General features: G+C 32.7%; 1 protein-coding gene across 1 annotated transcript; it reads right to left on the bottom strand.

Annotated features, from left to right (window-relative positions):
* Nucleotides 1-20,760: 20,760 nt before the first annotated feature.
* On the bottom strand, nucleotides 20,761-37,344 carry LOC149571467 (large ribosomal subunit protein uL22y-like). The gene is made up of 7 exons (XM_089812984.1): nucleotides 37,231-37,344; nucleotides 37,104-37,140; nucleotides 22,451-22,491; nucleotides 21,905-22,135; nucleotides 21,710-21,812; nucleotides 21,501-21,568; nucleotides 20,761-21,162 (listed from the first exon to the last, which is right to left on the bottom strand). The coding sequence occupies exons 1-7, from the start codon at nucleotides 37,231-37,233 to the stop codon at nucleotides 21,094-21,096; spliced, it is 552 nt and encodes a 183-aa protein (XP_089669110.1). The 5' UTR covers nucleotides 37,234-37,344; the 3' UTR covers nucleotides 20,761-21,093.
* Between the last annotated feature and the right edge of the window lie 34,745 nt (nucleotides 37,345-72,089).

The following is a 72,089-nucleotide window of genomic DNA, read 5'->3' as shown; positions in this document are numbered from 1 at the left end:
CAACAAAGAGATAAAAAATCCTTACAAGAGAAAAAGGGAGCATAAAATAATTCTCCTACAATAGATCCCTTATAACATGTATGATACAAAGATAAAGTTGCAGATAGAAATGTAACACAATCAAATCAATGTAAATATATTTGTAAAGAATACACATTGAGAAGGAAGAGAGAGGGGTATTAAGTGCCCTAAAACATCTCTCGTAGATACCAAATATAAGCTTTTGAGAAAAGGATATTAAAGTATAGAGAAACATGCATTAAGAAGCTGAAATAGATACCAATAAAATACGAATTGTGCCCCACAATTAAGAGGAACAAGGAGAAGGGCCTATTATGCCACTCTTAAACATATTATGGAGAGTATCATAAGGTGGCCGCAATAGAGAGTGGAAATGCTAAGTAATTTTATGAAGAAGGAATAATATATCTTGTGTATAAGAAATTTTTCCATTTTTGATTTTATCATTAACATATAAAATGAATTCAAAATACTCACAAATTAAATTTTCGTTTTTGTAGAAAAAAGGACAAAAAAATAGCAATAACATTCTTTTGATTCGGTTGATATCGTAGCTTAGGCATTGTCAAAAGGTAGTGGTAGACTCTTAATTCTAAGGCTTGTTGAATGTCAATAGGAGAGATGAGGATGGAGTTGGAAGAAGAAGATGAATAGGTTGTGGCAAAGGAAACGGATGGGGAATATTGGAAGGGGAAACATAACTGAGGCCTTGTGGATTTTGTCATTGAGGAATGTGAATGGGAAGCTTAATACCATGTTCATTGATACCAAGACCTAAAATCTTATATCCTTATCTAGTGATAGTATTATAGACCATGGTATAAGCAGTGTGAAGGGGATATGGAGAGAAACATTTTTCATGAGGGTGAAGGGTATATTTAGTGTAAGGAGGAATAGAATGATTAATTATATGTATAGGAGTTTTAGGGGTAGGTGTTGGAGATGGTGAAGGAGATGGGTCATCTAAGAAAATTTAAATGTCAAATTTATGGATCATACTTTTAATGTAATGCAAAGTAGGAGGGGTATTAGTAGATTGATCATGGATAGGAGTGGGGTTTGAATTAAGAGCATGAGTAACAAAATCTCTAATACCATTTGAAAGATGAATGAAATTTCATGTAAAAGTAAAATGAGGGTCTTGAAATATGCCTTATTGGGATACCTTGTATTAGTTAACCTTGTAATACCATATGCAAGAAAATTATGTAAAGATATGAACACTATGAAATGAAAGAAACTTGCATAAACATCATAGGTATGATAAAGATTTTCAAGAACAAAATTAACCATAAAATTATTACACACCATAGTACCTTAGAGAATTTCATTTTATTTTTTAATGTTTAACTTCGCAAGATAGTCAAATCTAATTCTACAAATAACACAAAGGGGAGAATGCTCAAAGAAGCAATCTAACGCCACAAATAAAGGGACACAAAAAGGTAAAAACCTAATGTAGAAAAAGGGATATCAAGGGATCTAACCCCAAGTCAAAAAGAAGAGACTCATTGGGTTCACCAAAATATTTAGGGGGGAAATGGAAGAAATCAATAAGGTGTATATCAAATAAGACTTCCACTCCTAAGCATTCAAATGTAAGATAAAGAGGGGCTTCCAAATATAACTCTTAATAAAACCCAAGTTAGATTAGCGTTACTCAAATGGATGATGAGATGTCAAGACTAAACCCAAATTATATTAAGAAAGCATGTAATAAAGTCTTCTTTCATGTAATGTAAATTGATTTAATATATGCAAATGTCAATGTAAATTGAACCAATTGATTTAGTTACAAGTGTAACATAGATCTAAGTGCTAAATATATGTAATCAACCCAACTAAAATATGAAAATAGGTCTATGATAAAAGATGAAATAAACGATAAAGTACTTACCTCAAAATGTGCAAGGTAATGTGCCTTTTTGCTCCAAAAATTGTGGATCTAAAATTGTGACAAATTTTTTTACTGTGAATATGCAATCATGACATAAAACCCAAAAAATCCTATATTCTCAAACCTCCAGGCACATATCAACTTGGTGGTAAAGTTTCCATACACTTTATGAGAAGATGGACATGTTCCCAGGATACTATAGATAAATCAACCCAACTTCTTCAAAAATGTCTCTGTGAGTAGTTTTCATATTTGTGGTTGCAACTTCAATATACTACTCCTATAAACAAAAAAACCTGGTTTTTTTTAAGTTTGATGAGGGATTTCCTTTATCAAGCCCTAGATTGAGGAATCAAGCTTGAAATTTAGATGTAAAAATACTGACAAAGGAAATGTTGGGATATAGTAGCATTGAATAGATCAATGAGAAATACAATTACCTTTGTAAATGCAATTGAATTTGATATGTGATCAAGCATGCAAATGTAATATCCTTGATTCAAAGAAACCAAAAGGAAACCATATAATTCAAAACCTCATATATGGGAATGTATTTGATTTGCCTTGATAAAGAATGGAAGAATGTGAATGATTTGATGTGATAGATCTCCTCATTAGAAGGCAAGCTTCACTACCAACTTGAAGGAAGAAGATTGATGAAAGAACGAAATGCTTGATCATGATGAATGCCTTTATGCATATTCTCTTAGTTTCTTGTAGAATGATGATGGATGAAAATGAAATGCATAACTCTCCTTATATACTAGCTTTCAGAGTTGAAAACAAAGCAAGTCCCAGGAGCAAGATTAAACAATTTAGAGACTCGAGATCCTTCGGTCCCTAGAATTTAAAACCCTCAAGAAGAGGTCAACCTAGGTCACCCTCTTCCATAATAGATCAACCTGAGTTGACCTATTCTTGATGAGGTCCAAAAATAGAGGTGCTTGAGGTCTCAAAGAAAGTGCATAAATATATGCGAAATAATAAACCCATAAGAAGATATGGCTTAAAAAGTGTTAAAGCAACACCTAAAGGTCCATGTCAAGAAATGAGATATGGCCTAGAAATATTAGGAATATTGGAAGAAGAAAGAGAGACAAAACCACACGAAGAAAGAGAGATCAAAACCACACTAAGGAGGGATAGAAGGTTGTTGAATGAAGTGCTTCCATTTTAAAATCGTACAACTAGAAATAGTGTATGATTTTAGTATTGATCTCTATGATAGGTGACTTTATGAGTTGTTATATACATTCATCTCTTGGTTGCAAGATGGATTAGAAAGCAATAGGATAATGAGAGGTTATATGCAAAGTAATGCAGACTATATGGAGACACTTCATATAGTCTTGGATTGAATTGATAGTGCATATATTCATTAAAAGTAAAAATATCACATACATAAAATGATATTTAGAGGGAGACTATTTGGATTCATAGGGAGGTTGTGTCTAATTCATTTATTGCTAATGTGGAAGTGTAACTGCTAAATCTCCCTATTTGGTTAAATTGAATCAAGTATCTTATTGTTGCACTAGGATAAAAGTTGTTCATATTGAGAGGGGGTCTTTGTAGAGAGAATTTCAATCATTTTAATCCCTTGTTAATGAGTTCTTCTCAACAAGAGAAGTTTGAGGTAAAATTCCTTGTTCCACCCTCTGCAAGTAGGTATGGTGGATACACCCATTGCAAGTAGGTATGGTGGAAATGCATTCTTCTCTAGGAGAAGTCTAAGGTGAAAGCCACCATTCCACCCTTTATGAGTAGGTATGGTGGACCATCCTCTACGAGTAGGCATGGTGGAAATGCATTCTTCTTTGTGAGAAGTTTGAGGTGAAGTCCCTCATTCCACCCTTTACAAGCAAGTATGATGAACCACTCTCTGCAAGTAGGCATGGTGGAAGTCATGTTTGTGACTCCATGAACTTCATGTGCTTGTGAAGTAACTATAGTGAATTATGGTATGTTGAGATGTGTATTGTTTTTTTAATTTTATGATAATGTGTCATTGACATCTTTTTTTATAGCTCTATGTGTCTGTCATACTAAAGATCTCTGTCTGACTAAGAGGGAGTGGTGAGGATTGTAGTTGGGATAGAGATGTTTATCTCTACTAGAAATGATACCTTTGTATTGTGTCAATAGTTGGAGAAGATATTTATGAAAATATTTTAGATAATATTATATGAAAAGACATGTGTCATGTGAAGAATCATGCATTTGGAAATATGAAGAGTCCGGTATTTGGAAATTGAAGAGACCTTTGGTTGTGATGTGAAGGGTCATTCAATTTTATATATATATTTATATATATTTATATATATTTATATATATATATATTACATGATTTCCTTATGTAAAAGGGTAATCACTATACTTGAACATTTATTATCAATAAAAGAGATTTTTTTTTGGTGTGGTTGGATTTTTCCCTTCAAGTGAAAGGGCTTTCCAATTTGTGTTTTTTTTCCTTCTTTTGCCTTATTATTTTTAATCATTGCCTCTAGACTAGATATTTACATCATTATTGCAAAAGATGAAGCAAATCAAAAATATATTTTGAATGACAAACCTAACTATCGAATAAAAGTGACTACCAAAAATCTAAAGAAATGTTTTATCGATAGGAAGGTTCCTCTGATGGGAAAGATGGAAGGATGAATGAGACCTATTTTTATGAAATGCTATCTAGAAAATCCTCTTTTAGAATAAGTTAAATAGATTACCATCGATGGGATCAAACCTGGAATTTGATGTTCACCCTTGCCGGTCATATGAATTTTTTATGACCGTTTGACCATTTAGTTACTCATCTTACATTCCGAAGGAAAATATTGATTGTCAATTTTTTTAATTTATGAAAAAATTAATATTTTTTTTTTAAAAAATTATCAATATGCTTTGTACTATATATTAAAAATATAAAAAATCAAGTCTTAATAAAGAGTTGCAAATGATCTAATTACTATTTTTTGAATCAAACATGTGATTTTTTTAAAAGCCACTCAAAATAAAACAAGATTTCTAAGAATCTAATTTATAAGTTTATTATATTCATTTAAAATTGTGATATAAAACATAAAATGATATAAACAAGTGGTATCAAAGATCAAGATCTCTTCTTGATTATTTCTTCTTCCCTATCTATATGCTTCATTGAATTTTTATCATTTATTTCAAATCGATTTAAATTACATTCATTAATGCATCTAGTGTATCCAAACCTATCTTTGACTTGTTGACATCTTTGATAATAATTTGTTTTAAAATCATACTTCACAATCAACATTATTTGTTAGAATAGTAAGAAAAACCTTCCATAACCTCATCATATGAGGATGACTTCTATGTCATTATTTTGTATTATAAAATACTGTGCATGCATCTTCAATTTTTGACTCCTTCAATCTCTACAATAGTTGTTTGTGTTATTCCATTTGAAGATTTTTTTTGAAATACCTACAAAAATCAATATAATAATCATATGTAAAACACTGTTTTATACAATCATTGGAGAAATACATAAAATAATTTATAATGTAATTATATTATGAAGAAGTTACCATAAGTCTATTTCTACGATTCACTATGTTCTGGAAAAAAAAAAGATTGAAGCTACTGTAGAAGTGAGATGCAATTGTCTCTTCATAAGAAATGATAGTTCTTGTTGATATAATTTTTTGATATAGATGTAAAGAATATAAAATTAGAAAATTAGTAAAATTAGTAACATGAACAAAAAAAATTAAATTATAGAAGAAAGTTTATAAACTTATAGATTTGATTTTTTAACAAATCTCATTAGGATTTTTTTAATATAAATTAGGAATATATTAAAAAAATCAAATTAATTATGCATATTTCTAAATCAAAACATACACTAAAATTGAAATCATAGAATATTTTAAGAAGATTCTAAATTAATATTAGTATATTAATAAAATAAATATATTGTTATAAATATATTTTATTTAGCACACATATGTCATATATATTATAAAATAATATATTTATATTACTAAATAAAATATTAGATTGCCTATAATATATTTTGATGGTTTATTATAAATTTTAAATGTAAACTTATGGTTTTATAGAAAAATAGTCTGTCAACATGTATGGTCTACTAATTTTCTAGCCTATCATATACGGTTCAAAAGTGGAAAACGGCCAATACAGTCATCAAATTCTAGGTTTGGATGGGGTTAAATTGTTCAAAAAAGGCAAGAAATGTGGTGGGTCCTCCTAAGAGAGATATCAAACAAGATTGAGCTTCTAACGGAGTATAAACATGTGTAATAATAAATTATTTTATCTGAAAAAGTTCTTTTTGAATAATACAGGTATCTAACAAGTTAAAAGTTCCAATGATGGAAAACAGTTATTAGAAAGACAAGGTGAATGATGGTGCCTATTAGCAAAGTATGCACATGATGGAAGTTGTTGGAAATATGAATAAAAGGAAAAATTAAAAGTTGTTGGAAATATGAATAAAATGAAAAATTAATGTAAGCACAGAGATGAATTTAATTCATCGAGAATCAAATTCTCACATGACATGATGTAGAGTATATCAAAAGATAATGTGAAAGCAAAATATTGCTTTGTGAAATGGAGTAATGTAAGGTGAATATATTTTTGTGAGTATATAGAGATTTTAGTGAATGAAAGGGGGAAGTGTTGGAAATATTCATAAAAGTAACATTATCATTTTGAATAATCAAGATGGAACATTAAGTTCTATGAGATATACTATATTTTTTGATTTGGAGGGTAATTAGTTTAACTTCGATGATAAAATTCTATTCAAAAGGGAAAATGCGAATAAAAATTTCTCTAGAGGAATAGTATTTTATCAAAAAAGGAGTTAAACTTTGGAGAAAGTTGAAAAGTATGTTATTTTCTAAACCCTAATAGGAGGGTATTTTCACTCAAGATGAAAGTGAAGATTTATCGGGTTGTCATATATATATAATTTATTTCATGTATTTAAATATAAGATGACTAATGCACTTATTCATAAAGGAAACTCAACATAATATGTTTTGTAATTGCATGAAGAGTTTATCCAGAGGAAGGAAAACTTGTTCCAGAAAGTTGAAATATAAGGATTTATTTTCTGAGCAAGGTTGTACATTAAATTACTCTTCCAAGAAAACCCTAAAAAAGGTAAGGGTTGATTTCTTTTAAATTAATAAAAATATCCAATTAATCTATTTTGTGTAGAATCCTTCTATCAAAGGATTCATAGCAAGGAGCATAGAATGATTTGTGAGATAAAGAAATATTTACAAACGTTAAAGACCAAAGGAACATTGTCAAACAGTTAATTTTGTAATTTTTAGGAATATTAGGTTGTAATTTACTCAAACCAAAGATTGTGTCCTTTGCATTGTAACTTTGAAAAAACTCCTTGAACTTTATAAAAGTGGATAATTAGAATCAAGAAAGGGATGTTAACACATAACACATTCACTACATCATTATAGTATCACAAGATGAACATATCTTCGGGCTTTTATCGATTAATTCACTTCTCTTCTAAAGGACACAAATAAGTGTTTCAATCAATGGGTTCCTTTGTGATTTATATTTCTAAAAGTTACGTTGAGTCTTTTTACACAACATATTATTTGGTTATATTTCAATTTGATCATCAAAATTATATGTGACTTATTCCATATCAATCCTATTATATTAGTCTCTTCACTAATTGGAATATTATTCACTAATTGAGGGCCCATTAAAGATCAATTCAGCTGATAGGGTTATCCTAGTAGTAATCTTCAAAACTGTCTTACAAAGGTTATATGTTACGGATGAGGAAAGCACATCCTTTGTATCGCAACAGAAGGAAAGCATTGGTCACATCATTTAATTTATAAATCATTTCATAATTCTTTCAAGCATTTATAATATCTACAACACAAGTAAGTATTCATTTGTTTAGTCATTACTAATTTGATATTAGAAGCACTCCATATAGTTCATAATTTGATTTTTTTAAGATGTATTGCCAATTAAGAAAATATTTGAAGAGTTCATATTGTTTACTATAAAAAGCGTCCAACCAACTGATAAGGTTGAGGTATAGGCACACTCGCACTGGCTTTGTAGAGCCTGGAGTGCAAGGGAAGAGGATCATAATTGATCATTCATGTCAGTTGTCCAAATCATGTAGAAGGATTGATCATACAGTTTGGCAAGCTCTTAGAATTTTCCACTCTATTGATTTGGGAACCAATTGATTGGTGATGATGTTGGGTATTGCTTTTTTTTGAAAAAAAAATTACCTAAAAGCTCTAGTATTATTTTCTATATAGTAGATAGTTATTTTTTCTCCATATAGGTCACACAATAGATTGTTGACTCTACTAGGGAATGTTTGTAAGAAAATTATTTAGACTCTGTAGTAATAAGAAACACTTTCATTTTGCTTGAACATAGAATCAAGAAGACCACAAAAAAATATTTTCCTTGAAGAGAGGTGGCGACTCTATTCAATAAAACATTTTAGTCAATGACTCTTCTAAGGGTGAAGACTTAGAAGGAGATGAAAATTCTCCTCTCTGAAAGAAATAGCTTTTCTATTTTTGATTATATCAAAAAAAATAGTCATTCCAAAGAAAACCATTTATTCTATATGTCATTAGGTCATCAGATCTAATAAGATTTCAATGCATCCCTAATAAGTTATTCCCTAAATATTCACAACTTAAGCTTCATAAAGAATATGAAAAATCAACACTTGATCATTTGGATGCATTCAAATTCATAGAGGATTGTGAGATTTGTACAGGAGATTACATGATGAAAGTATTTTTCATGACATTAAAGGATTATGCAAGAGAAGCATATGAATTAATACCTACACAGAGCATCTCATTATGGAGGGAATTTGAGAAAAGGTTTCTTGATGTATTTGATGATAAAAGTAAAGAAGAAGAAAACATGTGCTTTGATCAAGAAGAAAATTAGGATTACACCACAAATCTTAAATCTTATATGTCCCCTTTGGATGCATTTTTCAACATAGAAAGACATGAAGGTGAAGCCATGGAATACCTATTATGGAGGGTGTTTGAAACTTACTAAGAAATACTTTTACATATCAAGCATCCACTAGAAAATAAAAATTTTGAGTTAGGAATCTATAATGATCCTCGGCTAAGAGTTTTGCTCAATTATTTGCATGGAGCATTAATGGCACAAAAATAATGAATAAAGGAAAACATTTACAAAAAACTAATAGTTCTTCAAATTTGAATACAAATAAAGTTTGTGTTCAGGCAGAAAAGGCTTATGTGTAGGAAAATTGTGTTGAAATTGATAAAAATAAAAAGAATGGTGATGTAGAAGAAGAAATGTGTGATCAGGTTGAAGAAATTTCTATACTTGATGGCAATTGTATTACAACAAAATCATGATAATAGGTAAAATATTCTCTCCTAATATAAGAAACTTGAGATTTATTAGACATAGAATATGAAAAGCATGTTTAGAAAAATAGTCCACTTTTTTGCTCAATCTACCAGACTAAACAAATTATTGGACAAGTGCACTTTTAGGAAGTATTCGATGAAATGGAAAATAAACCTCAAAAGGATAAAATATTTGACTATGATATTGAAAAAAAAAATGAATATTTTATGTAGTGAAATTCTAGAGCAATGTAAAGACCTATTTCCCAAATGTGAATCATTCTTTAATCCATTTTGGGAAATAGAATTACAAAGGAGATGAAATTGAACTGCATACAATACATGTACAGGAGGAAATTTAGCAAATAAAATTAATGAAGATATTAGTCTTGTTGATGAAGAAGATGATGACTCCCAGGAGGATACATCTAGTAAAGGTGTGCATTGTCATACACCTAATGATCTTTTATATGATGAACCAAATGAAAACTACCAAGGAGGTATCCCTAAGTTCTCTATATTCTTGAATCCATTATTTGAAGAAGTCGAAGAAAGTATGCTTGAAAATAGTTTAAATCTTCCAGATGTAGTATATACAGAAACCACACAGGAAATATTTATTTATTTTCCAAGGCAAAAGTAGATAAATATCATTAGATTTTGGGCTTGAAAGTAAAATATAAATCCAAAAGTGAAATAATGTACAACATAAGAGATTTCAAATATTATTGTAGGGTAAAACTTATGTACAATGCTCAAATTAGTCTCGTGAATTTTTCAAAAGAAAGAAGATGCAATAAAAAGTTGGGATTTCTAAATAAACATAACATGCATAGGAGAAATAAGTGTGAATTTTCTAGTCTATCACAGAGGTTGATCAATTTTTGAACCCAGAGCATGCAATGGGTACTATGAATGTTCTAATGAGGAGATGAAATATAGTAAGGAAAGATATTATTATATTTTTCAAAAGTTTCATGTTGTTACATGATCAAAATCTAGTATTTGATAGAGAAAATGATTGATATTCATTTTCAGGGGCCTTGGGCCACCTAATTACACTTCCACATCAGATTGGATAAGACAATACATTTTACTTCTCCAAAGGTGATTGGAATCTTGCTATACTCGCATGGAGCATACATCCTCAAAGAGAGCCACTATTGGAACCCTAAGTTTTTGAGAAATTTTGAGGTCTAAATTTTATGCCAAGAGGCAAATAAAGATAAATTAAATCATCTATGATTGAACACATGTTTCCATTTCCAACTCCCAGAAATAGGTTTGGATGTACAAGGTATCTAATAGATTTCTAGGTATACATATATTTTACAATATAAAATCATCCAAGTCAGTATTTTTGGAATTAAAGATAAAAATGAAAATGAAGATTTAAAGGGTTATAAAAGATAAGAAATTTATTTCACATTTGCAAATATAAAATGACTAATGCAATTATTCGTAAAGGGAACTCAACATAACATTTTTGGGCATTGCTTGGAGAATTTATTTAAAGGAAGGAGAACTTGTTCTAAAAAATTGAGGTATAAGGATTTATATTCTAAGCAATGCTACACATGATATTACTCTTCCAAGTGAACCCTAACAATAGGTAAGGATTTATTTATTTTAAATTAATAAAGATATTAGATTAATCTATTTTGTGTGTAGGATCTTTTTATCAAAGGATTAGTGGCAAGGAGCAAGAAAAGATTTGTGAGTAAAGAAAGTTTTACAAAAGTTGAAGATAAATGAAAAATTATCTAATATTTTATTATTTGATTTTTAGGGTTTATTAAGTTGTAATTTTTTCAAACCAAAGGTTGTGTCCTTTGGATTGTAGTTGTTTGAAAAAACTCCTTGACCTTTATAAAAAGAAGATAATCAAAAATAACAAAGAGAAATTGGCTATATTCACAACATCATTACAATATCACAAGATGAAAACACCTATGGGATTTTATTGATTAGTTCACTTCTCTTATGTAGGACATAGATAAGTGTTTAAATTAACTAGTTCTTTTGTGATTTATATTTCCAAAAAATACGAGTTACCTAGACTCTTTTTGTACAAAATATTATTTTGTAATTTGTTCCATATCAATCAACTTTTATTGGTCTCTTTAAGTGGGATTTAAATTCAGTAAAACTAATTAGAATATTAATCATTAATTAAGGGCACTAAGAATTGGTCAGTTGAAAGGCTTATCTTAGTGATAATCTCAAAAGTTGTCTCACAAAGGTTATACATTAGGATTAAGGAAAGCACAGACTTTGTAGCCTAATAGAAATAAGGAATCGGTCACATAATTCATTTTATAAATTAATTCATAATTCTTCCAATCATTTGTGATATCTACAACACATTTAAGAATTCATTTGTTTAGTCTAAAGCAATTTGATATTAGAAGCACTTTATACAAATTATAATTTGATTTTCTTAAGACATTATCAAATTTGGAAAATATTTGAAGAATTTATATTATCTATTATAAAAAGCTTCCAACCAACTGATAAGTTTGAGGTATAGGTCCACTCACCTTGGTTCTGTAGAGCCTAAAGTATAGGGGAAAAGCATTGTAATCGATCATTCTTGTCAGTTGGCCCAATCATGTAGAAGGTTTAATCATATAGTTTGGAAGGCTCCTAAAAATTTCCACTATTTATTGGGACCCAACTATTTTGGTGAAGAATTTTAATGGTATGGTTAATATTATAGATATAAAGTATGGTAAATTCATTAACCCAATACTTTTCCTGCATAAACATTAAATATAAGAGAAAAATTGGCTTCCAAACATAACTCTCAATATATCCCAATTTAGGTTATCAAAACCCAAATAGATGAAGGGATATCAATATTAAACCCAAATTATATGAAGGAATTATGCAAGAAAGTCCTCTTTCATGTAATGTAAATTTATTAAAGATACACAATGTAAATATGAAATTGAAGTAATTGATTTAATGAGAAGTGTAAGATAGATCTAGGTGCTAAATATATGCAACCAACCCAATTAAAGTATGGATAATGTCTAAACCAAAAGATGAAATGAATGATAAAATGCTTACCTTGAGATATGCAAGAGAATTTATTAAAAAGTGAAGTCCACACACAATTGGGGGATGAATCGCTTGTGATCAAACACAAAGCACAGAAAAAACATAAAATACTTCCAAAAAATTTTGAAAATCAAATTTCTCAAAAAAAAATCCAAAGCAAAAGAGGCTTGATTTTTTCTTTGAAAAATTGCCAAATTATATATAATCTCATTGACCCACTCCAATAGCATGTTATGGTAAAATTGTAATTGTTGCTTTGAATAGAGGAAACAAAATATCCTTCCTTAGATTTACACAAATGATGGTCCTATTATGAAACAATTATGAACTATAGATAAAAATAAAATTTGTCGTATAAACTAAAGACTAACTGAGATGACCATTAAAGAAATATTATATTATAATATTCTAATCAGAGTAGAAATATTAACATGGATGTTCATATTTATAATAGGAGCTTAATCCTCATTATCAATCCAGGACTCTTCACCAAAGAAAGATTCAAAAGCCCAGATAGCGAAATATTCATTGCTAGCATCTTTTTGCTAAATCAAAAGTTAGTTTATTGCTTTGAGCTCTATTAAACTACTATGGACATGTGAAACATAATTTTCCATAATACAAATTGTTAAGGGTTTCTATATATGTTTCCCTAGGCATATTAATAAATCATTGCATGCACATGAATCTACTTTTTACTCCAAAACTACTAGTGGAAAATCATTAATTATAAGGGTCATAATGTCATCATGTGTATCTTATTTTACTAACAAACACATTTGGTTGTCAAGAACACCAAATAATGACAACAAATATGTGATACTCAACCACCAAATCTTAGTTATTCTCCAAAATAAATTATATTCAATATGTAACAAGAATTTGATTATATCAAATATAATTTGTATTGATTAAATCTTGCAAGATTTATTATATTCGTATTGCAATTACACACTTTATGCATGGGAACTTAAAATAGATGAACCGCTTGTACCTCTTTTTTCAAATGTCCACAACTAGCTAAGTAGACAACATTACATAATTACCTTGAATACATTTGAGATGTGTTGCATAGATAGTGAATGAACTTCAGGGGTGGAATCCTAAAACACACTACATTTTTGTTATATAAAAATTGTTAAAGAGTCCTAATAAGATATCGCATCTTGATTTCAGATTTGGTTTACGGGCATGCACAAATCTGAGGAGCTACCTCCATTATTTCATTATGGTACGTATTGTCACATGAAATTCATCTATAGAGTTTCTAAATTATTTCTACGTAGTTCCAGTTTTTTATCTATAGATTATTAGAGTGTGGCATCATTATCTTTCTTGCACAAGAAGGTGCATATGTATTTTTTTGTAGGCATCATCATCATTTTTTGAATGGGAAGCATTCTTACATTTTTTTTGGTTGTATTTCTTCCTATAGAGACAAATTGTTTGTAAAAATTGGATCATGTTTTAAAACGCTAACCATTGTTGCAACAAATTATTCATTATTGGGTCACTTAATCTCTCTATATTTCCCTCTTATCGAAGTCAGTTGATTGTATCCTTGTTATGGATGCAATGCTTGGGGGGTGTTGATATTGAGACCTCCATACATAACTTATTCTATCACTTATACATGATTTGTGTATCTTTCTTTTGGAGAGGAGATTTATCTTATAGGATTTTCTCCATTTCTCTATTTGTGATAGAGTAGTTGTGCACGGGTACTTAACATAGCTTAGTTGTCATGACCTATTTCATCTTTCTTATTGTGTCTTCATTTTGTTATCTTTCAACATTTGTGTAATGATATTGCTTTTTAATTTACACTTAAGGGGGGTGTTAGATTGGATACAATGTTCAAATGAGGCTTTGTATCTTGATTCAAGGACATCCTTCACATGTTAAGTTTACTTGGAAATACATACTAGTTCATTAGTTGTCAGAAAGTAGATGTCCTAGTGATTTTGTGTAACTTGTTATTTGATATTGTTCCTAGATGTCATTATATAAAAGTTAGCTTATAATGGGGTCATGTCTCACTAATTACTTTTAGTCTCTCAAGTCATTTAATATTTATTTCGACTTTTATTATTTTGCATTGAGCATTTAATGTCTGTATCAAGGGTAGTTGTTGTACAATTATCTTTATAAGCATTTCGTTGTATATTATCTCATATCTTATTTTCATACCAAATAATCATTTCTCAATATTCATGCAAATTCATGTTACAACATTATTTTGTGGAAGTTATCTTTCTTGGTTGATATTTGAATGTAGTAGCTTCATTATGGGTCATTTCATTCAAAAAAATGACCAAACAAAAAAAGAAAAACTCTTGCTTCTTTGTGTAAGTTAGTAGTAATAAATGAGGGCATGAACTCTACATTAAAATTAACAAATACCCTAAATATTATGCAACAAGGGATGGCCACCATCCCTTACCCAACATATATAATTTCTTCATTGATCACAACCTGAAGTGGAGCCTAAGATGTCTATTTGTACATAAAAGACATGGAGGGATGTTCCTTTAAGCTTTGCAAGAGTTATCTATATTGATGGGGACTTGGATATGAAAGACCATGACATGAAAGAATGTTTGAGAAATTTGTTAAAAAACTTAACAATTAGATGAACGGAAATTGCAAGAAGAATGTTTTTGCAAATCTGAGGTTGGCTGGCTTCAAGTGGGAGACAACGACATTATTTGCTTCTTTGATTAAGGTCGATACAATCTCTTTCCTTAGGACTTCCCTTGGGGATTATTTTTCTTCTCTATTTGTTGCTTCTCATCTTTATTCAAGGACTTCCCCATTGTAGAACATGAAAATCAAATTTTGGAGTGAGTGAAATAGACAAGATGCTTATCAACCGTATCTCTTTAAATGAATTGAAAAGAAATGTGTTTCAGATGGAGGGAGGGAAAGCTCCTATGCTCGATGATTTTTTGATTAAGTTCTTTCAAAAAATTGGGCGATTATAAAATTTGATTTGCTGCAATTTGTGCTTCAATCTTTAAAAGATAAAACTAGCAAAATTTAAAGGCAACAAAGTCTATGTTTCTTGCTCTCATTCCAAAACAAGAGGGAGCTAACTCATTAGACTGATTTATGTTGATATCTTTTTGCAATGTTGTTTATTAGATTAGTTTGAAGATGACTGCAAAGACAAATTATGTGGTCGCTAAGCACATTTGGATGGGGTAGTTATAAGCTTTTGAGGCAATTCATTTAATGGGCATTTCTAAGGAAAGTCTGTTAAAAAAGCTATACATAGCCAAAGTGTATGATCGAGATAAGTACTTTTTAATCCAAAAAGTGCTCTTGGCTTTTGGGTTTGCACTGCAATAAGTGAAGTAGGTGAGTTGTGTCATGATTGTCTCCTACTTTATTGTAATTTATAGCGAGCCTTACCATTTTTTAATCCTTTGAGAAGCTTGCAACAAGAGGCCCTTCTACCCCCTGCATTTTCGTAATTATGTAGAAGATTTTAGAAGGATTAGAATTTAATGTGAGAGGACTCATTAATGAATGGAGATAGGATAGCCTTACCTCCATATTCTCATTTGTTGTTCGTTGGTGATGCCTTGATGAGAGTTGCCAGAATTAGAGAAGCTACAAACCGTGGATGAGCTTTGGGTATCTATCTTGTAAGCTCACATCAAAAGATAAGGAAAATGTGTACATTTATTTCTTGAACACACACCTTATTCAAGCTAGGATTGGTTGCATACTCCATTTTCAGATTAGATCTCTTCCTTTCATGTATTTGGGTATTCCTCTTTATATGGGCTCCTTATTCTCGAGACTTGGCAGAATGTCTTGGTTAAATTTTGTGGGAAAATCATTTACTAGACTCTCCAATGGCCCTCCTTTGCAGGTAGGGTGTTGCTTTTAAAATCCTTGGTTTCATTAGACTTGTATATGCTTTGCCTATGCAATATGTGGATTAGTTCTTTGGAGTCACCAAAGTGGAGTTTAGCTAAACAAGATACTGTTTTAGTTAGACTAAAACAGTAGGATGGTCTTCGACTTGGGCGCGCTTCCCTCATGAGTGAAGCCTTGGCTACTAAGTCCTATTTGTGATTGATGTACTTTTCAATGATTAGCTTGGTCCAAGATTCCATCTTCTAAATGCTTGAAAGGTATTGATACTATTAAAATTAGTAGAATATCCTTGGAGAGTTAAGAATCTTTGAATTTGGACACCCTTGAAAAGCGAGACAACCTAGTTGAGCAAGACCTATTTTGGGTTTGCGACTACGAGCTCTAGTGCTCTTTTCTTGTCAAACTTAAGGAAATGGCCTCCCCACTATCATGAGTACTGATGCTCGCAAGCTCTCAATCATATAATCACAAAGTTGGAGGTGGTCTAGAGTGGAGAATTATAAAGTGATGTAGAGAGTGGCATAATTAGAGTCAATGAGTTGGAAGAAGCATTCAAAGAGCAAACGCAAATCTTGGCTAGGAGGATCTACAACTCTCTAAGAGGTAGTACGAACACCTTAGCTTGGAGCCCCAAAGCTATCCTGGCTGGCCTCCCCACTATCATGAGTACTAATGCTCGCAAGCTCTCAATCATATAATCACAAAGTTGGAGGTGGTCTAGAGTGGAGAATTATAAAGTGATGTAGAGAGTGGCATAATTGGAGTCAATGAGTTGGAAGAAGCATTCAAAGAGCCGACGCAAATCTTGGCTAGGAGAATCTACAACTCTCTAAGAGCTAGTAAGAACACCTTAGCTTGGAGCCCCAAAGCTATCTTGGCTAGGAGGATCTACAACTCTCTAAGAGGTAAGAACACCTTCGCCTAAAGCCACAAAGCTAAGGGAAAACATTTCATGTTCTCAAGATATCAAGTTTCGGATTGGAGAAACATGACAAGGAAGAGTGCTCATCATGAAAAATTGTGGAACAAATTTGCTTGCCCTAAAAATAATCTTTCTTTGTCTAGCTACACTCAAGAAATGTCTCACTTGGGTCAACTTGTGAAAGCAAATGTTTCAAGGACATCATGGTGTGTCCTTTCCGATAATAGCAAAGAATGTTATTTCCATTTAATTTTATGCATCCTCGTATTCAAGAGACATTTGGCACTTCGAGTGGAATGTCTAGAAGGAAGCTATTTTCCATGTTGCTTGTTTTATTGGATTTTGAAGGAAAGAAAGCAATTATCCAACTCAGCCAAAGCTGCTTCCTTTGCGTGGCTTGTCAACTATCCCTTCATATGTCACTTAGCAAGTTTGGTTGGAGCAAACTATAGGATCTTCGGAGGTAGAAATTTGGTTGCATAACTTTAGAGCAAAATTTATGGTATGATACAAAAGCTACTCTTGCTAAATCTGAGATGTTTCCCTAGAAAAGTTTAGATTATGCAAGGTCTAGGCTTATGGGGAAATGTTTCAAGGCCTCCCTAGATCTAGAGAGGGACAGTGCAGGGCAACTCCATAAGAAAAAAAGCTCAGCAAGATAGAGCAGTGTCCACCTCTAAAACAGATGCTCACAATTAATGGCTCCAAAGGAAACCCTAGATATGCTACGTTTGGAGAAGGTAGCAAAGACTGTTCTAGGGCAATGTTTTGTTTTCTTTTTCATAAATGGAAACAATCCAATAATGTTATGGAGGCCATTGCTCTCCTTATGCCTTAGGAAGGGGACATTTGCTTGGTTAGCACAAAGCAATAAGAAGCAAATTCTTAAAATTCAATTAATCCATTGATCATGCACAGATCTGATAATTTTAATTAGCAATTGTCTTCTTGCTGTCCAATTGATTCTTAGAACAGGTAGATATTTGGATTATGATTCATTCCCCCACATCCTAAGCAGAATAGTGTGGCAAACTAAGTTGTTGAACGAGCCTGCAAGAGTTGATTGAGAAGCAATTTCGTAGATTAAAAGGCAGTTTGGTCGAGCAAACCTTGTGTCTCAATTTTACTCTCATTGGGGGTTATGTACTAGCTATTTCCCATTGTTTATATTGGTAATTTCTTCGGATTGGATACATCTTTTTCCTTTTGATTCAAAAAAAGGCTTTATCCCCTTTTGATTTTTATCCTTTTGATTCAGAAAAATGTGTGAGGCTTTATCCCCTTCTGATGGAAACACTAGCCCCACTTGGTAATTACCATTGCTACATAAAGATATTGATGAAACCCTTGGCACAAGCATTTCTAGCCAGCACAAAACTAAACCATTATGATTTATGTGCATGTAATTCCTCTCATATGAAAGGATCAATTCCAGTAATAAAAAACTTATTAAGACCTCTTTTATGGTCGAACTGCTCTTCACAACAGAAACCGAAAGATAACAGATTGGCTACACTTCATATTATTTATGCGCTCCAAACAGTTTAGTTCTAAACACTTGAATGGTTTTCTAAATTTGTACACCCAGGGAAACAGGCATTTTCCCCCTAAACATATGACCGAAACCAAAGAACCCATTTCAGGAAATCACTATTTCAGAAAAATATGCTCAGTAGACTATATTCAGGCATGCGCCCTAATGTTGAAACTGCTCAAAGTCATTTTGTTGGAACCTCTCAAAGTTCTAAATAGTCTAGTAAATGGCATTTCGCCAATATATGCTCAGTAGACTATATTCAGGCATGCACTTTAATGTTTAAACTGCTCTAAGACATTTGTTGGAACCTCTCAAAGTTCTAAATAGTCTAGTTTTTCTCCTTAATTTTAAAGCTATTCAAAATTTCAGAACACCGATTCAAAAGTACCACTTAAAAGGGTCGAACATCTTGCTTTACATTAACAGGCAGGTATTTAAAACTCAAAACACCTCAGCTCATTGATGCTGATGAAAATTGACATGATATTTGCAGTTAAAAGTTTCAGTTTATAAGGGTATGTTTTTCCTGCTACCAAAAGGAGTTATGCCGACAATACAAATAAGATTTCTCAATGATTTTCATAAGTAACTTCAGAAATAAAGAAATTGCAGTATGAGATGAGAATTACTAGTGTGGCATTCTCAATCTGTGCGGCAAGGGTAGCAAAGTTTTCGCCTGGCTCTGATGACCAAACTAGAAACAGTCTACGTATGATCCTTGACGGTCTTCACAGTTTGTGACTGGGAGAAACAAAATAGACTTTCCACCTGTGCAGCTACGGTAAGAGAATCAGCAGATTTCAGGTTATGAGGGTATAATTCTTCTACCCCAAAAGGAACTCTACCAGATTGTAAATGCCATTATGGGCTCACAATGTTTAGAACACACTAACTGCCAAAAATCAATTAACCATGTATAAATAATGCTAAGGAGCTCAACAAGCTTGATGCATCATTAGTATATTCTTAGTCTTGTAGACAGGATAGCAATTTTCACTCCTGTTATTGACTCACCAAAACTAAAGTTCCAGTTGCAAGACAAATGCCAAGCAAGAGAAAATGAAAAAAAATAAACGTTGCTACTCAGCAGAAACTCCTGAATCTAACAAATCACATAAAAGCACTGCTCTCCAAACAACATTTAATCACATTATAATTGAACCTCACAATCTAGTATTCTGCATACAAATTGTGGCCATAGGTATTAATTTAATTCAAAAAAACACATTCAAACGTTTAGGATAGATTTTTCAGATTCTCTATATTTATTTATCCTGATAAGATGATATAGTCGAAACTGAGAAGATAAGAGCCTGTTGTCACTAATTTGTACGTCAGTGCAATCGATGGTTCCTTCCACAGAAGGCAAAAAACATCACAAATTTAGGACTCTAGCTCAGCAATGCCATCTCAGTGCACTTGCAGAACATGTAAAAATGATGCAAGTTCTTAACTTAAAATGCAAGGGTCAAGACAAATGTGACCTACATTCTAGGAACATATTCATAAGCAAGCATGAAATGGCACAACTGAAAATAATGTCTGCAACAAATCCCGTCACTGAGCAACCCAGTCCACCCATTTCTCAATAAATACTTGAAACATATGTTTAATCTACTCACCAAATTAGAACACATCCAATTCACAACATTTGCTTGTAAATGTTGGGGTATTTTGAACCATTAACACACAGTATGCCATTCACGATATGTTAGGATTCAGGAATATTAAAAAAACAGATTGACCTTTATGCTGATTACAATTTAATATCAAAACACACTGTATGCCATTCAGGATATGTTAATAATATTTAAGAACAGATTGACCTTTATGTTTATGCCTAATTTGCAAAAGATCTGATGCACCCAGTAAGATTTTTTGTGTAAAAGTAAGGCCTGTCTTTTTCGAAATGAATGACACAACAACCTTAGATGTCTGTCAGAATTTAAACAACACACACTTTGAACCGAAGCTTCATTCCCCAAGCAGCCTTGCAGACACTTTCACATGGTTTGCATGGAAAATAATTTTTTCACTGTTTTTTCTCTTTTTGACAACCATCCTGCAAACAATACTATAATCTAACCCAGTATCTTTAATATTGCAGAGTAAAACAATTGCATCTTACTACAAATTGCTGTTTGAAACTCACAGGCAGCCATTTAAGCAAAAAAAATTACTGCATTCAATGAAGATTAACAAAATTTAGTATGCTGTCTGCCTCAAATAAACTCCACATAGAGGTAATAGTTGCAAAAGAACCTGCAAACAAATTCGAGTCACAAAAAACATGTGCTTCCAAAAACTGTGATAGGGAGTGCTGCATCAAAACTGCTCTCGCACCTTATGATGAGGTGCCACTACGAAGAGGGCCTCTCTTTTGTCTACTTGGGGCAGCAATCTGAGATTCAGCCTGCTTATAAACCAGAAAGACTTAATCAAAATCTGTATCACAACAATAAAGCATGCAAAAAATTGTGTTGACAACTATTTAAAACAATGCTTTTACCAAATATATGTTTTATGTAGAATTAACATAGACTTTTACAAGTCTAAAATGCAATAATAATAATCCAATAACATGCAGAGATGGGAGTTTTTTATACATGACAAACCTTCACATAATAATTAGTTCACAACTTCACAACAAACATCACGTCCAGAATTGTAGTAAAACAAATTGATATAAAAAGAGAATCTAACACTTAAAAGAGTTCTTACAAGTGCAGCAATAGGAAAAAATGAGTATACCTCTTTTTTAACAGGTGCCTCCTTTTCAGAGAGTATTAATTCAATGTGGCAAGGATGTGACATGTAAGCTGCAAAGCCAAATAATCCAGAGGTAATTTAAATCAAATAAATGGCTACAAAAAACAACAAAGAAATAAGCAAATGAAAGCACACCAGAATAGTTAACCACAAAATAAAGTACAATATATTAGAAGGAATTGAAAGCATACGATTGATTCTTCCATGTGCACGATAAGTTCTTCTGCGTTGCTTTTGTGCTTGGTTCACTTGGATGTGAGATATATATAACGCATCAACATCAAGCCCTTTAACCTGTAGAGGAATTTTTTTGAAGTTATAAAGCATCTGTACGACAGCTGGCTACAAAGAACATCCTGATAGTAATTTTGGGAGTAATGAAAAACCTCTGCATTGCTTTCTGCGTTCTTCAGCAATCCCAACAAAAACTCGGCAGACTTTACAGGCCAACGTCCTTGGCCATTTGAGTGTCGAGACTTTGCTTGTGCAGTGCGGCCTACACCTCCACAAAATCGTCGGAAGGGTATTGCTTGCTTGTGGGCAATAACATCCTCCAGATATCTTTTGGCCTTTGCCAAGTGTAATTTCTTGATGGCCTGGGCTGCTTCTCGGGTATTCTGAATAAAAACAAACAAAGATGACGTAAAGTTATTAACTTATTTGTAAAGCCAATTTATATGCCAAGAGCCATGACAAAGGAAGCCAAAACGAACAAAATGTGTATCTTAAATACCATTGAATATTTACCAGTATGCTATCTTAAGTTGCACAACGAGAAAATATGTTTATATAACTAAATAATTTGCAATAAAGAATGACAAAAAGAATGGAAGGTTGATATCAGATACAATTAAATCTTTACCAGCATACCTTGAATTCTAAAACAAAGAAATATGACTAATTATAGTACAGTTTATATGCTATCAGCATACCTTAAAATGGACCCGCAGATCTGAGCCCCGAGCTTTGCATGCTGCATAAATGAACAAAAACTCTTTAGTACAAAATAAAGAGCACATAAACTGAAATAATAAGTCTGTTTGCAATTGATTTCAATGAGAACTAAAACCTGATGCTGCCAAATGTGCAAATAACAAAGTGGCGTGGACACATACATGGATACAAATACGGATATGGTATCTGATATGGATATGACCATTTTCAAAGACTCCTAAATATGGATACAGCTGGATAAATCATTCATTAAAAACACATACACGTGTTTAACACAATTTTCTAAATTATTAGAGGGGATTTTTGTTACTTTAAAGGCAACATGATAACATAATGGCCACAAAAAAAATTATAAGTTGATTAAACAATTTACAATCTACAAACATAACAAATCAAGATCTATAATTAAATTAACAATAATAACATTTAAATCTAAAATAAAATAACATAAATTTTTATATTAATTAAATGAGGAAAAATATGTAACCATATTAAAAATTTACAATTTGAACATAAAGAACTAAATAAACAATAATAGTCTAAAAGTTTAGAATAAAATTTCACAAAAATAATCAGAAAAATAAAATAAAAATTGCTCAAATGAAGTTTTTTATATTTTGGAAGGTTCATGACAAACTTTCTAACAATAAAATCACAAGATTTCAGACATGACTCAAAGATTACAATTTTTTGGGCAAATGTGCATAGAGTATCCAATGAATAGCAAAATTGTTTCTGTATATCCAAAGAAGTTATAAGTTTTTAGACTTGGTGCTGAAGGACAAACATATATTAAAGAAGGATTGTTCTAACATTTATGATCATCCAAATTTGATTTCCACTTTGGCTCAAGGCAGTTGGTAGGTAGGGAGCAGACCTCAATGGTCCTTGCTGCAATTTCCATTCAGAGAATTAAGTTGAGCTTATTTAAATTTGTTAGTTCCAGATCTGTGATGGTACAGGAAATGAGAAAACTTGCCTGCTATCATTGCATCACAGACATACACAAGTTTGTTCAATTGTATCAAATAATTCCAAGAGAAATAAGCAAAGCATGCATTTGGTCCATTGCTGAAGGGTCCTCAGCTAGCATGGATCATTTTTGAGTCTTTACCTTCTTGAAAATAAATACACCGGGTTATGCAGCTGGATTATTGTGTTCTAATCAATCTTTTTGCAGGGCTTGTGCTTTGGATTGATAATATCAATCACAAGCAGTTCCAGATCTGCAGATATGAGAAGTATATTTGTTGCAAGGTCGAAGATCAAAAAGCAGTGCTCTGAGCATTACCATTGCTTGTGAACAAACACTATTTGGGATGAGATGTTGGAGATTGTAGCTGTGATAGAGATCTTTATCTCTAGAAATATAGACATTATTGTCGTTATGGTCACTTTCAGCTGAAGAGGGCACTTATGATGATATTGTAATATTAAATATAATGACGTGTCATTTGACATTCATTAAGGCATAGAAATATAAAGAGTTATATTTCGGAAAATAAAGAGACCTTTGGTTGGAATGTGAAGAGTCTCTCTTTATGTTATATATATCGCTTCAAGAAAAACGCATTGTACACATGAATTTCATTATCAATAAAATAATCGTTTGTTGTGTGCAGCTGGGTTTTTCCCTTCATTCTTGAAGGGTTTTCCCAGGATATTTCTGTGTGTGTCTTGCATCTTTTCTGATTATTCGTTATTCCTGTTTATCTGATTTCTGAGTTGAAATCCAACATGGTATCAGAGCTAGTGTCGTTCTGCTCTTTTCTTTCTGCAAATATGGTATTTCTCATGTTCTATGTTGTTCTTATCTTGCCTGATTATTTCAATTTGATCATGGACATCTCTCCCTCTATATGAGTAATCGTGGAGGCTTTTAATTTTGGTGGAGACAGTTTTTTCCCCTTTCTCTGACCGTTTGTATCCTTATTTAACTTAGTATCTTCATAATGGCTTTTCGGTTATTTGAAAGATGGTTATGTCTTCTCATGTCTCCCTTCTTGAAGCTGCTATTGTGTTTTCTTTTGGTTTTCAAAAGGCATTTTGATAATATGATCTTTTCTCTGAACTGAGAAGGAGCATATATGAAAAACATTTTTCTGAGCACTAACTTCATCAGGTCAGATTTGTATTTAGTAAATTTTGTTCTTTTGTGAAAACAATAGCATAAGGCCATTATATCTCTTCGAAGATTCTGATTTAGTTTGAACGGACTAGCTGTGATCTGCAGAATTTCTTTCAAGCAGGAGTTTCAGCAGCAGAGAGAAGGAGAAGCTTTCAGATGATAATAAAGAAAAGTGGAAGTGGTGGCACAAAGAAAAAGTATGAATGCCATAATTCTAGGCAGAGAAGTGTGTTTTCAGCTAGATGTCTAATTTCGCTAGGGAGTCTGCGGAGGGTTGGAATTTTATAGCCACAACCAGAAGACAAGGAGTTTTAGAACTGGAGAAGGGTGGCAGTATTACCTGAGCATCTGAAGGAAGATGAATGTTTAATCTCATTTGTGCCTAACAGTTTGTGTTTCACCTCGATAGTGATATCTGGTGATAAACCTTACTCTCTAGTGGTCAGCAGAATAGAGGAATTTGTTGTCCACTGTGCCTTTCTTGGAGCAATAGTACTAATTGTTAAGACAGATCAACTGGTGATCACAAGAGCCTGGAATAAGTAGACATCCCCTGATTTTAGCAAATATTTCAGCACTTGGGAGGATTCAATTCATAACAAGATGAATTTGTCCAGTTTTCTAGTTTGAAATTTTATAGTGGACTATATTGTGATCGCACTGAGTCTCTCCTCAGACTTTACATAACATTGGGCATCAATCAGAGAAAGAACAAGAAGAAAACATTCGATCGAATGGCCCTCCTCCAAATATAAGTGTGGATCTGTATAAAATTAGAAGCCTTGAGATTCATGCCATATATGTGTCCCCATTGCTACTATCTTGTTCTGGAAATCGTGTGTGATGATTATAAATGTTATGACTTGGCATCATCGGACATGTTGACAGTTTATGTTCTGGAAGTGTCATCAGTTCATTGAGAAGCTGTGAATTGTTCATTTTTGTAACACTTCTTCCATGCCAGCATATCTCTTGATTCTCAACGGAGGATGTTGTCTAAATAGAGGTGCATAAAAAGGCCTGTTGATGTGTGGTAGCCTCAGTTGGACAAACTAATATATAATTATCTATGAGATATAGTTATATATGTGTATTTATTATTATATGAGATATATTTAAAATACTAATCATATATATAACTATGGTTATAATATTAATTATTAATCAACAAATAGACATGTCCCTTAAAACATCTCTATTGATGGATTAGAGTTATTTATATGAGGAGTGCTGTCTTTGGAAAACACATACCAAATACATGGCAGTGCCATTACAATTGCAGCGATCCATGAAAATCAACATGGTAACAGAGCCTAGGTAGCCTGCAAATGTAAGAAAAGATATCAAAGACATGATAGAAAGATTTCATACATGCTATGGAATTTATAGAATAAATAGAAGAAAGCTACATGTATTGGCTCGATGTACTGTGAAGGTAGAGTCAAGTTAGACTTTGAGTTTAATTACCAAGAAGATCCGTAATTCGAGGACAAACTGAACTGTGTACCATATTTGGGAGTTGGGCAGCGATCGCCAAGTTACATTATCATATTTTAATTACCTAACAAAGAAATCTTTTTCAAAAATGAACATTGCAGACAGCAGAAAGAGATTGTACCTTGGAGTAAAACATTAATTAAATAACTGCAAAATCTGATTGGAATATCCAAGCCACAAAGGTATATGTTAGTACAAATTGGGGATCAAACATGTTAAAAGATAAAGAGCACAAAATGCAATAGACCAAGTCAGACTGTATTCCCCCAGTCAAGGAGTATGAAACAGATAAGGTTATTGATTAGAAAAGAGATAGATTCAATGGAAGAGAAATCAATCAAGGTTAAAAAAAATTAAGTTGGAGTCTGAATGTTTCGAGAAGAAAGCTAGGCAATACGTCGTGTGCAATGGGGAACTCCACTGATGACTGTTGGCATTGCGATTCCGACTAGGTGAGTAACAGAAAAAGGCTTGCTGACTGTGCAAATAGATTTGGCAAAAATGCCATTGGAGGATAGAATATTTTATATCGAGAGTGATCCCAATGATGATAAGCCCATCAATCTACACTCGGTCACTCTACACCACGCTGTCATTCAAACTGAGCCACTCTATTTCTTTGGCTATGATTCAGATCCATGTGTGCACTATGCTGAGAGCAATAAGCTCCTACGTTGATCCTCAAGTTGCACATGCACAATATGGGTGACACCTTGAGAAACATACTTGGCAAAATGAGAACCTAAAATAAGCAACAAAACATTCTAACTGAGGTATAAATAGTTAAATGAATTAGAGAAAGTATGTCATATGGCTTAAATGTCCTGGTGACAAGACACGGTAACTACCATACCTAGAGATTCTGAAAGCATCAATTCTGAGTAGGGTACATCTCAGACAACATCTTGATATCTATAGATGATTTATTAAATATCTTAATGCATACATCAGTTGCATATTACAATACTCCAAGCAACAATATGCCTTTAACAATTACATTGGTGATGGCAAATGATAATTGCTAAGAAAAGGTTCATAGTTATTAAGGATGATAGGCACTGTCATTACTCAAACTGTATAGATGGGAAAAAGATTAGTTTGTGGAAGAATGTTTATCCCAGACCCACACTAAATCATTGGTTATAAAGGGTTGCAGAGGTGAATCTTTTATTGCTGGCAGAAGGTATGTGGAATAGTCAACCCTGTGATGTGGACTACACACAAGACCCCAATGCCATCACATGTCTTTTGATAGAAGAAGGGAATATCCCAGAATGCAAATTTATTGAGACGTTCCACAAGTCAAGTTGCATGATAAGATACTCACATGTGACATTCAAGAATGTGCAACATTATAGAATCCCATGTATGACCACCATGGGGAGTAGAGGGTCCCAATATGAAAGTTAAGTATTTATGGGCATATATATATATATATAGAGGCATCGGAACCCAACTGTGCAAAGTGGGTATAAAGTATTTCTCATTTCTAATATTTATTTCATAAATATGTGTTTGTATTTAAAATATGTGTTTATACATTTTTATATATACAAACATATATATTTTTTATATTATAAAATTCTTATTATTATTATTGAAAATATAAAATAAAGAGTTATTTTATAATTATGTTGTTAGTAATAGGCATGACTCAAATTACTAACATTCTGATTAATATTAATTATTAAGTGATTGTTTTTTACTATAAAAGAGGGAGATTGAGATTCACAGGGAGTCTAGCATTTCATTAGAGGCAAAATTGAACGAAGGGGCAAATAGAGGAGATGATTCAGTCAAAATCTTGATCATATTGGTTTAAAGGCATGATGAGATGGATTCTCCAGTGATCAATAAATTGTCATCGTGGATTCATACATCGTGACCATGTAATTTTAATGGGCCTAACCCCTATGTACATCATGAGGAAGTGACAACTTCCACATGATCATCACTTGTATTTGGAGAAGTTGTTGTAAGGTAATAAATTGTCACTCATGAGGAAGTGACAACTTCCACATGATCATCACTTGTATTTGGAGAAGTTGTTGTAAGGTGACGACCATACAATAACTTATATTATGAGATCAAATAAATGAGTAAATGGTGAATGCCTTGCATTTCAACATATTAGAAAACCATTACTTAGAGTATTTAGTGAATATCATTGATATTCTGGGAGGCCAATACTCTTGATATCAGATGCGATATCAAACCTTATTTCTAAGTAATTAGTGAGTATCATATGATATTCAAGGAGACCAATACTTGTGATATCAGATGTGATATGACACCTTATTTGAGTACTTGTTGAATATCGGATCTCAATATTCTGGGAGACAAATACTCTTGATATCAGATGTGATATCAAAACCCTATTTGGGTAATTAGTGAATATCATATGTTGATATTCTGGAAGACCAATACTCATGATATCAAAGTATCGATTATCTTCTCATCAAAGACATTCTTATATTGAGGAGATATACGATCATGTGTGTATCCTCCCTAGTTAAGAGGGTGTGTTGATGTGGTAGCTTCAGTTGAATAAAACTATATAAAATTATCTATGAGATATAGTTATTTATGTGTATTTATTATTATGAGATAAATTAATATAATAATCATATATAGCTATGATCATGTATGTATCCTGACAATTTATTTGGAGAAGTTGGTGTGGTAGCTTCATTTGAATAAACCTATATAAAATTATCTATGAGATATAGTTATACATGTGTATTTATTATTATGAGATAAATTAATATAATAATCATATATATAGCTATGGTTATATTTATTATAAATTTAAATTAAAATAATAATATTATAACTATGGTTATAATATTAATTATTAATTAACAAATAGGCATGTCCCTTAAAGGGACATCTCTATTGAAGGATTACACTTATTTATATGAGGAGCACTGCCTTTGGAACAAACATAATATTCTGGGATAACAATAATCTTAATATTAGATGTGATATCAAAACCCTATTTGAGTATTTACTAAATATCATATGTTGATATTTTGGAAGACCAATACTCATGATATCAAAATATTGATTATCTTCTGATCAAAGACATTCTTATATTGAGGAGATATATGATCATGTGTGTATCCTCCCTAGGTAAGAGGGTGTGTTGATGTATGGTAGCTTCAGTTGGATAAACCTATATATAATTATCTATGAGATATAGTTCTATGTGTATTTATTATTATATGAGATAAATTAATATAATAATCATATATATAACAATGGTTATATTTATTATAAATTGAAATTAAAATAATAATATTATAACTATGGTTATAATATTAATTATTAATTAACAAATAGACATGTCCCTTAAAGGGACATCTCTATTGATGGATTACACTTATTTATATGAGGAGTGTTGCCTTTGGAGCACACATACCAAATACATGGTAGTGCCATTACACTTGTAGAGATCCATGAAAATCAACAAGGCCTCCCGTAAAGTCATCACACTAAGAAAATGCATTCATGGCTAAATTAGCAGAGCAGGCAGAGTGTTACGAGCAAAGACTGTAGATGTGAAGGAGCTAAGCGTGGAGGGGCGGAATCTATTATCAAGCATACAATTGGAGCTCGGATGAGCATGTAACAATGATCAGAGTCTATCGAGCAAAGCTTGAGCTTGAGCTCTGCTATATATGTGATGGAACTCTTCGCTTCAAGTCCCTCATCTACCTCAGGAGAATCAAAGGTGTTTTATCTTTAGATGAAGGAGGATTATCATCGCTATCTGTTAGAGCTCAAGACAAGTGCTACCAGGAAAGAGGCTGCAGAAAGAACATTACTTGCTTATAGTTCTGCTTAAGATATTGCAATGGCAGAATGGGTTTCAACCCATCCAATTAGGTTTAGCAAGCTAAGCATTTATTTATTGTTAAGAAACACGCCCATGTTATTTAGTTTGAATTTTTTTTATCTTCAGTTAGAACCTATGTGTAACAGTTGCATGCATTACATCCAGTACTGATAGTTTTGTATATAATTTCTGGTTCATAATTGTATGCATGATCAAGAAGATTATATTTGGGATGACTAGTTGCAAGATGCAATAACAATAAATAAGAGGGAGATGTTAGCTTCAAAGGGAGGCTTCATCAACTATCTTCTTCTAATAGTTAAGAGGGAGTATTTATGGAACTTCAACTATCTTCTTATGATAGTTAAGTAGTTAAGTGGGAGTATTTATGGAATCCCTACCAATCTTATACTATTACGAAGTAATTGGTAAAATATTTGCTTGTTATTAACAGAGACCGAGAGGTCTATATATACAAGAGAATAAAGCAATGTTCCCTTAGTAAACAATCGTAAAGAATAAAAATATGATATTCTAGCTAAAAAAAAGCTATCAAATAACTACAGCTAACAAAATATTAGAAACATTCTAATATTTACAATAGATTACAAATAGATGACCATTAACTAATAATAGAAGCTTATCTATTATCATAATACACTCCCTTAATGGTTCATATATCTAAAGCACAAAGCTATCAAAAAACATAAAAGGCAGATTTTGTTTGCTCAAAGTGCTCCACACTATTCGCTGTGGATTGCAAACTAGATTGCTTAGATAGAGCAGTTAAGCGCTTTCGACATTCAACCTTTGAGTGCCCATACTTGTGGCAATAGTTGCATTGAATGTCATTTTTCCAAAAGCCTTCTAAAGTTGTACCAAAGGACCTCTACTCAGAAGACTGCTGACGAAAACCACCTTATCATTGTCACGAGATTCGAAGATGGTTAGCCTCTGTTGTTTTCATGTGCCATGATGGCGACCGTTGAACTTTTGATTTTCCTCAAGCAAAATAATATAATAGTTAGAGATGCCATAGCACATTGTTCAATGTGAGAATTTGTGAAGGCACGTAATTTGAGGCAAAAAAAAACCCCAAAAAAAATGATGTATCCAAAAGAGAGCTCGACCTAGAAGGAATGCACTGTCAATTTTTGGGATCCGTTGGCTCAAAAATCAATGCACAAAAATTGAGACACCCAAAAATCAGACAACCCAATTGAGCTCTCGAAAAATCCACCAAAATCTATATTAAAAAAATTGATTTGAGACAAAAATTTAGGGTTTCAAACAAAAATGGCCCTAGCTGCAAAAATAAACTTCAAAAAAGCTTAGAAAATGGTGGATTTGTAGAGAAAATTGCAAAATCTAGGCACAAATAACCAAGAGAAGTTTGTGAGAAAACTAGACGTCTCCAAATAGGTAAAAAACCACTTTTTTTTTTAAATGGAAAAAATAGGCCACAAAATAGACACGTGATTTTTGGATAAATTTGTACGTGAGTGGCAAAAAAATTTGGGCGCGAGTTGCAGAGAAATGGCGCCCAACAGACCTCCACGTGAACAGCAAAGAATAACACTCAATTTTTGAAGGATTCATTCACGCTAGTTGCAAATAGAAGGGCACGAGTTTATAGACAGGAAAAAATTGCGAATCACAAAAAAAATGGCACGAGTTTTTTGGCAAAAAACCCTAGTCGAATAAGAGGTTTTGGAAGCAAATATGCATGAAAATAATTTCAAAAATAAAGGCAAATAATTTCAACCAAGAAATTATAATTATTTTCGAAGAAATTCAAGGTATTGGCTCTAATACCATATTACGAAGTAACTAGTAAAATACTTGCTTGTTATTAACAAAGACTAAGAGGTCTATATATACAAAAGAATAAAGTGATGTTTCCTTATGAAACAAACATAAAGAATAGAAATATTATATTGTAGCTAAAAGAAAGCTAAAGAAAGCTAACAGATAACTACAGCTAACTAAATATTAGAAACATTCTAATATTTGCAATAGATTACAAATAGATAACAATTAACTAATAATAGAAGCTTATATATTATCGTAATATATACATGTTAATGTAGTATTTGTAAAATTTTGAGACTCTTGATGGAAAAGAGTTTCAGTTGTGATTTTATGTGTTATTATTCATGTGAAATTAATGATAACTTTTAAGGACAACCTGATAACTCTTCACTTACGAAAGATTCATAGTAAACATCATGAAGAGAGAGTCCATGATGGCATCACGTTGAGAGATTTTGTGATGGGAGTTGGAAGTCATGTTGAGAGAGTCCATGATGGTATCACATTGTGAGAGTCTGTGATAAAATTCTGGTTATAAACCTTATTAACTTATTATAATTTCATTAAGTTGTCACGTTGAGAGAGTCTGTAATGAATGTTGATTTTGATTCCTGCAAGTTTGTCATGTTGAGAGATTCCATGACAAATAGTGTTGAGTGAGTCCATGATGAAAGTTGAATATGATTTTTTTCTTTATGGAGTGATTCCATGATTATGAGAAATTGTTACAGGACTATCATGTTGAGTGATTCCATGATTATTAACCAGTAAATTGTTCTCTTATGTTGAGAGATCCCATGACAACATCATGATTATAGTTGGTTATGTTCTTGCAAGGTTTTCATGTTGAGTAATTGTATGAATTTTATAGGATCTATGCGATTAGATTTTATCATTTGACATTTTGGTTGTAGCCCTGTGTGACTGTTCAACTAAAGATCTCTCTCTGGCTAAGAGGGAGTGTTGGAGATTGCAACTGCGAAAGAGATCTTTATCTCTCGAAATATGGATGTGTCACGTTATTATCGTTATGGTCACTTTCCGTTGAAGAGGACATTTATGATTAAATTATAATATTAAATATAATGATAAGTCATTCAACATGCGTTAAATCATAGAAATATAAAAAGTTGTGTTTTGCAAATTAAAGAGACCTTCAATTGAAATGTGAAGAGTCTCTCTTTATGTTATATATATATATAGCTTCAAGCGAAAGGCGTTGTAAACCTGAATTTCATTATCAATAAAATGATCTTCTATTGCATGTGGCTAGGCTTTTCCCTTCATTCTTGAAGGGGTTTCCCAAGATATTTCTATGTGGCGTCTCTTGCATCTTTTCTGATTATTTCTTATTGCTGTTTATATGATTTCTGGGTTGAAATCCAAGATGAGAAACTGTCATGTCCTCCGTATTAGGAGCAATTTATTTTCATTTAGTAACAACATATGACTGAGATAATATTGATATTAATAATAAAGATGAGGAAGTGGTAGACCCTGCACTGCAATGGTGTTGCACATCCATGTTATTGCCTAGGTTATTAGTTCAAATTCCACACTGCTCACGGAGAAATTTGCCAAAGCCTGCAGATTACAAGGTAGCAGCACGATACATTTGGTTGTTACATGCCACAACTGTTTATGGTTGGTGTGTCTACCTACGAGACTTGGTGTATGGCATTAGTGACTTTGATGGCTGCATGTTGTCTGCCCCACTAACATCTATGTGCAAGCTGGCAACAACAGGAGGCTCTGTTCGTCTCTGTGATGATGAGAGATCGTTGCCTGCTACATTGGAATCATAAGGTGCTTCGATGGCCGCTGGAAGTTGGTGATTAGTCATTGAGGAATTTGCATTGATTGGAGAGATAAGGGGTGTGCTTAGATTGGAGAGATAAGGAGTAAGATGATGGATGTGCGAGAAGGGGGGCATAAGGTGCTAGTCAAAACTAGTGGAGATAAGGTGTTTTGTTGACTACGGCGATCTTTGAAAGGGAGGTATAAAGAGGAGGTGCAAAACAACCAACTTGCATGGTGTTAATCAAGGATCAATCAGCATGAGACAACAAATGAGAGGTATTAAGGTCTTGGACTTAATATGAGATTGTAATAGGAAAATATACTGAGGATGAGGTCCCCCAAAAATGTGGTCTTGCTTGTTCATAGCTCCAGTCAAAAACAATTACCAAGCAAAAAATAAAGATAATGAATTAGCTAGCTTGCCTAGCATTACAAATTAACAGGTTTAAATTTTTGAGGCTCAGCCACCATATTTGAATTTTCTTTTGGAGCCAACTTGCACACTTTGGTACTCAAAGACAAAGAGATGTAAAAAGAGAGGGCATGTTCTAAGATTTATGGTCATCCAATTTTAATTTCAATATTTGCAATTTTGCATGATACCTTTGCTTGGAAGGAAGCCCTCAAGCTAGTTAAAAAGATCAGACACAAATGTCAATCGTGCTTCGTTTAGGACTCGTTTGGTTGCTGGAATAGGAATAGAAAATTCGGAATATGTTTTCTATTTTCCATTTGGTTCATCAATTGGAATAGGGAATAGGAATACATATTCCCATTTTGCGTCTAAAATGAGCTTATACCCATTCCAAAAAATAGTTGTTATTGGAATAGCCATTCCTATTCCCAATATTGCACTCCAATTCTCCATTCCTATGCCTGCAACCAAATGGGCCCTTAGTTACTATTCCAGGAATTGAGTTGAACTTGTTAATTTCAGATCTGTGTTATGAAGGAAATTGAGAAAACTTGTCTACTACCAACAAACCCATTTTACCAGTTAATTTATACCTTTTGACAAGTAAGGTGTTGAAAAAGATTTGGACTATAATCAAGAGCTGCTTGTCAAACCCCTACTGTAAATTGCAGATTTCTAATTACATAAAAACTAGGCATTGCAATTAAATTTAATAGCAATCAATTGTTAGAGGCCAGCCCCTATTAAGAGAGGCAAAAAGGCAGATGCTAGTTTGGAAGGCTGAGTAGAATTCTAGCAAGGGCCAACTACAACTAAATGGTACATTATTGCCAGCTACTTAGTTTAAACAAAATATAATTATCAACAACTACTTAATACACCTACAGGCTATGATCCCTCATGAACTATGATTACAATTAAATAGATAATATTCAAAGGAAGTGCTTGATAATGAGGAGATGCATCCCTTCAAAATGAGATGATACTAGTGAAAGATGTAACATTTCCCCACAATCAGAGATGTAAAAACAGAGATGATTCATTTGTAGATAGCATCAAGTAGAATTGAAGAATAAGAAATATGAACAACAAGGGCATGAATGGAGCACAAATAAGAATGAATATCAATTAAGGAAATCAAATTACCAAGTTTGAATTGGAAAAGAATCCGGGTATAAAATAACAGCAATAAAGAATATAACAGAAAGTAACTGGTATGCAAGTATTCTTCTAATAATCTCCACATAAATTTGTTAAGAAGATGCAGCAGTAATGGTCTTCCCTCATCAAGTATGCCAACCGCAAGATGGATGTACTAAAGGTTCTGCCAATCTTGTGGGCCAAGGAAACAAATGACTCAGAGGCTCATTCTGTGCCCTTGGACATGGTTGAGGAAGAATATCTCTGATCTTCCTAACAAGAAACATAAGATTAATAATTATTTATCTGATTTCCAACAGAAATCATATTTGGGATCAATTTGAAATGTTTGATAGAAAGATGCGCCAGTACTGGTTCTGTCATTAAATACGACAACTGCGAGATGATAGATGTCCTGCCATTCTTGTGGCCCAAGGGGCCAAATGACTTGGACATTTATTATGTGCCCTTGAGTTTAGTTGAGGAGGACAGTCTCAACTCTCCCAGCATCCTATCAAGCTTTTCCACCAAATTCCTAATATGGTCAGCTATTAGAAGTATGCCGTGAAATTGATACAAGAGAATTTAGGGTGTTCTGTTTTCAATATCATTTGTATAGTGATCATAAATCCTTGATGTTATTGCTTGCTGTTGACTAAGTACAATTTTCTCTAAATTGAATTGCAATTACGTATTTTATATATAGAATAGCATTTATAAATAACTTGTGTTGTGGGACTTGTTATTTTAAAGCAAAATCCAATATATCCCATTAAGAGAGACCATCATTCTAAAGAATCATACCATTCTTGGTGGGCACCTAAAAGGCAATTTCCATAAGGAGCTGATTTAACCAAATTGAGTCCGGTTCATCACTGTTTTCATACCGCACAGTCTAAAGAAAACTCACAAAGATGGAGAGTTTGGTTGCACCAACAAAAAAGAACATAAGTTGATCACAAATTCACCTTTTCTGACCATTTCAACTTGTTATAAGTACCCAGACGGCTTCCATTCAACTACAGTTCAGACCCTACACGCTGGAGTCAATCCACCACTCAGTGCAGTCTATGGGTAGAAGAAGAAGAATACCAGCATTCGTACATACATACAGACGGAGTTGCTGCTCCAGACTGGACCTAACAGCACTGAAAAAACTACAGTTATTGATTTCAAAACAGAGCTTGTGTCAAGGTTTACAGTCACCCATATTCAGATCCGGGCATTCCTTGTTACTCCCAGAAGGTAACAGGCTGTTCCTAAGTAAGATCGAGTTTCATTGATGCAAGCTTTAGCTCTGATCTGAATATAGTTTGCTGATAATTTGATAAATCTAAGTTGGCATCCCAAACTATTAGGGATGTGTACTCAGACATGCTTACCATCTAACTGAATAAAACTTGCAATATCTCATAGCACAACAAAATTATATGTCTCTGCCTTAAAACCTGATTTAAAACTTGTGAGCTGTTAATTCTAACTTTGACTGTTGAGTTACTAACATTTTTAAACAGAAGTAAATAATTTAATTTTATCGATCAAATTACATGGAAACAGCACATTGAAAAAATTCATTAACAACTCATTTAAACCTGGAGAAATTTCACTAACAAAACGATCTTGCTAAAATACAGCAAAACTCAATCTTTCCTTTCAAACAGCAATTAATATAGGTCATTGCCAACAAATCTATAACATAAATAAATACAAACTTGTGGAATCTGAAACTACTAGAAAAACAGTTTAATAAGTCAGCTTGATAAATAACTCGCAGTCACTGCACAGAAAATTATAGCAGAAGCCCTGCACGACGCAACGGAATGAAGATTTCCTACTCGTTCCTACCGTAATAGTGTTTAACGGATTGAAGTTCAAAAAATTAGGGTTTGTTAGACCGTTTTCATAATGTTAAATTCTTTAAACTCCCGCAGTATGAGAAGCATCTTCACAGTGATTGAAAATTACAGATCGAAATTTCGTTTGTAAAGAGCGTTGGCTTACCTTTTGTCGGATTATCGGGTTCCCTTGAGTACTTCACCTGCAGAGACAAAACAGACAACTCTTGAATCGGAACAATGTATTTGGATATTGCTGCTTAATACAAGAATTAGGTGACCCAAAAACATACCATTGCTACGATAAACACCTCTTCTTCTCCTGTGATGAAACCCTCTTCTTCTTCTCCTGCGATGAGCCCCTCTTCTTCTCCCTGTTTATTATGGGGATGATGGATTGAACTCCTCACTAACTCCCAAAAACTGCCAAACCCTAAAAGGCACACTCATGCATGGACTTGGTTTTCCCTTAATATTTATATTTATGCATTTATTTTTATATTTCAGGACTTTTCTTGCACATAATAAATTTATGATTTAAGGCAAGAGCCTACGATGCATAGGTAGAGGTCTTTTGAGTTCGAATCTACTCAAGATTAAATATAATAATAATTAATCTAACAATAATAATAAAATGAATAATAAATAATCTAGGGTTCAGTCGATTACCTATAAATAAAAAACTATGATCTAGAATTTTACTATTTAATTATGAAATTGGTTCTAAACTAAAAAAATTCATTAGAAGTTGTTATGTTTTTGTACAATGCAATGATGTCATGTTGCATGTTTTTTTACAATGCAATGATAGAAAATATAAAATATCTATTAATAATGTAAAAAAGAAATATAAAAATTATAGATGATTATGTGATAATTGATAATCGACATAGTACCAAAAATAAATGTTAATAATTGATAGTAAAATAATTGTAATTTAATAACATAACACTTTAAAATACTTTATGGCATATTTAAAAAGTCATGGAAAAAACAAATTACATGTTTAGCAACAGTTTCTGGAAGAGATTGTGTTGTAGTTTTTGTACCAACATTTTCGATCACACTCTGTGATCTCATTCGTTAGCTCTCTTCTGTCCTGATGATGGATCGCAAAGTGTGATCCAAAATGTTAACGCAAAAACTACAACACAATCTCTTCCATAAACATACATGATGGATTGTGGAAAATTGATGTCTTAAATTATGTGTTATGCAAAGTGTGATCCAAAATGTTAACGCAAAAACTACAACACAATCTCTTCCATAAACATACATGATGGATTGTGGAAAATTGATGTCTTAAATTATGCGTTATTTTGACAAAATTTATTTTTAAGAAAAAAAATTTGTTTACCAGTAAAAGAAAATATTTTTTAAATCCCTCAATTCTATGTTTATCAATAGAAAATTATTTTTAAAATTATTATTATTAAAAAATTATCTTAATTTTCAATTAATATAAAATCGTGTTTTAAATTTATTTTAAATAAAATAAGAAATAATATATTTTTTATTTAATTGATTAACTCAAAAAATTAGGTAGGGAAAAAATCTATTATCAAAATTTTTAAAAATAATAAAACTAATTAATTTAGATATTTATGATTCATACTCTTGTTCCTAAAAATCTTTATCAATTTTTAAATATTATTTTAGTCTTTTGATTAAATATTGAAATTTAAAATATTTGCATAAAAAACTATCATCTTACTCTTGTGTCTAAAAATTTTTATCATTTTTATGTATGTTCTTTATGTTTAATTAATTTAATCAAGGCTTAGCCAAAAAAAAATCTTTTTAAGATAGTATTTTAGCCTTTCGTTTAAAGATTAGAAAACTTTGATCCTTACTCTTGTTTCTAAAAATCTTTAGCCTTTAAATATTATTTTAGCCTTTTTTCTTTATTTTAGCCTTTTCTTTAAAAGAATGACTTTTAAGAGATTTACATAGAAAACTCTCATAGAACATTATAACAAATTTATTATTTTATATCATATTAATCTAAAATAAAATAATATATCATTTTTGCATAATGAAATATTTGTTTGACAATTTATTAATTTATTTAACTCAACTTTGTGTAAATATTATTTATAATTAGTTGCATGTATAATGGTTTCAAATATTTATTTTAAAAATAAAAGTATATCTTTGTTTCAAATATTTATTTAGCAATATAGCTACTTTATTGTTTGGATATTTCTGATGGTAATAATATGATATCAATATTAGTAAAAGAACAATAATGTTGACATGTAGAATCTTCCAATCATGAAAGCCATCAATTTAGTATCATGTATACTTCTATTACAAAATCTAATAGAATACATTATTGCATTCTTGAATTAAAATTTTGCATCTCTTTTACACATGCTTATTAAAAAGACAACAATAAGCTTATTGATATTATCAGTATATTATTATCAAACAAAATGACTTCAATGGAAAAATATATATATAATCTCGAGATTGGGCACATCAGCCTTGAATTAGTAGCTGTCGATATATGCTTTCATTCCAAGTATAACAAAATACATCACATTGACATCACATATAAATCATACAATAAGGCACATAGCCTAGATTCAGCTCCTCCAAGAACTACAAAAAATAAATAAAAATATTACATATTTTAAATAGGATATCCAGATCTATCAATAAATAAAAACATAAATCACAACAAGTGAACCAAGAATAACTAGTTCTAAAAAAATCTAAACTGTAAAAATGTATAAGTCATATGTGAATAACTAAACAAAAATTGAATTACAATATGACGATCCATGAAAATTAAAATGCATTCAACATAATGACTGAGTATATTTTTTGAAAACATCTAAGAGCTTGCTCTTAAAATAAGTGGTTTCTATTCTAGATTTAATGAAAAAAAATTGTTTCTAAAAGACAAAAAAATCCAAAAGTTTAGGAGTTCAAAAATTGAGATAGCAGTAAAAATTAGAAGCTCTTGGATAGTTTCTATAATTAAAAAATGAAATATGAGCAATTGATTCTTATCGAAAAAAGAAAAAAAAGGGAAAGGGCTAACAATTTTCAAACGAAAATTTGTAGAAACCAAGAGCAAAGCTCCCACATATAAGCCTATTGACTTAAATATATAATTATTATTTTTAATTAATATAATGTATTTGAAATATATAGAAATATAATAAAATCGATAAGTATGTTAAAATTATTTAGTTTGAATAAAAATAAGTGTTTTAAGTTTTATGTAATCTAATATTAAATTTTGGATTTTAAAATTTTGTTAAAATGTAGTGAGTTGGGTTTTTGACAAATCAGTATTTTGATAAAAGGTGGAGCTGGTTTCATCCTTGGGGCTTCATGGGTAGCAGGTGGGCATTACTAAGTGGGATGAGGATCTCCATTATGTTTGCTTGCATAATAGCCTTCAATCTTTGAGACTCTGCCAACTTTTCTCTAATTTGCTCAACAATATTGGCGAAAGGTTCATCTTGTGTTCCTGGTCGAGCTGACAGCTCATCGGCCTTATGTTTCCCTTTATCCCAGACTTGCGGTTAACGGGACAGGGGTGGTACTTCTCCTTGTTGTTTTAGAAAAGGAGTGCTCTTAGGACATGTCGCTTCAAAATACCTATGACTCTTCTTAATTACTTATCATGTTATCTCCTCTATCAAAATTGGATCTTGTGCACTCTAATTCATTGGAGGAAGAGGAATCAAGTCTATCCTTTGATTTTTGTAGTCCTTGATCAGGTCCCTGAGATCGTTGAATTTTTTTGTGAATGTGCAAAGTCAATAATCCTCCATCTCCCTAGTTGTCATCCGACAATACTTCTACTTTCACACCTCAAAATTGCTTGGGATATTTGCCAAGAAATCATCCAAATGTATAGCATGGGGCTTGTTGTCAATGCTTTCTCATTTGGCCCTATCAAAAATATCAAAATCCTTCTTTTGCCAAAAACTTCTCAAAATTATAGGCCTTCAACTACTCATCGACCTCTCTGACTTGGGCTAGGGTTCAAGAATACTCTCTCCAACAAATGGGAAAAGAATAATATCCCCTCTAGTAATGAAATCTATAATATTGAACCATAATTGACATTTGTAATTTATAATTTGATCAAATGATATATGATTAAAATAACTAATTAGTTATTAGATAAATAAAATAAATATATTAATTAGATATATTAATTGAATAATAATTTATTAAAGATAATTATCCAAGACAAAGTATATTTAGATGTTAACCAAACAATATTAAGTGATATCAAAAAATTAGTCTAATGTAAAATATCAACAATTAATATTTTGTAGTTTTGACTAAGTAAAAAAGGTTTTAAAGGACCTAAAACCTTTTACATAGAAGCAAGAAAAAGGAAGCTAAGAAACCCAATAGAACTGTGCATCAGCACTAGGAGTAGAACAAGCTAGAAAGAACGAGCTAGAAAAGACAGCGAAAAGAAAGCAAAAAGACAACACAAAACCAGCTACAAGGTCTTCAGTAGATCCGCTGCCTGGTCTACAAGGATATTCATGTTTTCTACAGAGGCCTTCAGATCATCCATTTCTTTTGCTTCGACACCCTCTGTCTTTTTGCTATAATAAATATTGTATAGTTGATATAAGTAGTCAATAATTAATAAATAATCCTTAAATAATTAATAATACTTAATAATAAGAACAATTATTGATAAATTTTGATGCATAGATAATTATCTAAAATAATATTTAATCCCTAAACATATCTACAAAGTAAATTAATTATATTGGTCACCGGATGATAATTTGACCTTAGGGCCCGTTTGGTTGCAAGCGTAGGAATTGAGAATTAGAATAGAAAATTTGAATGAGAATGGAGAATGAAGAATAGGAATGGAAAAATGCAATCCAATCTTGTTGATCCCTTGTTTGGTTATGCAAGCTTAAATTGGAATAGGGTTAACTTGCAATCGGCGCCATTTGAAAATATTTCTGAAGATGCAATGGCGCCATTGGAAAATCGCTAAAATATTTGAAAATATTGAAAACAAAGTTCCAGCGCTCACCCTAGGTCAAAGCGGATTTGAAAATTTAATCAAATTTGAAAAAGTTAAAATGAATGCAAGAATAGCAATTCCAATTACAGGTATTTTTTGGAATGGACAAAAGCTCATTTTGGGGCTAAAATGAGAATACATATTCCTATTCCCTATTCCTATTCCACACACCAAACAAAGAATACAAATCATATTCTAATTTCCTATTCCTATTCCGGTTGTATTCCAGCAACCAAACGGACCCTTACTAAACTTGAATGGACATACCAAGACGACACATCCAAGGGAGAGTGTGGGTGCTATAAACACAACATACAAAGAATTAAAAGAATGCAAGTGAAAACATTTTCAAGAAGGAAAGCGAAAAAAAACATAAAGAAAGGAAATAATCACTTAGTCACGAGTGTCTAAGTAAGCCCATGGATTAAATAAGGTAAGACATTTGTGACTATAATGTGTTATTAAGTATATAGTGAGTTACTAAAATATGACACAACATATAGAATAACGAAGTGAATGGAAAAGTTTATAAAGGAAGAGAATAAGTATAAGAGAAATTAATGAATTAAAACCATTTGTTGTAAAAAGGTATCAAGATTTGGTACGAGATGATCATATTTTCTCTCATTTACCATTATAAAATATTGTCCATGTTAATGACAGATAACCCATATATATATATATGCTTTTGTAAAGTGATGTCAACACTTAGAAAGATAAGTGATATTTATAAATTAATTAATAATAATAGAAATATAATATAAGCTATAAATAATTCTTAATACTAATATTATGAAATAATATTATTAGGAATAAGAATAAAATTAAGTTAAATATGTAATAGAGCTCATTTTAGAAATAGAATCTATTTTATATTGTTTACAATAGTCTTAAATTTTCTAACACTGTTATTACAATTAAGTATTAGCTAGGATTATCTCTAATGTTATTCATATTTGATTTGTGAATGGAAGGATAAAATGTTATTAAGGAGGGGCTTGTATGAATCTAATCTAATGGATCTTATCCCAATATAGGGTACGGATCAACACTCCAAAAATCTTTGTGAAATGGACTTGGACCTGTAAACTTCGAGGGAGTCCATAGATGGTGTCTAGGCAACTTGGAAAACATTTATATCCCTCGATAATAAATCCAAATAATTATATCACTTTATAATTGAAATTTACAAATATTATGATTAATTAAATAAATATCAATCCTAACTAGCCCAAAAATGGGACATTACAGCTGAGCAAACTTGATGGAATCTTAAGGCCTATCTACAAAAGTCAAGAAAAAACACCTAGTCAAAATACACCTAGGGAATCATGTAGGGTTGCCTATTGTATCATATCACCTGAATCTACATGAATTTCTGGTACTAAATGAAATAGGCTCTCCATTCTCCAACTAATGTCCTTGTAGCCTCAAAGAGATGTATCTTATGTCTTATGATAAGAGAATTCCTATGTCAACAATAAAACAATCAATTACCCATGTATAGAGTTGGAAACAATTATCAAATGGTACCTTCGAGTAATATTCCCACGGGGAATGACTATCTCCACCCGTAGTCATAGTCATGACTCCATCACTGATAAGGCTCAAAAGCCCTAGCATGTGTTGGGCAGTGAGTCACACTAGATAGTAGGTCATCATAAACACTTTATCTTTGTCCCTCTTATCTTCTAGCTTCGCTAGATGTTCTTATAGTTCCCTAATATAACCTTGGAGGCAACATAAAATAAGCCTAGCCCAGCTAAATTTTGTGCTATTGGTTAGAATAGATGTGATGAAGTAGTACATCCACGAGGCAAACTCACATGAGTGAGGTTCCCCAAAATCCCACATAAGTAATAGATGTGGAATTTAATGGGTTCAACAAAATCAACCCAAGGCAATGTGAGGGACATCTTTCTTCTTCCTTTCCTTTGCTACTTTAGCCAAACCCCATTAATCTACCCCCAAAATCCCCTTTAATAAATCCAAACTATGTCATTGTTTCCTTTTTATTTGGAGCCTTAGCATTGGTGAATGCAAAACAACAAAAAACTTTGTGCCACTACCCCCATTGATGACAACGAAGGGACCACCTGAGGTTAGGATGATCATTCTCCTTTTTTAGATCATATCATTGCGCATAAAAAGCCATCATTTTCGGGCATTGGATGACATAGGGGAAGCACCTGACCTACATGATACCACATACAACAATTCTTATGGCCATCAGATCTCTCTATTTCTTCCTTTCCAACAAATTAGCATAAAGTGCCTAGAAGTACTTCTATTCTTGACATTAGTATCTGTGACATACCATAGAGAGGTGTCCACCTTGGTAAGACACAAAGCCATGTCCTCTCAATACTCAAGAACTAGTGGGAGCTTCTCAAATTATTTATTTTCCTTGGTCTTTCTTGCATAGGGACCAACATCACAAGTACCCACAGATTCACTTGATGAGACCATTATTTCCTACGAATGTCATACATGAATAAGTAATTTGAACAATAAAACTTTCCAAGTACTCTAAAAGTTTCTTGAGTTGAGGATTTTGGGTCCTTCCATTCTATCCTCATGATAGACAATCATATGGGATAATTAAAAAACCCAAAACTCAAAATAATGTATACAAGTACTTGGTATAAGTGGAATCTAGAAGATCATACCTTGCAATAATCACCATCTTTACAAATGAGAGGTGAAAGTTGCAAAAGAGCCTGAGAACCTAGGACATCAACACATCATCTTAGAAAGATAGAAATACCAAGTTATTAAAATTCTTCTTACTAGAAATTGGCATTGTATTGCCCCCAAAAAAGGACTTGACAACGTCAATCAAAATACCAAACTATCCAATTACCACATAAAGGCAATCATTTAATGCTTGCACGTGTGACATGTAGGATGATAAATGTTGTGTGAACTATCTAAATGGATGTGATGTGACAATCATTTAAATTTAAGCAAGCAGTATATTCAATGTAATGGTGGATGATGCTCCACCAAGGGTTGAGCAGTTGCTTTAATCATAAGTGAAAAATGGAATACCATCACTCGTTGTTACCAAGACCATGAAAGTGCCACCGACGGAATGAGCCACCACTTCTCTACTAGAGCCAAGGCCACACAAAGGGAAAATTAGATAGTTTTCTTTGATTCAATGTAATTTCCCCCAACAATGGTGAAATTAGACCAACAAGAAACCTATAAAAGTGTGTCCTCAACTTCAAGAGTTGAAATAAAGACAAAAAAATTAACCAGCAAAGATCCACCCCGTACAAAACTAGGGAACACAAAAAATGACAGAGGCACATAAAAATGCACCTTGTAACCAAAATAAAATGCACAAAGCAAATGCCACAAGAATCCTTTTACAAGGAATGATGCCTTGGAAAAATAGAAAGGGTGCACCACCCCAGACCAGCAGAGGAAATTCTTTCCTACGAACATTAAGTTAAGAGCGTACATTTGACCTCCTAAATAGTGATGAATTTGTGCCCTAGTTAGCATTTACCAGAATATAATTCCACCCACCTCTATAAAACAGGAGTGGAGCAAAAAAAAATCCACCTTAAAAAGGATGCAAAAACTAGACGACACCAACCCAAAACAAGCCCAAAAAACAAAATGACCATGCAAACAACGATGAAGGAAAACTAAAGGAAAGATGAAGGAGGGAGAAAGGGTCACCAACCTAAAATCTAGATGCCAATGTGAAGTTGTAACACAAATCCCACACTACCTTGAACACTCACAACCAATTCTAATCACCACCCCTATGGAATTAAGACTAGAACAATGCCTTAGAAACATGAATTTCGCCAAAAACACCACTCCCAAAGAATAATTATCACAAGGTGAAAGTAAAATGAAGTATTTTATTATCTGAAATAGTCTGATATTTATGACACTTAGGGCACATTAATTTCCTTTTACCTTTTAGCAGAATTCCTTCCATGTGTCGCACTAAGGACTTCTAAAATTCCTTCCCATTATGCAAAGGAGCACAAGAGGACAAAGATATGCAAAGTCTGAAGTAAAATGCCCATTTTAAATTTTTTAGGGACATCCCTAATAAGAATCTGGAGATATTTATTCCTCGCTACTAGAAATGAAAGGCACGTGCCCTTGGACAAGGGACACAAGAACCTGAGACCTGAAAAATTGAGGGCAAGAAAACAAAAGATTTGCCTCCATAGGGAAGACTAAAAAGGTGAAAAGAGGGGACCCAATTTTTTTCTCACAAAAAGTAGGGACATGTATGTAAGGCATAACAACACTTTGACATGAACCATGTATTTTTTATGTACTGTGTACTTGATACACATTGTTATTGTATTTTTATATCATTGTCTATTAAACATTGGACATTATGTATTATGTTTTATCATGTAATGGATGCTATATGTTGCACATTCAATATTTTATAATTTTGATGAGTATGCATATTCATTCATGATGGTTATTAACCTATGCAAGATGTGTTATGACGTGATTTTTATTATATGCAACTATATACATGGTTCACGATTTCCTATGACATGATGTGGTTATCTTACGTGATGTGATGTTTCTATCTTATCCATGCTTTATTTTATGGATGATTTGGTGTTTATGTATGATTTACATTATATATGGTTCTAAATTGATTAATTGATTAATGCTTTATATTTGATGAATAAATGCATATGAATGTAATATGATGCAGTAGATTGTGGATGCCTTTTATTTTTCCTAAATGAGCTAAAATGAACTACAATGCCATGTAGGATGGACTAAAAAGAGTATTTCTAAATGATGTTAATGAAATGAAAATAAATTATGTTAATTATGTACAATACAATGATGATTTAACATATGATATGTAAAGAACTATTATAAATAACGATAATGAATTAATGAAACCTCCAATCATGAAATGCAATTATTTTTTTTATGTCTAATAACTTTAATCAAAATATAACAAAATCATTTCACCCTAAGAAGATCTAATGGAAGAATTAGAATACCTAGAAGGATAAACCCATAATCTAAAAAAGGATCCTTATATAAAATGAAATTAATGTGTACAAAATGCAAAACCAAATGGATATAAATGCAACTGACGTAGGAGCATCCCAGGGTAGTTGGAAATCATGTATATTGGAGTTGAGGTATGGCTTTGGAGCTAGTGAACTTAGTTGAAGGTTGGAGACGCATAGTCATTTGGTGGTGGGTCTTGGTTGGAAGATGTGTTGCTTCACTAACAAACTCAGTGATTGAGTATGCATGTTGCTTTACCAAATGTGTTTGGTGGATAACCTCGTGCTTGGTAGATATTTATCTCAGTAGATGACTCATGCTTGGTGAATGAGTTTATGCTCGAAGGAATGCTCATGTTCATAGACGAGGCCCAGTCATAGCTTTGGTGTTTGTGTCGAGTGGTCTCAATAGATATACTATGGTTTGGTTGTTGTGTTGATAGTTTGGTGGTCTAGTTCAATGACGGGTTTATGTTGTTTAGTTTGGTTAGCTAACTTGTACATTTATTTTGGGTTGCATTCCATGCGACGGGGATTGAGCATTGGGACGTGTGAGGACCTAAATATGTGATTAGTTCTTTCTCCTATGTGAGTTTAATGATTGTTGTGAGCCAACTTGGGGGATAATATGTTTTGTCAAGAGTTATAGAGATTTCTATTTTGTAAGGATGACTTGTGGTTGTGATGTATAGAGGAGGATATGGGTAGCTTAGTAGAGTTAGTGGGGGAAAGCGAGTTGATTTTTTGGGTGAGTGGGCATCAAAGTATAACATTTAGGAAGAGCTAGTAGCTAAGTGTGGGCTTAGAAAAATAAGAAGATTATTTGGTGGCTTGCGAGCTCAATTTGCCTCGTGGGTTTTACCAGATTATTGTTGTGATATAGATTTGGGCTATCTAGGAAGTGCTTGGATCCTATGAGATCTTGTTGTATTTTATGATGTATTGGTTGTAATCAAGAAGGCCTTGCAACCTAGCATATTGCATGTAATCTAAATTTCAATAAAATCAAACTGTGCATTCTATTATATCTTGTTGATGCATTGCATTTCCATTGTGAAACTTTTAGCAACTGGGCTAGACAATCTATTTTCAAACCCTCCAACCATAGGAATGATTCCATAATCTCCATAATTTTCATAACATCTTGAAATGAGGTAACATTTTTTTATCATCATTAAGATCTTTAGTATTGTAATAAAATACAAGCATCGTCGTATAATTAAACTAGCATAACAATATAATTTTTTACATGGAATTTAATATAGAAAGCTTGACAAGCATCTAGGTATAATTAAATGGAGATGACCCGAGCTTTGCTTGTATAATCAAAAAACAAAAAATTATATCTAGTTCATCTATGAACATATTCATAGTCCAAGAAAGGAAAGAAAAACTATGTTGACACCATATAATGCTCATTAGATGGATGAAGGCACTCATGCATAGACAACCCAATATAATTGTTCAATCAAATTCAATAGAAAACAACTCACAAACAACAATCAATACAAAATATCATGCTCCATCCCATCTATTCTAATCACATGCTATATAGGAGTGATTAGTTCATACCAATAAAACATACTAGAATAACATGCAACCATGATAAGAATGAAATCAAAAAGATGAATTTGTGTATAATCAAGCAAAACTATTACTGAAGATATAAATTTCTTGCTAAAGATCTTGTTATGGTTTGTTTGTTTGTATAGATATCGGATAATTGTTATTTTTATTTAGGTAACCATTTTGATTGATTTATCATGAGTTAGAAGTCATTGTTTTGTTATCAAGGTGAAATATATTTTTAGCATTGTTTGTTGTCTAAAGATTGTTAATACAAGATCTAGTTTATCCTTCATTCAAACATGACTATCAAAGACCCACCTAAACCTACATTGAGGATATGCCCCCAGTTAAGTATTAGATTGACTTGTTATGGATGGAGAAAGACACATAAATAGGCATGGATTAAAACTAAAATCTATACCAAGCTATGATAGGAGTTTATTATTGGTATGTACAAGGTAGACCACATAGGTAGCCAATTTATTGTAGATGTATATATAGATAGTGTGATGGATGGTACAAAATTTTACCATGGACATGCACAATGGGACATGACCAAAGAAGAAATCTAATAGATGGAGGAGTTAGCTTATCACAAGTGGTGTTTGTTACAAGGTTTCTCCTCTTATTCTCATTGCACCTTTGTTTTGTTTTATTTTATTTATATCATACATTTTTAAATTTTATTTATATTTTTCTTCCATTGTGTTAGGATTTTAAAGATATAACTTCTTAAGGTTCATGTTGTTAATAGGTTCATCCAACATCTCACCCTTAGAAGTAGATAATCGGTATGCCCTAGATCCATATACAATAGTGATCACAAAAGGTCCTAGCCAACTTTATTCAAATTACCCTTTCTTTTCCTAAACTAACTGATTTCTTAGGTTCTCTATGAGGACTAGATCACCTAATTGAAAATATTTGGCTTTCTCTTTGTTGTTGTATTGATGGGAGATTCTCTGTTGATAAGCCTTTATATGTTTAAAGGATTAATGTCTTCTCCATCTAACAATTCCATTTGTTGTAATATTACTACTTTGTACTCTTCATATGGGATTAGATCTCTTAATGTCACTCTAAGAGAGAGTAATTAAATCTCAAGGGGAAGTATATCTTTTGAACTAAATACTGTTGGAAATTTGATTGAAAAGATCATTGATGAAAAAGATTGTTTGAAAGAGGGAGATTGTTGTTAAAAGAATGTTTTCAATCATTGTTTTGTCATTGATGTCAAACCTGCTATGTGTAGGAATGACAATTTCTTATAAGATTCAAGTAGTGTTGCTTAGTTGATTGACGAAGAGGATTTGATCAACAAGATGTAACAAGATTACCCAAGGGAAAGGTTGAGTTATGATATTGTAATGAAGTGCAAGAATCAATTGAGACAATGGTTAAATGATGTATTGATAACATACTCAAAGATACAGAGATTGGCTACACTTAGAAATATTGGAGGAATAAGTTGTAACTAGGTTGACTGCAAAGCCTAAACTAAGTTCATTAGTGGGTGCCGAGCAAGCTAGTTGAAGCTGAGAAAATTCTTAGTTAGAGCAGAGAAAAAGGAAAATCTAGTGTGTGCTAAGTAAACTTCAGGTGCTGAGTGAAGTTCAAGTGGCGAGAAAATTAATAGATGTTCAGCATTAGAAAATCTTAGTAGGTGTCGAGTGAACTTTAGGTGTTGAGCATCAGTAAAAACTTAGTTGATGCTGAGTAACACGGTATGTGTTGAGCATCAATATTTCAATGTTGTTGAGTTGTTGCATTATTGGAAATGTCAAAGATTCACCAAATCTGAGCCGACATAGTTATTATCTTGAATTTTGTGAACTAGTTGGAGGAATAGGATGATGAGCTGGTGGCACAGAATTCTATGTAAACTATTTTTGGGCGAATTCAAAAGGATTATTCAAGAAGTTTCTAGAGGAAACATAATATGGGTTAGGTTCAATGAATCCTACCTAATCCATATGAATTGAAATTAAAGGATGGAAGAATCAAGTAGGAAAAGAAGTTCTAGACTTCTATTTAAGAAGTCACAGACCAAGAAGCAAATGCTGATGCTACTAAAGTGCCAAATTGTGAAGTAATTAGAAAGGTGTCAAGGGGAAGGCATCTAGGAGAAGGAAGAGCACAGAGGGTCTGCTTTGACAAGTGATCAGAGAAAGATGATTTCATTGGTACATCGAGCATAGAGACTCAAGGAGATAAATCTTGAAAGGAGGGCAAGCTGACAGAGTTACAAAGATTGAAGGCCAGACAATGTGAAGAGCTGAAGAGTGATCTGAGATCTGCAAGTTGAGTTATATGTTGTAATCAGGTCAAAGATTTTCTAATACTCTCTAGCAATTGTATTAGATATGAAAATCCTATGGACTTAGGTTGGTTTAATAGCCATTTGTAAATCCTTTAATAAGGTGGCATTCCAAGTGAATGTTCTAAAGACCTCTAACCAGGCCCACTTCTAACATGGTGGATAAATCCTCTAACAAGATCACATTTGACAATGTGTTGTAAACCTTTAATAGGGTAGGCCTTTCACAGGGCATCACTTCAGAAGAGTGAGAATTGAGTAGCATGTTACTGGTGGTTTTTCCCAAATTGGGTTTCCACATAAATCACTGTGTTATGTGTTGATCTTTTATGTGTTATGCTTGCATGTTGATTTACAGTAACTTGTTGTATAGGAAACTTAAAGCTTTGGATGAATGAATGGTTGAATGGGCTTACTACACTTAGTGAAAAAGTTTGAATTGGACATTAGGACCTTGAATAACTGATTCACCCCCCCCCCGCCCCCCCCCACCGCCCTCTCAATTATTCTAAAGCATTTCTAACAAATACAAGAGAATGTGGATGGGCAGGAGTTCAAATAGATGTCTGAAGCCCATAGTGTTCGACTTGTTATAATGTTTAGAATAAATAAGAGGGGGTGGGCGGGGGGGGGGGCGTGGATAAATTAGTTATCTAAGGTCCAGACGTGCCAATTCAACAAATAAACCCTTCAACTACTTTAGATCTAAGCATCCATTAGCTCGGCCTATATAGCAAATTATCAATACATTACTAGCAGTCCACTATCCTAATAATAACAGACTTGCAAAATGTAGAACATTAATAGTAAATCATCACAAATAACATCCATACAAGTTTGACACTAGGATTTAACTTAGAAACCCAATTTGGGATAAACCACCAGTAACACCACGAGTAATATATTGCCAATATTTTCATTCTTATAAAGTGAGCTCTGTTAGCAACTAACCCTATTAAAGGTTACAAAATACACTATAAAATGTGACCTTGTGAAAGGATTTAATCACCTTGTTAGGAGTGACCTTGTTAAAGGAATTTATAAAATTCCATTAGAATTCCACTTTGATTAAAGGATTTGCATATGAATGTTAGGGCAACCTTGATTAAAAGATTTCAATACTGATATAATGGTTAGAAAGTAACAATAGGTTTTCATTTGACTGATACAACTCACTTTGCAAATATAGATCATAGTTCGGTTCACATGTTGATCCACTAACTAGCCTTCATTGTCATCTCTATCTTTGATTTTCTTGGAAACCCTTCAAGCAATCACTCTTAACCTCTCCACAACTGTTCTCAACCTCCTGCTTAAGTTCACCAATCAATAGCATCAACAATTGCTCCAACCCTTTAGGTCTTCACCAGCTTTGCCAACCTCAATAAATTTTTAGATCAGCCCTTGTACCTAGTTATATAGGTAATTTTGATCTTTTACCACTTAAAAACTACTATAGATCTTAAGGTTATGATTAGATTCAACACATACAATGAATTGTCCAACAATCTCTCTCTTTTAGTTTCATTATGATTCTCATCCATGTAGCCTTGATATGCAACATATAAGATCTCTGTATCATATTAGATGATGAAATCAATTAGCTTCCTTTGTATTGTTGGCAACACCTTAAATAAGTTCTTCTTCTTTGCAACATATCTTGTTGTCTTAAACTCTCTCCCTCTTTCTTGTTATTGCATAAATAACTGCTCCACAATATCACCCTCTTCGATAAAAATCCTAAAGACACTTTATCTAACTTAGGCATCTTGAGCATGTAGATATCCTTATGTTAGTTTTGAATTCATCACATGTCATATGTGTATGATTGATACAGCATTATGTCCTTCTTCCTTCAGTACTCTAGGCAGCTCCTAAAGTAGGACTAACTACATCAACTTGTAAGATATTTTGATCAACACATTTAATGTAGAGCTCCAACTTAGCTTAAGTAGCATTATCTAGGGGAATCACCCCTAATTTACCTCTAAGATATTAATGAGCATCCTTAGGTAATGCCTTAGTGAAAATAATAGCTATTTTCTCCTTAGTGTTTGCATACTCCAATCTCACTTCTTTCTCTTGAACTACCTCTCTACAGTAATGATACTTGATAGCAATACGCTTAGTCTTTGTGTGCATTACAAGATTCTTTGATATGTTTATAGCACTAGTGTTGTAATAATAAATAACAACCAGATCAATGATCTCTTCCTTTATTCCTTTCAATAATTGCTTGATCCATATGATCTTTGAACAATTCATTGTTGCTGCCATGTACTCAACTTTAGTTGTTGATTGAGAAATGCAGTTATGCTTATTGCTTGCCCATGAAACTAGTCTTTTTTCTAGAAATAAAGCTACTACACTCGTACTTTTTCTATCATCAACATTACTTGTCCAATTTGAATCACTAAACACTTTCAGTTCAAACTTGTCATTCTTCTTGTAATAAAATCCAAAGTCTTTTGTTCCTTTTAGATATCTCAATATCCTTATCACTGCCATCATGTGATTCTCCTCAGTTTTTGTAGAAAATCTTGCAACTATCCAAACTACTAATGCAATATTAGGTCCATTATGAAAAATATATTGTATTTTTCCAATCATTAATCTGTATAGTGTTTGGTTCACACCAACAGAATCATCATTCTTAGATAGCTTATGTCTTGCGACCATAGGTGTAATAATTGGTCTTGAATCTTCCATTCCAAAAGTTTTCAATATCTCCTTGATGTAATTGGATTGGGTAATAAAGATACCTTGCTTCATTTGATATACTTGTAAACCAACAAAGAATTTGTCTTAGAAATGACAAAGAGTGGGGGGGGGGGGGGGGGGGGGGTTGAATTAGTTACTCAAACTCCATAAGTACCATTTGACCAATTAAACATAGACATTCACTTAATTTCTTATCTTGTTGTTGCTCGGTTTGTATTGTAATGACAAGATTACTATCTCAAACATAACTTGATTTTTTTAATATAAAATTTAAACACATAAAGCATTCAACACAAGTTTTACACTAGGATTTTACGTGGAAACCTAATTTGGGAAAAAACACAAGCAACATCTCACCACTTTTTCACTCTTTCGAAGTGAGCTCTGTTAGGAGCCAACCTTGTTAAAGGTTACAATACACATTGTTAAATGTGAGTTGGTTAGAGGATTTAATCACCTTATTAGGAGTGGCCTTGTTAGAGGGCTTTTGTCATTCCACTTAGAATGTCACCTTTTTAAAGGATTTACATAGAATATTAAGTCCTTCAAATGACGGTTAGGTCAACCTCTATTAAAAGGATTTCAATATAAATTGCTTACAATTATTAGAAATAAAACAATAGGGTTTTGATCTGTATGATTACAACTCACTTTGCAAGTTCAAATATTTGTTTGGTTCAAGTGTTGATTCACTGATAAGCTCTCCACTGTCATCACTCAAAAACCCTTCAAGAAATCCATCTTCCCCCTTCAACAACACACAAGCCTTCTTGCTCTGATTTCACTTATCAATATCAACAATATCTGTGTAAGTAATCTCCTTTAGCTTCATATTCACTCTCACACTTATGTGTCTCTGATCTACCTTTCTCTCATATGCATTGCCCTCACATATACACACTTTCCATTCATCTATGTACCTCTTTAAATATACAATTCTTGCTTTATCATTTTCCATGATCACTATAGATCTTAGGGTTTACGATCATGTTCAACACAATTTATTGTATATGTCTGTCTTCTTGATCTTTCTCTATAAGCTTTTATAGAATCCATCTGTTAGATCTCTACCTAATCCTCACCTTGATTTTAATGATCCAACTCATTAATCTTATCTTCAACATGGTTTACATCTCCCAAGAAATCAAATGAGTCAATTAGGAATCAAGATTTCCTCGTATTCATCTTCAACAATGTTACTCATCAATTACTAAGTTCTAACACTTGGTCATCACTTAACACTCAGTCATTGTAAATATTTTTGGCTTGACATCGACTATGTTACTTGGTTGAAATTGATGCTTGATCAACACTAGATTTTCTCGACACTTATTGTGGTTTGGTTGACACTAGCATCACTCAACATTCCTTAACCATTCACTCTATTGCTCAACTTGGCTTAACTTTCTTGATGTAAATAATTACTTTGTGGACATTTGATTAGTTAGACTTTGATGAGACATCAATGATAAAACAATCAATTGTTCCAATTGTAAGTTTCCAACAATCTCCCTCTTTGGCATTGATGGAAACATCTCTACATCTCAATATTAGCAATATCTCAATGTATCAAATTTATCTCACTTTGTTGCCATACAATTCAAAAATATTTTCTCCCTTTGAGATAATAGTCTCTCCTCCATTTGGTTAAGTCTCCCTCTTTGGTAATTTTCTTCTATTGTATATTCTCTAATCTTTTATGGATATCTCGCCCTCTTTTACTGTATATCTCCCCCTCTTTGACAACAATGCCAAAGACACTTAGCTTTCTTGGCTTCGATATCTTCATACATCTAAATCATGTAGATTTTGCATGTTTGGTTGATTTTTGTCATCTATCTATGACTGATCTATTATGATGTACTTTACTATCTACCTTAAGCTTTTCCCAAAGTAGAGTTGTATTGCATCAATGCGTAAGATATTTTGATTAGCACATTTGATGCAATGCACCTTGCCTCCTTAAGTAGCTTTGTTTAGGGGAATCACCCCAAATTTAACTCTAAGATATTCATGAGCATCTTTAGGTAAGCCTTTTGTGAATATGTCAACAATTTGTTCTTTAGTGTGCACATATTCTAGCTTCACTTCTTTGTCTTGCACTAGTTCCCTCAAGTAGTGATACTTGATAGCAATGTGCTTTGTCTTAGTATGCATCATTGGATTCTTTGAAATGTTAATAACACTTGTGTTATCACAATAGATAATTACTAGATCTATATTTTCTTCTTGTTTTATTCACATAATGTTTGAATAGTTCATTAAAGCTGCCACATACTCGGCTTCAATTGTTGATTGCGAAATACAATTGTGTTTCTTACTTGTCCATGACACCAATCTATCACCTAGAAAGAATGCACCTCCACTAGTGTTTTTTCTGTCATCAATATTTCCTGCCCAATCTAAGTCAATGAATACCTTTAGTTCAAATCTATCACTTCTTTTGTAATACAATTCATAGTCTTTTGTACCTTTCAGATATCTCATTATCCTTTTCACTACCATCATGTAAATCTCCTTAGGATTTTCTAAAAATCTAGAAACTATCCCAACTGTTAATGCAATATCAGGTCTACTATGTACAACATACGGTAATTTTCCAATCATGGATCTGTATAAGGTTTGGTTCACATCAACACATTCATTATTCTTAGATAGCTTATGTCCTGTTGACATAGGTGTGCTCACTAGTCTTGAATCCTCCATACCAAAAGTCTTTAGTATCTCCTTGATGTATTTGGATTATGTAATAAAAATACCAAACTTCTTTTTTCATACTTGTAATCCAACAAAGAATTTGATTTCAACAAACATAGAAATTTCAAATTCCTTCTTCATTTCACCATCAAATGATTTGCATAATGCTTCTCTTCCTCCAAATATAATGTCATCAAAAAATATTTCAAATAGTAGTACATTTTTCTTACCATTCTTCAAATATAAATTATTGTTATCATTTGTGTCAAAGCCAATCTTCACCAAATAATTATGCAATCTTTCATACCATGCTCTTGGGGCTTGTTTCAATCCATAAAGGTCTTTGTTTAGTTTGCATACCATGTTCTTCTTGTCTATATCTACAAATCATTCAGGTTGATCAATGTACAATTCTTCCTCGAGTATACCATTAAAAAATGCAGATTTGACATCCATTTGATATACCTTGAAATTCTTGTAGGTTGAATATGCAAGTAGAGTTTTGACTCCTTCAAGTTTTTGTACAGGAGTAGAAGTTTCTCCATAATCAACTCCTTCTTCTTGATCATATCTCATCTTGCTTTATCTCTTGTTACTTCACCATTCTCATTGAGTTTGTTTCTGAAAAGCCACTTTGTCCTAATGATATTTTTGTCTTTAGGTCTTGGCACTAAAGTCCAAGTATTATTTTTCTCAATCTGTTCAATTTTCCTCATTGATTGCGTTAATCCAATCTTCATATTCTAGAGCATCTTTTGATGTTTTGGGCTCAAATTCACAAAGTAAGCATGTGTCATATTGGAGTTTATTTCTTTCCATAACACATGATTCAACATCACCAATGATTTTTTCAGGTCTGTGAAGTCTTCTTACATACTTTTCTAGCATAGGTAGTTTCCTTCTTTGTTCTTCTATGGGTTCATCTTGAAAAATGATCTCATGCTCATTTTCTCTTTCTTGTTTAGGTTTCAATCCAGCTTCTACATACTCAACATTTGCTAACTAATGGCTAGCATTGCTTGTTTGTGACTCAACATCTTTAGTCTGTTGCTTGATACCCACTCTTTGTTGCTTAGTAATTTGTTGCACAGCAACATTTCCTATTTGCTAAGAGACTATAGCTTGATTTTCTTGTTCATTAGGAGTGCTTGGAGCATCATCATCCACATAGATGAATGTACTATAGTCTTCAGGTTCTTCTTTGCATCCAATGTCACTTCTTTATGCAAACTCATCAATTTTCACATTTGCACTTTCCACAACTTTGTTAGTGTTAGAGTTCAAACACTTGTAAGCTTTACACTTGGTGGAATATCCTAGGAATATACCTTATTCACCCTTTGCATAAAGTTTTCCATTCCTATTATCTTTAAGTACATAACACCTACTATTGGAAATGCAAGAGGAGTAACTGAGAGGGGAGGGGTGAATCAGTTTCCACAAAAACAAATCCAAGTCCCTTCAGATGTCTATACAAAACAAAACCAAACATTGTTGAATATATTGTTGTAACTCAGTTAGCACTGAATCACTTGGTTAACATAGTAACTTGATTTACACTAAGAATGACTATCACTCGGTAAACACTCAATTAATACTAAATATATGCATTATTACTTGATTAACACTAAACATGCAAATCTTAAGATATTAAGTGTGATTAACCTTAATTAACTTAGTTGCAGAAACATAAAGCAAATAACATAAACACATGAGACACCAATATTTAATGTGGAAATCCAATTTAGGAAAACCACCAATTGCAACTAGTTATTGTTTTTCACTCTTTTGAATTGAGCCTTGTTAGGAGCCAACCCTGTTAAAGGTTACAAAACACACTGTTAGGTGTGACCCTGTTAAAGGATTTAGATCACCTTGTTAGAAGTCTTCAGACACTTCGATCTAGAAATGCCACACTGCTACAATTACTAGAGAGTAAAAATGACTTGACCTAATTGTTGATGCAACTAACTTGCTAATTTCATATATATGTTTTGGCTTTTTTACTTGATCCTTCTTGATCATAATGTTCTTTGTAGCTCAGTTAACTTGGATACTCGGTTATCCTTCTAATTCGCTTCCTTTATTCATTTTCTTATATTCCACACATTCTCAATTTCAATCCTCAAATTGACCTTATACTTATATGAATTACCTTGTCAAGTCCGCTTGAACGTACTTAAAATAAATCAATAATCAACCCCCGAGTCAGCTAGAATTAACAAATTAATCCATCAAACTCAATATTTTGTAACAGAAAAATCCTTCATTAGCCAACCCAACTCGATCAATACTAACTCAAAAAAGACTTTCCTTTGGTAACCGAGTGAACTTGGTTAACATTGCATCCTAAACTAAATTTCCTTTGGTAATCGAGTGAGCTCAGTTAACACTAGTTCCAGGCCAATTTTCCTTTGTTAACCCAATGAGCTCGATTAACACTGGGCTTCCTTTGATACTCGAGTGAGCTTGGTAGATACTAACTCTGAACTTGGTTATCACTAGAATGCTTGACATATAGTGGAAAGTGTCTTCATCATCCAAGTGAGCTCAACATACACTAACTTTCTTAGTAAGGCTTGACATTTTGTGTAACATCAAAGACAACATACAATTAAATAATTATTTTCAAAATTTCTCCCTCTTTGGCATTGATGGCAACACAACATGTCATAATACAATGAAATTTTAGAGCAAAATAAAAGTAAGGATAATATCCTTAGTTTGATTCTAATTCTCATCCATGAGAACTTTCTCTATCAGTGTGAGCTCCCTCTGACATCAATCTCTCCCTCTAGAATGATTATCTGATTGTAGTTTCTTGCTCTATCAACAAACTCTCCCTCTTTACTCTTTATCTGATTTGATAAGAGAATCTTCCTCTTTGATAGCTCACTCTTTACAAAATTTTCTTGATATGATAGAAAACTCTCCCTCTTTGACATCTTATGCCAAAGACAAAATTCAATGGACTTTCTATGTACTTGATGTACCTATTCATATGCAATCTATTCTGACAATACTGCCTCAACCCTAACTAATCTTCAAATGCTTAGTTGATGCATCACTAAACATTGTTTAGTGAGCTTCAGATAGGGGAATGACCCCTAGCTTACCTCTTAGATACAAGAATACATCCTTAGACAATGGCTTGGTGAATATGTCTGAAATTTGTTCTTTTGTATTCACATATTCCAATCTCACCTCTTTGTCTTGTACTAATTCTCTCAAAAAATGATATTTTATTGCAACGTGTTTAGTCTTGGTATGCATCACAAGATTATTGGAAATTTTAATTGCACTTGTGTTATCATCAAAAACAACTATCAGATCCTTGATTTCTTCCTTCATACCTAACAACAATTGTTTGAACTAAACAATGTTTCAATAATTGACTATTGTTGCAACATATTCTGCTTCTACTATAGACTTAGAGATGCAATTTTTCTTCTTGCTTGTCCAAGACACTAGCCTCTTTCCAAGAAAAAATGCTCCACCACTAGCACTCTTCCTATCATCAATGCTTCCTACCCAATCAACATTAGTGAAGGCTTTCAAATCAAAGTTGCCTCCTTTCTTACACCACAATCCATTATCTCTAGTACCCTTTAGATACCTAATGATTATTTTAATTTCCATCAAATGATTTTCTTTTGGATTAGCAGGAAATCTTCCCACCATACCAACTACTAGTGCAATATCAAGTCTTGTATGCACTACATACTGGAGTTTTTCAATCTTGATCTATATGTAGCTTGATCTACCTCTTTGGAATCATCATTGTTTGAAAGCTTATGTCCAATAGACATGGGTGTTCCAATTGGTCTAGAATCCTCCATTCCAAACTTCTTCAATATCTCCTTGATGTAATTTGATTGAATGATGTTAATACCATCCTTCTTCTGTTGAATCTATAAGCCAACAAAGAATTTGACCTCTCCAAACATTGACATTTCAAATTCCTTACTCATTTCCTCAGAAAAAGATTTGCACAAGTCATCGTTTCCAGTGAATAACATATCATCTAAAACTTTCTACCAACAATATCTTCTTTTCTGGTCATTCCTTGATGTGTAAACTATTGTTGCCATTTATTCTTTAAAAATGAATCTTTACCAAATAACTATGCAATCTTTCATACCAAGCTTTGGGGGCTCATTTGAGACAATATGAAGCTTTGTGTAATCTACAAACCATATATCCTTTTGCTAGGATCTATGAAACCTTTAGGGTGCTTAATGTAGACTTCTTCTTCTAGGATTCCATTCAAGAAAGCTGACTTCACATCCATCTGATATACTTTGAAACCTTTATGTGCAATATAAGAAAGTAGTGTTTTAACACCTTGTAGTCTTACAACAGGAGAAAAATTTTCTCCATATTCAATACCTTCTTCTTGAGCATAACCCTTGCATACTAGCCTAGCTTTATTCCTTAACACTCCTCCATTTTCATTCAACTTATTTTTGAATACCCATTTTGTGCCAAATATATTTTTATCCTTGGGTCTAGGAATAAGAGACTAAGTCTTATTTCTTTCAATTTGTTCTATCTCATCATTCATGACCTCAATCCAACTTTCATTGTCTAATGCATCTTTAACAGTTCTAGGTTCAAATTCAATAAGCAAAGATGTACCTTTTAGTTTGTTCCTTGTCATTGTGCCTTTTGACTAATCTCCAATGATTTTCTTAGGTGTATGATGCCTTCTGACATATTTTGCGAGAATAGGTATCTTTTCTTTGGATTTGGGAATTGAATGACTCAATTCACCATGCTCAAAATGATCTTCTAAATCATGCTGGGGTCCTACTATTTGTGACTTAGGTCCTTTAGATTGTGACTCAATTTTCACTAGCTGAAACTCGGGTTCTTCTGATAGTGACTCGGCTCCTCTAGCTATGACTTCAGTCCTTCTGACTATTACTCAGGTTGCACTGGCTACAACTTAGGTTGAACTGGGTATTTTGGGGACTCGGGTGGTAAAGACTGTTGATTCCTAATTGCATTATTTTGAACTTCAGGTAAAGTATCAGGTTCATAGTAGATAAAGTTTCTATAGTTTTTAGGTTCCTTGTTGCTTTGTTCTTCACTCTCTTCTGTAAACTCATCAATCTTTACATGTGTACTTTCTATAACCTTATGAGTAGTTAGATTCAGACATTTATATACTTTTCTTTTGTTGGAGTAACCCAAAAATATACCTTCATCACTTTTCACATCAAATTTTTCTTTCCTTATCTCTTTTAAGATATAAAAATTGCTTCTAAATGATTTGAAGCATCAAACATTAGGTTTATAGCCATACCATAATTCAAAGGTGTTTTCTCTAAATCTTTCTTCAATTGAACTCGGTTAAAGGTATGAACTATAGTGTTGATTGCTTCCTTCCAGTATTTAATTGCAACATTTTTCTCCATCATTAGTGTCCTTGCACAATCCATGATGGATCTATTTCTCCTTTCTACTATGTCATTATATTGAGGTGTACTAGGTGCTGATACCTATCTCTTGATTCCTCTTTCATTGCAGAATTCATTAAACTCATTTGAGATGAATTCTCCTCCTCGGTCTGACCTTAAACATTTTAGTTTCTTTCCTATTTCTTCTTACACTCTAGCTAGATACCACTTGAATTTTTGATAGCTTTTGATTTATCTTTCAAGTACATTACAGTCATCATCCTAGAATAATCATCAACAAAGAAAATAAAGTACTTATCTCCACAGTAGCTCTCTATGCCAATAGGTCTACAAAGGCCTATATGAATCAGCTCCAAAACTTCTTTAGAATGATAATTCTTGCTTTTGAAACTTTTTTTTCCCATCCTACCAATTTGATAATTCTTACACATGCCCATGTCAAGTTTCTTGAGGTTTTGAATGCCTCTCAGTCTTTTGTTCTTGCTTATGTTGACTGGGTTATCAAAATTCACATGACTCAATTTTTTATGCCATAACCAAATTTCCTCTACTTGAGCTAGGAAACATGAACTTTCAGTTAGATCGAGATAGAATAGATTACCTTTTGTTTAATTGCTAGTCCCAACCAGATTTCCTTTCCCATCCAACAGCTTGGCCTTACCATTCATGAATTCTACTTGAATCCAATGTTGTTCAACTATACCACACTAAGTAGATTATTTTTCAGTCCTTCAACCCAATAAGAATTATCACATCTAAGTTCATTGGTCAATGCAATGCATCCTTTTCCTTTTACATAACAGGGTTCATCATTGCCAAATCTGACATTTCCACCATTAGAGTGTACCAAGTTCTCAAACTTTGATTTATCACTAGTCATGTGGTGAGAACAAACACTATCTATGATCCATTTGTCATTCTTTCTAATATGAGAAATGAGGGCCATATTATCATTTTCATCATTTGATTAATCTTTAATTACAATGTAAACCATTTCATCTTCATCACTACTATCAGAATCTTTAGCCATACAATAGGATTTCTTACCTTTATCCTTGTTCTCTTTGTAACTCTTGAAATATTTATTGCCTTTATACTTGTTGTACTTCTTGTGTTCTTTGTATTCTTTGTTTGGACACCTTATAGTAATGTGACCAACTTCTTCACAAGAAAAATAGATTAGAGGTATTTTGCCTTTGCATTATTTTTTGCCTTTAGGGAATCTTATTGCAAGTAATGCTTCAATACTTTTAAGATCATCACTAGAATATTCTTCATCTTCACTTTCAGATTGCTTGCCTTTAGATTTTCTACCCTTCTTTTTTAGTGATAGTTTAGCTTGAAATGTAGACTCAATGTTACTAAAGTTAGGAACATAGTTATCAAAGTTATCTAACTCAAATGTTGTCAATCTTCCCAGTATTACATCCAAAGTTATATCATTTTTGGGATCACATCTCATCTCTTGAATTGCTGAAACTCTAATTGCATAAATAGGAAGAAGAGTTCTAAGTACCTTGCTTACCACTATTATGTCATCTATCTTTCCTCCTGAGGCTTTGATTACACACACACTAGCTTTGATTCATTCATTGTATTTTGCAATGTTTTCATCTTCTCTCATCTCAATTTGATCAAATTAACCTCTTAAGCTTTCTATCTGAGCTCTCCTCACATTGTCATTTCCTCCATAGATATATTTCAACTTCATCCACATCTCATGAACAATAGGACAATCTTTGACTTCATCAAATTTAACATAGTTGAGAGTAGAGCCAATGTCAATCATCATTATGTTATGATTCTTCTTTTCTATAATTTCTTCCATAGTCAAAGTTCCAGTAGGTGCCACATACTTGGTGTTCAAATATTTTAGGTCTAAGTCTCTAATTTTTGCCAAATGTAATTTCATGAGTTCCTGCCATGCTTTGAAGTTATCTCTATTCAACTTAGGAATTTCCCTTCTGTAAGACATCTTGATCTTTAGCTTAGATCCTTGAAACCTTATCTGCAAGCACCAAATGCTCTGATGAATCAATTACTGCAAAAAGAAATAGAAGTCCCTTCAGATGTCAATACAAAATAAAATAAAACTTTGCTGAATATACGGATGTAATTGGGTTAGCACTAAATCACTTGGTTAACATAGTAACTCGGTTTACACTAAGAATGACTGTCACTTGGTAAACATTCAGTTAATACTGAATATATGCACTATTACTTGGTTAACACTAAACATGTAGATCTTAAGATATTAAGTTTGATTAACCTTAATTAACTTAGCTGCAGAAATGTAAGGCAAATAACATGAACACATGAGACACCAAGATTTAATGTGGAAACTCAATTTGGGAAAACCACCAATTATAACTAGTTACTATTTTTCACTCTTATGAAGTGAGCTCTATTAGGAGCTAACCCTGTTAAAGGTTACAAAACACACTATTAGGTGTGACCCTATTAAAGGATTTAGATCACCCTGTTAGGAGTGGCCTTGTTAGAGGTCTTTGGACACTTCAATCTATAAATGCCACCTTGTTAGAAGATTTGATAAAATAGTTGTTAAGCTAACTCTATTAGGAGATTTAACTCACTGCTACAATTATTAGAGAGTAACAATGACTTGACTTGATTGTTGATGTAACTGGCTTGCTGATTTCATATATTTGTTCTAGCTTGTTTACTTGATCTTTCATGATCAAAATATTCTTTGTAGCTCGGTTAACTTAGATACTCTACTATCCTTCCAATTCACTTCCTTTATTCATCTTCTTCTATCCTACACATTCTCAATTTCAATCCTCAACTTGACCTTATACTTATATGAATTACCTTGTCAAATTAGCTTGAAAATACTTAAAATAAATCAATAATCAACCCTTGAGTTGGCTAGAACTAAAAAATTAATTCATTAGACTCAATATGTTGTAATAGAAAAATCCTTCATTAGTTGACCCAACTTGGTCAACGCTAACTCAGAAAAGAGTAATTGAGTGAACTTGGTTAATACTGCATCCTAAACTAAATTTCCTTTGGTAACCGAGTGAGCTCGGTTAACACTAGTTCCAAGCCAACTTTCCTTTGTTAACTAAGTGGGCTCGGTTAACATTGGATTTCCTTTGATACCCGAGTGAGCTTGGTAGATACTAACTCTAAACTTGGTTATCTTTAGAATATTCAACATGCACTGAAAAGTGTCTTCATGGCTCAAGTAAGCTCGATAGACACTGACTTGCTCAGTAAGGCTTCAAATTTTGTGTAACATCAAAGAAAATATACGATTGAACAATTGTTTTCAACATTCCAAAGGTTTTGAAATATTTAACTAGTTCAAAAGGTGTAGCATTTGTACCTTTCTTGACTTGTACTCTATTTAGGGTATAAACATCAATAATAACTTCTCTCTAATATTTCTTTGATACACTCTTCTCCATCATCAATGCCCTTGCACAATCCATTATTGATATGTTTCTCCTTTCAACTATCCCATTCTAAGGAGGGGTCCTTGGTGTTGACATTTTTCTTTTAATTCCTCAGTCATTGTAGAATGTATTGAACTCATTTGAAATGAATTCACCACCTCTATCATATCTCAAGCACTTTAGACTCTTACCTGTTTCTTTTTCAACTTTGGCTAAATACCATTTGAATAATTGAAAAACATCATATTTATCTTTAAGAAACATCACGCTTATCATCCTAGAGTAATCATCAACAACAAATAGAATGAAATATTTATCTCCATAGTAGCTTTGAAAATCAATGGGTCCACATAGGTCAATATGATCGAGTTCCAAAATATCATTAGAAGTGTATTTTTTCTCTTAAAACTAAACTTGGTCATTTTTCCCAATTGACATTGTTTACACATAGCATTATCAGGCTTCTTTAGTTTAAGCAATCCTATTACTTTCTTCATTTTACGAATATCCACCAAATTGTCAAATTTTACATGACATAACCTTTTGTGCTATAACCAAACATCTTCTTGTTGTGCAAACAAACATGTCTCATTAGATATATCTAGATAGAATAAGTTACCTCTTGTTTGATCACTAGTTCCAACTAGCTTACCATTATCATCATGTATCTTGGCCTTCCTATTGTGAAATTAAATTCTATAACCTAATTTGTTCAGTTGTGAAACACTCAAAAAATTATAGTTAAGTCCTTCAACCCAGTAAACACTGTCACATATTATCTTGTCAGTCAATTGAGTAGTTACTTTACCTTTTACATCACATGGAATATCATTACCAAATTTAACACATCCACCTTTGTATGGACCAATGTCCTCAAATTTGTCTTTATCACTAGTCATGTGATTTGAACATCCAGTATCAATTATCCATCTGTCACTTTTTTTTACAAATGAAATTAATGCAGTTTTCTCGTCTTCATCAGAATCTTCTTTCATAGAAACATAGACAACTTCATCATCATTATTTGCAAATTCTTTATCAATTTCTTCTTTAGCAATGTAATAGGATTTATTACCTTTGTCATCCTTGTTTCTCTTGAAGTCTTGTTCATCTCTTCTTCCTTTGTACTTGATTTCCTTCCTTTCAATTGTATCCTCTCTATCAAGACACCTAGTAGCAATATGACCAACTTTGTTGCATGAAAAATAGATAATAGGCAATTTCCCTTTGTATTTACCTTTTCCTTTTCCAAATCATTTTCCAATGAGGGCTTCAAGTTCATCAATCTCATCATCATAATTGTCATTGTCACTCTTCACATGTTTTCCTTTTCTTTTGCTAAGAACCAATTGCGACTTGAAGATTCAATAGTAGCAAGTGTACAATTATCAAAGTTAGACATTTCAAAAGCAATAAGTTTACCAATTATACCTTCCAAGGTCAAAGTATTACCTGGTGTGCATCTCAGTTCTTGAATTGTAGACACTCTAATGGCATAAATAGGGAGTAGAGTCCTCAATACCTTGCTTAGCACAATTTCATCTTTGATTTGTTCATTTGCACCACAAATAGCATTAACAACTTCTTTAACTCTTGTGTAATACTAAACTATATTATCACCTTCCATCATTCTCATGTCATTAAATTTACCTCTTAGGCTCTCTGATTTGGCTCTCAAGACATTCTCATCGCCTCCATTTATGGTCTTCAATTTGTCCCACATTTTCTTTGCACTATCACAATTGTTTAAGTCATCAAACTTGGTATAACTTAGGGTTGAGGCAATCTCCAACATTTCTTGATTGTGTTCTTGCTTTTGCTTCAGTTGATCAACTACCAAAGAAGCAATGGTTACCTTCACATATTCATTGTCCACAAAGTTCATAGCACCATCACTGATACTGGATATGTACAACCTCATCAAGGTTGGCCATGCAGGAAAGTTCTCCTTGTTTAGCTTAAGTACATCTCTCTTGTGAGTTGTGATCTCTAGCTTTAAGTACCTTCAAACTTTTCTCTGTAAGAACTAAGCTTTGATACCAATTGTTAGAAATGTTTAGAATAACTAATGGGGGGGGGGGGAATGAATTAATTACTCAAGATCCACAAGTATCATTTGAATAATTAAACATAAACACTCACTGTTATGCTTATCCTATTGTTTCTCAGTGTCTACTGTAATCATAAAATTACTATCTCAAACATAACATGCTTTGTTGAATGTAAAATGTAAAATATATAAAGCGTTCAACACAAGTTTGATAGTGGTATTTTATGTGGAAACCCAATTTGGGAAAAGCCACTAGCAACATGTCACCACTTTTTCACTCTTTCAAAGTGAGCTTTGTTAGGAACTAACCCTATTAAAGCTTGCAATACACACTATTAAATGTGACCTAGTTAGAGGATTTAATCACCCTGTTAGGAGTGGCATTATTAGAGGACTTTGATCATTCCACTTAGAATGTCACCTTGTTAAAGGATCTACATAGACTATTAAGTCCTTCAAATGATTGTTAGATCAACCTTTGTTAAAAGCATTTCAATGTAAACTGTTTACAATAATTAGAAAGAAAATAGTATGGTTTTGATCTATCTGATTAGAACTCACTTTGCAAGTTCAAATCTCAGTTTAGTTCAAGTGTTGATTCACTGACAAGCTCTCCACTGTCATCTCTATTCTCGATTCTCTTGGCAACTGTTCAAGCAATCAATCTTCCCCCTTAACAACACTCAAGCCCTCTTTCTTAGATTTTACTTATCAATATTAGCAGCATTTGCTTAAGCAATCTCCTTTAGCTTCGCATTCACTCTCACACCTGTGCATCTCTGGTCTACCTTCCTTTGTATGCCTTTATCTAATATGCACCACCCTCACACACACATGCTTTCCATTCAACTATGTACCTCTTTAAATAGGCAGTTATTGCTTTACTATTTTCCACGATTACTGTAGATCTTAGGTTTTATGACCAGGTTCAACACTATTCATTGTATCTGTCCATCTTCTTGATCTTTCTCTAGAAACTTCTCTAGAATCTATCTATTAGGTCTTTACCTAATCCTCACCTTGAATTTAATGATTCAACTCATCAATCTTAGCTTCAACACGATTTATATCTCCTAGTAAATCAACTGAGTCGATTATGAATCACGATTTCCTCAAGTTCATCTTCAACAATGTAACTTGGCAATTACTAAGTTTTGATAGTTGGTCATCACTTAACACTTGGTCACTATAAATCTTTCTAGCTTGACATTGGCTATTGTGCTCAGTCAATATTGATGCTCAATCAACACTAGATTTTCTCGACACTTACTATGACTTGGTTGATACTAGCATCATTTGACATTCTTTAACCATTTACTCTATTGCTTTGCTTGGATTAACTTTCTTGATATAAGCAATTACTTTGTGTCATCAAAGTCTAACTAATCAGATGTCCATTGTAGCTTCCTTTTCATAACTCAACATTTCCTCTAGGTGCTATTCTTATGATCAATTTCTCAAATTCTCTTCATCAATCAAATAGATATGATATTTATATTAGGTAGGAATGTGTCTTATCAATATATTTGACATCAATGACAAAATAATCAATTATTCCAATTGTATGTTTCCAACATTTTGATCTCACCAAACATGGATATTTCAAATTCCTCCTTCATTTCATCTACAAATGATTTGCATAATGCTTCATTTCCTCCAAATATGATACCATCAACAGAGATTTCAGATAACAATACCTCATTATTACTACCACTCGTCAAATATAGATTGTTGTCATCATTAGTTCTTGCAAATCAAATCTTCACCAAATAATTGTGCAATCTTTCATACCATGCTCTAGGGACTTCTTTCAAACCATATAGAGCCTTGTGCATCATACATACCATGTTCTTCTTGCTAAGGTCAACAAATTCTTCTACCTGTTCACAATAGACTTCTTCCAATATTCCATTCAGAAATGCAGATTTGACATTCATTTGGTACACTTTAAAACCTTTATAAGAAGAATATGCAAGTAGTGTTCTAACTCCTAATCTTACAGCTGGGGCAATTGTTTACCCATAGTCAATTCCTTCTTCTTGTGCATATCCTTTGCATACTAGTCTAGCCTTGTTCCTTGTGACTGACTTCACCTTTTCAACTTGTTTATGAATACTCACTTTATTCCAATAACATTTTTGTCCTTCAAGGTCTAAGTACCAATGTCCACCTTTTGTTCTTCTCTATTTGCTCAATTTGTTCATTCATTACAATCCAATCCTTTTTTTCCAAAGAATCTTTTATTGATTTAGGTTCAAACTCACAAAGTAAACATGTATCACTAATAATTCTTCTCCTTGTCATAACTCTAGATTCTTTGTTACCAGTAGTTTGCTTAGGTGCATGGTGTCTTCTCACATACTTTGCTAGTACAAGTTATTTCCTTCTCTCTTCTTCTATGGGTTCATATTGAAAAATGATTTCAAGTTCATTTTCTCTTTGGTTCAAGTTATGCTTGCTTGGCATTGTCTTCTTGATGTTTGACATCTTCTGCATGTACCTCTTCATTATCTTGTTGTTGCTTGGCTCCCACAATTTTTTGCTCGATAACTTTCTATTGTAACTCAATAGTCCCATTTTGTTGCAGATTTGTAGCTTTGTTCTCTTGCTCAAGGTGGGTGCAGGGAGCACTTTCATTCACATAAATGAATGTACTGTAGTATTTTGGTTCTATCTTACATTTGACTTCATTTTTTTATGCATATTCATCAACATTCACATTTGCACTTTCCACAACTTTGTTTGTGTTAGAATCCAAACACTTCTTTGCTCGGTGGAATATCTTAGGAATATGCCTTCATGACTCTTAGCATCACGTTTACCATTTCTATTATCCTTTTTGTATATAACATTTGCATCCAATAACTTTAAAATACTTCACATTAGGTGCATATCCACAACATAATTCAAAGGGTGTAACACTTGTACCTTTCTTTACCTGCATTCTATTCAAAGTATAAAGTAATGTACTTACAACTTCTCTCCAATATTTATGTGACACATTCTTCTCCATCATCAAGGTTCTAGCACAATCCATGATTGATCTATTTCTTCTTATGTTATATTATTTTGGGGAGGGGTCCTTGGTGCTGACATTTTCCTTTTGATTCCTCTATCATTTTAGAATATATTGAGTTCATTAGAGATGAATTCTCCACCTCTGTTAGATCTCAAGCACTTCAAACTCTTTCCTATTTCCTCTTCAACTATGGCCAAATACCACTTAAACAACTGAAAAGCACCATATATTTCTTTAGGAAACATCATAGTCATCATCCTAGAATAGTCATCAACAAATAAAATAAAATGTTTGTCTCCACAATAGCTTTGAACACCAATAGGTCCACAAAGGTCAGTATGAACTAGTTCCAAAATATGATCAGATGAGTATGTCTTGCTCTTGAAACTAGACTATCATTTTTCCCAATCAACATTGTTTATACATAGCATTATTAGGTTTCTTCAATTTTAGCAATCCTCTTACTCTTTTCATCTTACTAATGCTTACCAAATTGTCAAAGTTCACATGACATAACCTCTTATACCATAACCATGTATCTTCATATTGTGAAAACAAACATGTCTCATCAGATAAATCCAGATGGAACAAGTTACCTTTTGTTTGATCAACACTTCCAATTAGGTCACCATCAACATCGAATATCTTGGCCTTCTTGTGATGGAATTCAACCCTTTATCCTGATTTGTTCAACTATGAGACACTCAAAAAGTTATAGTTAAGTCCTTCAACCCAATAAATATTGTCACACTTGATCTTATCGATCAATTGTATTGATCCTTTACCTTTCACAAGATGTGGTGCATCATTGCCAAACTTAACACAACAACTCTTATATGGTACCATCATTTCAAATTTACTTTTATCACCAGTCATCTGATGTGAACAATCACTATTAATTATCCATCTATCACCTTTACTCACATATGAAATCAATGTAGTTTTCTCATCTTTATCAGAATCTTCTTTCATAGCAACATAGACAACTTCTTAATCATTACTTTCATATTCATTATTGGTTTCTTCTTCAATAATGTAACAAGATTTCTTACCTTTGTCTTTGTAGTCCTTGTTTCTCTTGTTGTCTCTATCAGCTATTTTGCCTTTGTACTTGTTTTCCCTTCTTTCATCCTTGTCTTCTCTGTCAAGACATCTTGTAGCAATATGGCCAACTTTGTTACATGAAAAATAGATTATAGGAAGTTTACCTTTGTACTTCTCTCTACTTCCTAGAAGTCTTCTAGCCATCAATATTTCAAGCTCATCAAACTCATCATTAGAAACATCATTGTCAATTTTCACACATTTTTCTTTTCCTTTCTTATTAAGAACTAATCGTGATTTAAAAGTAGATTCAATAGTGGTAGGAGTGAAATTATCAAAATTTGATATCTCGAAAGTAGTAAGCCTACAAATCATACCTTCTAGAGTTAGGCTATTACTAGGAATACATCTCAATTCTTGTATTGTAGAAATCCTAATAGCATAGATAGGAAGTAGAGTTCTTAAAACCTTGTTGATCATAGTCTCATCATTAATCTTTCTATTGGTTCCTCTTATGACATTTAAAAATTCTTTGATTCTTCCACGATACTACACTATATTTTCAGCTTCCATCATTCTCATTTCATCAAACTTACCTCTCAAACTTTCTGATTTTGCCCTCAAGACATTTTTGTCTCCTCCATAGATGGTCTATAGTGCATCCCATATTTCCTTGGCAGTCTTGCAATATTTAATATCATCAAACTCGACATAGCTTAGGGCTGATGCAATCTCCAACATAACTTGGTTGTGTTCTTGCTTAGCTTTCAGCTACTGACCTATCAAAGGAAGGACTATTATCTCCACATATATATTACCCAAAAAATGTATTACACCATC

This window comes from Cupressus sempervirens, chromosome 2 (assembly GCF_028749045.1).
Source record: "Cupressus sempervirens isolate cs-2001-9-10 chromosome 2, ASM2874904v1, whole genome shotgun sequence".
NCBI classification, from domain to species: domain Eukaryota; kingdom Viridiplantae; phylum Streptophyta; class Pinopsida; order Cupressales; family Cupressaceae; genus Cupressus; species Cupressus sempervirens.
Note: the sequence above shows the minus strand (reverse complement) of the source record. Positions and strands in the feature narration are given on the sequence as shown.

Coding starts and splice junctions, on each gene's coding strand:
- LOC149571467 (XM_089812984.1), bottom strand. Junction 21,813..21,904: donor ACGCAGAAAGCAATGCAGAG/GTTTTTCATTAC, acceptor ATTCCTCTACAG/GTTAAAGGGCTTGATGTTGA. Junction 21,569..21,709: donor TGCACATGGAAGAATCAATC/GTATGCTTTCAA, acceptor TTGGCTTTGCAG/CTTACATGTCACATCCTTGC.